This window comes from Takifugu flavidus, chromosome 19 (assembly GCF_003711565.1).
Source record: "Takifugu flavidus isolate HTHZ2018 chromosome 19, ASM371156v2, whole genome shotgun sequence".
In the NCBI taxonomy this organism is placed as follows: Eukaryota; Metazoa; Chordata; class Actinopteri; order Tetraodontiformes; family Tetraodontidae; genus Takifugu; species Takifugu flavidus.
The window spans coordinates 404,991-477,079 of NC_079538.1; the positions used below are offsets into that span (position 1 = coordinate 404,991).

The window sequence follows — 72,089 nt, forward strand, 5'->3', positions numbered from 1 at the left end:
GAGAACACGTCAGGCATAATAGATCACAGACTCCCCCCCCAATCTGCTTCGACTGGCACCCTCCTGTATTCAGTGTGGACAGAATACACACAACATTGCCATTATCTTTATGCTCCAGCGATGGAGGCGCCTTTGTCGTGCCCCTGTCACCTGAGGATGCAGGCGTTCAGTCAGATGATCAAATTTCACAGGTCAGCTCTGCCATCATAGGGGCACGACTCAGCTTTATTTTTAGAGAACAATAAAATGCTAACCAATGCATTCAACAGGTGCTTTATTCAACCAAACCCTCAAGTGAACAGGAAATTTTAATATTTAATAAGCTTGGAAATAATTTAACAATTTAAATAATTGAACAATAATTTAACATTTGAATTTCATTTGAATGTTAAGTAGGTAATTTAAGATAAGATAAACACACGCTACTTCACACCGGAGACAACTGGAGTGTGTAAGTGGGATGATGAAAAATTTCTTTCTAAACTTCTCTAACTGTTTTATTCCTCTGGTGTCCTATAAGGACCTTCAGAGTCAAAATCTTTCATTTGGTGCTTAATTCCCAATACAAACTTGACGCATCTCAGCAAATCATCTTGCAGCATGGTGGTTTTGGTTTCACTGGAAATGTCTGAAAGAGTGATTCTCTGGAACGCAGCTCTTCTTGTGAAGATCCAGAACACTCCAACTCTTTCTGACCCTTTTATTCAGAGGTCTCAACACTCTCCAGAGTGCTTTTGCTTCTGAACGTCAATAGCTGACGTGCATTTCTGTCAAAACATCAGCATTATTCTGTCACTGTCAGCAATTCTAGCTGACAGCAAATACGAAACAGGAATCCGTGTTTATTAATCTCTAAAGCAGGGGTGGGCATCGAGGGCCGTATCCAAGCCAGACTTTCCGTCCTACAGGTAAACACTTTCACCTGGGGTTCCATTTACCTTGGTGAAAGCGTTTCCTGCCTGGTAGGATGCAAATCCCGGCTTGAATTCAACCCTCGAGGAATAGATTTGACCTCCTCTGATGGGCAAGTCCAATCAATGAAGGCTGAAATCCAGCAAGGTTTTGCATCCTACCAGGGAGAAACCACTTTCACCAAAGTAAATGGAACCCCAGGTGAAAGTATTTACCTGTAGGACAGAAAGTCTGGCTTGAATCCAGCCCTCGAGGACTGGATTTGCCCACCCCTGATCTAAAGAATAGTCACAGTAGTGCATGTCCAAATGAACTGTTCAACAACAAGACAGATAGAATGCATTACTTTTCAATGTTACCCTTTTTCATTTGGCAGTATTGGGTGGACATTCTGAGTCAATGTGGGAAAAATCCCACTGAAAAAAACCTGAAATGTGGAGGAAGCTAAATGGAGGTCTTGAAAAATAGTGTGTGATGAATTGTATTAAGGAAAACCCAAATGGTCCAAACTGAGAAAATTCAAACTGAAAAATAGAGGAATACAAAAGAAAGCAAAATGAAGAACACATTGGTTATAAAACATCAAAAGAAAAGATTTTTGTAAAAAAAAGTGTAAGCAAAAATTAGCTTACACTTTTGCATCTATATTTTTAGAAGGTTCATGTGGTCGCTCACCATTTTAATATAGTCAATATTATCTTGGTGTGTGCCTTCTGAGAGTTAACTTTAACTAGACACAGGTGACATAACTGACAGGAACAATAAATGCCCAATTTAAAATTATATATTGGGAAAATTATTTGAATGAGAACCCAGTAAGGAATTGCTTTCTTTGCAGGTGGTCGTCATGAGCCATGTGGTACATTCAACAGTTATTAATAAACTTTAAACAACTGACAATTAACATTTAACTTTGTCTTTTTTACTGTCCCCCACAGTCTGCAACATAGTTTATCTGTGATGCATTAAGAAAGAAAGAACGAAAGAAAGAAACGTACTTTTAAAAAAATCTATATTGTCACTATGTCTTGTTTAGGTTGGTTTTATGTGTTAATGTTAAGTAAAGGCGGCGTATTGTCCCCTCCCCTTTCGCGGGCCCCGCCCACGTGCAGGGAGGGGCCTGGACCAGTGTGAGTGCGGTGTCGTCATCGCTCGCAGCGCCCATTCATCTCCTCACTTGGGCGTTGGACTCTGCATCTTATTAACAACCAGGGAAATTTCTCCATTTTGCAGCCTGTCTGCGGCCACCGAGCGGGGATTTTATTACCTCTCGTTCTCTGCCAGTCTCTTGCAGCTCTTTTCCGAAATCCTGCTCTTCACTGGACTTTGTTTGACCGGTTCACAAGTGAACTTTGGCGTCGCTTGTTCGTGCGCAGAGCGGGAGACAGAAGCAGAGAGCTTTGGGTTTCAACAAAGACGCTTGTGGGGTCTTTGTTCACGTTTTTGGATCGGTTGACTTTCTTTGTCAGAAGGAAAAGCGATGGGAACGCCACTGTCCAAGACAGCTGGGAAGGCTGAAACTACAGCTGAGAAGCCCGGAGAGGCTGCGGCTTCACCTACCAAGAGCAACGGACAGGTACATTGGATTTTTAACACCAGTCTTTGCGCATCCATTGTGGTTTTGGGAGGGGGGCGACGAGGGCGCAATTGGTGCGTAACTACGGAGTGACCGAATGGAGACCTGCTGTGCAAGTTTAAAAGAGATGGAAATATGTGAGTTCTGATTCACAGGGTGAATTTACTTTGTGAGCAGCAGGTTATTGCACTTCACTCAAAGTCTGATCTTAACCTCATTTGAAGGATATTTGGGTAAAAATCTCAATTTTTCATACAGGAGAATCCATTTTGGTTGGGGTTTCTTTCATAAAAATATCAATTCAGAACATTTAATGGATTATTACAAATGGATTATTAATGGTCAGTTTAAAAAATGACGGACAAGATAGGATTTACAGGTGAATATATACTTTAAAAAACTGAAGTAGCTGAAAGATGATTAATTGCACGACGCCAACAAAGAGGTTCCTTTTGTTGCCGATGCTGGAGTGGAAAGTGGAGATGGCAGCCTGCTATCACATAAAAAGGGAGGCAGGGTTGCTGGGTGGGGGGACAGCGATGCGCGCTTCGCAGAGACGCGACGCACTTGGCTCGTTCGCTTCAACCTTTTGTTAGTCTAGGAAATAAAAACACTTGTTTGTGATATACATTTGGTAAATTATCAGCAATTGCGTCTCAAATGTGCTCTCCATGAGCTGCTTTGCTGACGAGCAGCTGCTGTTTTAATGAGCAAATGCTTCGCTTTAGCGATTCACTGCTACAGCGAGCAAACAGCGCCCCCGTTGGTCACTTTTAGAAACAATTTATATGTACAGTATTAAAAACACCAAAACCAGAGAAGGTGCACCGGAAAACTCACTGGTGCGGGACTTTGAAATGTAAAAGAGAAGAGAGAGCATGTGTGTGATTGGTTTCCCCCTTAGAATTATGTGCATATCAATAACTGCAGACCACTATTCTTTTTAGGAAAACGGCCATGTTAAAGTGAATGGAGATGCCTCTCCTGCAGCAGCCGAGAATGGTAAAGAGGAGGTGCAGGCAAATGGAAGTGCCACAGCTGAGGAGAGCGCCAAGGAGGAGGGTGAGAAGACGGAGGCAGCCCCTGCTGAGACGGATGCTGCAGAGGGTGAGAAGGTAGAAGCAGCAGCTCCTCCAGCCGCTGAGGGAGAAACAGCAGCGAAGGCAGAGGACAGCGCCACACCCTCCACCAGCAATGAAACTCCAAAGAAGAAGAAGAAACGATTCTCTTTCAAGAAGTCTTTCAAGCTAAGTGGCTTCTCCTTCAAGAAGACCAAAAAGGAAACGGCAGAGGGGGCAGAAAGCGAGGAGCCAGCAGTAGAAGCAACGCAGGCAGGAGCTCCCACAGAGGAGGCCAAAGCCAATGAGGGGACAGAGGAAACAACAGGGGCTGCTAATGGGGAGGACAAGCCTGCAGAGGAGGCCACGCCTGATGCCGAGCAAACAGAGTCAGAAACCAAAGCTGAGCCAGAGAAACCTGCTGAGGAGGCCAAGGAGGCCACGCCCCCTGCAGAAGAGCCAAAAGCAGAAGAGAAGCCAACTACGGAGGAACCCAAAACAGAAGAGGCTGCCCTGGTGTCACAGGAGTCAGACGAGGCTCCAACCACCGAGGCTGCCGAGTAAGTTAATGGAAAAGTGGAAATGGTCCGAGAGAAGAAGAAAAAAGATAATCAAAGAACATTTCCCTGATTGTGCTATGGAGCAACGGCACATCCAGGCAGTGAAGAACTTTTCTACAAGCAGGGATATTTTAAAACTTTCCTTTAGATTTGATTTTTTTGTTTTCACTACCCCCTTCCACAAAACCCACCTCGGTCCAGCGGCTCAGGAGGGTGGCTTTCCATTTAATACATCACCGTTCGCCATATATTTTTTCATCAGTATTAACAGATTTTTTTTTTATACAAAATGTTAGGGGAGAGGTATGGACATGGCTGTGGAAGGAAGGAGGCAGAGTTTGGGCTAAAAATGACTGGCGCTGATTTCGGGGCCGCAAACTGTAATGATAAGAATAATCATAAAAAATCCAACATATACATCCAACATACGGATTGACACGAAATGGTTTTCAAAGGAGACATCCCAGACTTAGACTTTTAGGAAGGCATAAGAAAATCGCTTCTTGTTAGCTGTACTAGTCAGTCATACCGTAGAAGATGTATAGCCTTTTTTGTTTATTGTTGGTTTTACAACCTTGATTTAAAAAACAAAAATCAAATAAAAATGTAAGTATGTATAGGCGGGGGTGTTTTTAACTGTGATTATTGTACAAAAGGAAATCTTGATCTCAAGAAGCACACAAAGTTTGCAGCTCTTTTTCAACCTTCTCGTTGTTTTGTGAGATAACGTGAAGGGTCATCGCAGAAAGATCTTTCCTCCAACCACTCGAAAAACCAAGCTGTGATAAGTGACATGCTTACTTGTTAATATACTGTGGTATGTTTTTTTATTATTATTCCAGCAGCCGGTGTTCTCTTTCAGCGGTCTTTGATGAGAAAAATTTACAGAATCTATCAGATGCAATTGTTTGTGTAGCATCTTGTCTCTCTCTCTTTTACTTTTTTGTAAATACTGGAGAAGTTTTGACCAGTTTGACTTAGAGATGGAATGTAACTTTGCTTACAATAATTGCTATTAAACTCCTCTGCTTAAGGTGTTCGAATTTTCTGTGAGCACACTCAAAGCAAAAATAAATGTGAATAAAATCTGGACTGCATCTGTCTTTACTTGACCAAAACTGCACTGTAGGACTCAGCAGCATGAAGGTGGCATCAACTGGAACATCTAAAGACTGAACCCCTCCTAGAGTGTGACACAAAAAACTACTCCAAGGTAAGTATACATAACGAAGTGCCTGACAGGATTTACGTTGGAAACGATCCTTTGACCTGTATAAACATGTTTAGCCTTTGGGCTGTTTCAGTATTTGAAGAGTTGTTTTGTGGAGGAACTTCTGGTAACAAATGGTGGCCCATGAACTTTTTGAGTTATTGCAGTATATTCTGGATTTATATTGATATTTTAGGTTAGAAAAATTTACTTCACATTTTTGTTTTCTGTCAAGCATCATGTTCGTCCCCTTGAAATCTCGCTTCCTGGACGTTAAAAAATCGCTCAGCTTGTACGCCTGCGTGGAGCCAATTTTGTGCGCGACTGCCACCACGTGGATACTTGTAGTCATTACATCGCGGTTTACGTAACAGGCTCTTGCATTTGGTGGGGCGGGGGGGGGGGGGGGGCGCGGATTGCTATACAAATATCCATCCATCCTCTACCATTTACCCGGGGTCGGGTCGCGGGGCCTAAGAAGAGAAGCCCAGACTTCCCTCTCCCCAGCTCATCCGGAGGGATCCCCAGGCGTTCCCAGACCAGTCGAGAGACATAGTCTCTCCAACGTGTCCTAGGTCTTCCCGGGGGTGGACATGCCTTCAGGGACATGCCCTGAACACGTCCAGGCGTCATCCTAACCAGTTGCCCAAGCCATCTCATCTGGCTCCTCTCAACGCAGAAGAGCAGCGGCTCTACTCCGAGCTCCTCCCGGATGGCAGAGCTTCTCACCCTATCTCTAAGGGAGAGCCCAGCCACCCTACGGAGGAAGCTAATTTATGACCATAGGTGAGGGTAGGAACGAAGATTGACCTGTAAATCGGTAAATCTCTTCACTACGGACCGGTGCAGAGTCCGCATTACTGCAGACGCCGCACCGATCCGCCTGTCAATCTCCTGCTCCATTCTTCCCTCACTCGTGAACAAGACTCCAAGGTACTTAAACTCCTTCACTTGGGGCAGGATCTCCTCCTTGACCTGGAGAAGGCACTCCACCTTTTTCCAGTTGAGAACCATGGCCTCGGATTTAGATGGTGCTGATTTTCATCACAGCCGCTTCACATGCGGCGGCAAACCAATCCAGTGATAGTTGGAGGTCACGGGCCGATGACGCCAACAGGACCACATTATCTGCAAAAAGAAGAGACCCGATCCTGAGGTCACCAAACCGGACCCCCTCAACACCATGACTGCACCTAGTTCAGGCATTGCCGCCACGACAGGCACCAACCACCTTGTGGCCACAGCACCGGTCAGCCGCCTCAACAATGGAGGCACGGAACATGGTTCACTCGGACTCAATGTCCCCCGCCTCCCCCGGGACATGGTCAAAGCTCTCCCGGAGGTGTGAGTTGAAGCTCCTTCTGACAGGAGACTCTGCCAGGCGTTCCCAGCAGACCCTCACAACACGTTTGGGTCGGCCGGGTCTGTCCGGCATCCTTCCCCATCATCGAAGCTAACTCACCACCAGGTGGTTATCAGTTGACAGCTCCGCCCCTCTCTTCACCCCAGTGTCCAGAACATGCAGCCGCAAATCCGATGACACAACCACAAAGTTGATCATCGATCTGCGGCCTAAGGCATACTGGTGCTAAGTGCAAATGTGGACGCCTTTATGCCTGAACAAGGTGTTTGTTATGGGCAATCTGAGACGAGCACAGAAGTCCAACAACAAAACACCACTCGGGTTCAGATCAGGGGGGCCGTTCTTCCCAATCACACCTCTCCAGGTCACACTGTCATTGCCAACGTGAGCATTGAAGTCACCCAGGAGGACGAGGGAGCCCCCAGAAGGAGCACTCTCCAGCACTCCCTCTAAGGACTCCAAAAAAGGTGGATACGCTGAACTGCTGTTTGGGCCATAGGGACAAAAAACAGTCAGGATCCATCCCCCCACCCGAAGGTGAAGGGAGGCTACCCTCTCATCCGCTCCAATATACAGGCACTGAGCTGGGGAACGAGAATTGCCACCCCTGCCCGTCGCCTCTCACCATCGGTAACTCCAGAGTGGTAGAGAGTCCAACCCTTCTCGAGAAGACTGGTTCCAGAGCCCTTGCTGTGTGTCGAGGTGAGGCCAACTATGTCTAGTCGGAACTTCTCAACCTCGCGCACCAGCTCAGGCTCCTTTCCCACCAGAGAGGTGACATTCCATGTCCCTAGAGCCAGTTTATGCAGCCGGGGATCAGACCGCCAAGGTCCCTGCCTTCGGCCGCTACCCAACACACACAATGCACCCGACCCCCTTGGCCCCTCCAGCAGGTGGTGAGCCCATGGGAAGGGGGGCCCATGTTGCCTCTTCGGGCTGTGCCCGGTCAGACTCCATGGGCAGAGGTCCGGCCACCAGGCGCTCGCCAACGTGCCCAACCCCCAGCCCTGGCTCCAGGAGTGGGCCCCGGTGACCCGCATCCGGGCAAGGGAAACTTAGGACCAATGTTTTTACTCGTCATAAGGGGGTCTTGGGCTACGCTTTGTCTGGTCCCTCACCTAGGACCTGTTTGCCATGGGTGGCCCTACCAGGGGCATAAAGCCCCAGACAACAGAGTTCTTAGGATTGTTGGGACATGCAAACCCCTCCACCACGATAAGGTGGTAGCCCAGGAGGGGCTATACAAATTTGCTTTACAAATAGTACCGGTAATGTCTCTCCGTCTTAAGGTACTCTGGTGAGAACCTCCGTCAGGGGTGTTGGAGCCCAGTAATTGAGGGCTACAATCCATCTGACCTTCCTGTGCTTCCAGACAGAACCAGAAAACCCCATTCGATTGCAGCACTAAAAGGACAAGGTTCCAACCCAACTACCCCGATAAGACTGTATAAAGGTTTTTATTGACAAATGCAAAATATTACAATTCAAACATGACATTTCCATACGTTCATCTACATATTTCACCCACAGTGGTCTAAAAGTAGAAGTCCAGGTACCTTCAGAAGATCAAGCACATTGGAATAAAAAAAGACAGGTTAAGTCAAGAAAGTACAAAAGTTCACTGATTCACTAAACAAAGACAAAAAACTAGGTTTATTTTAAATGTAGAAAACATAATAAATATGTTGCCCGAGATGTTTGGAACACTCCTCCATCACTCATGTGAGTGCATGCGCTTTGCTCAGGCACTGGTCATCGGCTCAGTCACACTGTCAGCACAAACATAATTACTTTGATACATAATGGAAATAACAATTGCATCATGAGAATTTTCCCTAAATAACATCAAGGTTTTTTTTTACAGCGACACAACTGACAGAAAGAAAGAAAGAAAGAAAGAAAGAAAGAAAGAAAGAAAGAAAGAAAGAAAGAAAGAAAGAAAGAAAGAAAGAAAGAAAGAAAGCCTTTCTGAGTGGTTCAGGGTCATGGGTGACGACAGGCTGCAGCATCGCCCTTCTATGCTGAGTGGTTCAGCTGCACTTTTTGGGATTCAAAATGTCTTTGTTCACAAACTAACTAACAAACAAACAAACTACCCACCCAGAGAAGCTGTCGACTGACCACTGATTTTCTAGGGCTTATTTATTTCGCTATTGTCAATGTTAATAAGATACCACTAGGGGGCAGCACTTGCACTCTCTGAGCTGCACACTAACAGTAACAGTCTGGCAAATGAGAGTCAAGTTTAATTTTAGTTTAGTTTCAGTTTAAAGCTTTGTGTTTTATTCAGCCAATGAACTTTGACATCACCTTTTGGAGTCAGTCTTCTCAGCACTGCTGTCCATTGTTTTCTCCTCCTCTTTAATTTCTATAGGAGGATAAAAGATTCTTGTAAGACAGAACTGACAGCACAATATATCTGTAGTGATTATTAAAGCTCACCACTTTTCTTGTCCTCTCCATCCTTTTTGTCTTCATCAACTCTGGGCCTTTTCCCCTTCTTATGATTGGCAACATTTTTCCTCCCCCCCTCACCTTCATCCTCCGAGTCAGAAAACTCTTCCTCACAGGCTATCCTCTTATCTGTGGCACGGACTGAAATTAAACAAGACACAATTTGAGATTAATTACAACAGCAACTTTGAAATCATCTACGCATGTATTTTGGTATAAATGTCTAAAAAAGTGACATCAATGCACATTTGTAATCTTTGGAATACTGCTGCCAAAATCAACACCAAGGAGCAGTTTCAAGTTAAAAAGCTGGAGTTGGCAGCAACTATATCTATAACAAAATGCAGGAATGCAAACAAAAGTAACAAATCGAGCTTGTGCTAGACAGGACAGTGCTTGAACGGCACACAGCAACATTTCCAGCTCTGACACAAAACCTCCAAAAATCACAACTTTTTAGGAATACTGGGAAAATACCCGTCCGACTCAACCCTGTGGCCATGTAACGACAGGCTGTGGTAAATATATTCAGAGCAATTTTTAGGTTATCATATGAAAAGGTTTTTTATTGCACTCTCACTGAAGTGCCGTCAACAGGGAGGACCTAACAGGTGCTCTTTGCATGTGTTCACACACACCAAAGACAACATTGGCAGAAATTTGGGTTTTGACTTTGCTCATGGAAACATGTAGACTGCAGTGGTCTGGGATGGAAAAAAAATACATTTATAAATTCTGTCGTACTGGACAAGCGCTTGTCAGGATCTTCTGTGTCTTCGTCCACACTGTCGTCAGGGACGGCATCTTCAGGGGTGGCCTGCATCTGCACTCCAGGAGCGTGAGGCAGCATCCTCAGGTTCTCAAAGAGGCGCTGCCTAAAGTGTCACAAAGACATCATATCCAGCATTGATATGAGAAGAAAAGAACCACCATAATTATGTGATACAGTGACTTATTTATAGGATTTATAGGAACATCAAATATATCTGAAGAATGAGCCCCTCTGCAGTAAAAACCACTCAAACATTGTTACAGTCATGGTAGAGGAGTGCTTACTTGATCTTGTCCATGTACTCCTGAGTGTTCTGATTGGTCATGTTTGATGGGCTGATGTGCAGCTTGAAGTCAGGCCCAAAGTATTCAAAATAATCATTGTATGGAAGCTCTGAAAAACATTACTGACATGAGTGACAGGAAGTAGACCACAGTCTCAGGGTGTTTCTGTCCTACAGACCATCTGGAATGTCGGTGTCCAGGGCGACGGCTGTCTCATAGGTCCAGCAGCGAGCCACATTGCGGATGGTGTATCCTCCTCCACCCAGCATGAGCAGTGGGAGGTTGAAGGACTTCATGTACTCCACACACTTTGCATGGCCTGGTGGAAATCAAAGATCCTTAGCAACATCTGCTCTTTTCAACAAGAAAGGAGTGTGCACGTGTGCATGTGTGTTTACCACGAATGGTGAGGTTAAAGCAGCCAAGACGATCTCCTGACAGCGAGTCAGCGCCACACTGAAGAACCACAGCACTGGGCTGGTACATTTCCATCACCTTTGCCATCACCTGCAGGCCCACAGATAAATGGGACTGATCAAATCTGATGTCATCCACGAAGCTTCATTTTCACTAAACCACAGTGACAAGGGGGGAGATAGATGGTAGATTCTCAGGCTTTTACTTACGGGTTTAAAGATCTGCTCATAAGACTCGTCGTCTATGCCATCACGCAGGGGGAAGTTAACGGCATAATATTTGCCTTTTCCTGCCCCAATATCCTGAATTAAAATGAAAAAAAGATTGAGTGACTGTTGTCATTGTCACAAGAGAGGGAGTATTTAACACTAAAACTAAAATAGTTGAAACTGAAAAACTATTTTCACTTTTCTGGACATTTACCCTGAGGTCTCCAGTTCCAGGGAAATACTCCCCATATTTATGGAAGGACACGGTCATGACCCTGTCAGTGGTGTAGAAGGCCTCCTCCACACCGTCTCCATGATGGATGTCTATGTCGATGTACAGCACTCTCTGGTGGTACCTGGGACAGAGCAGAGCTGCGATCAGAGCACAGCAAACTTTGTTGCAGCTATTCAGGGGCACAGATTCAACACCCTTTTCCAGCAGTCTGTGGGTATTTTGTTCATTGGGGATGTGTGTGTGTGTGTGTGTGTGTGTGTGTGTGTGTGTGTGTGTCAGAGCAAATGAAAGTTTATGCAGCAATTCGAATAATTTTAACATTGCTTTATTTTAACACACAAAACTACAAGAGCAGCATTTCAGCTGTTTTGGATTTAACTGAAACTGAAGCATTAAATTTAAGGATTCAGAAAGACCTCCATCAACATAGTGAACAGCAGAGGAACGCTCTTTCAAAATGTTAATATGAAAACAAAGATGCATCATCAACTACAAAATAGCTCTATGTCCATTTAATGAGCCATACCGAGCATTTACAAGGCATACATAAGAGGATTCACCCCCTTATATAGATGAGATTATGGTCAGTAGCCTTTCATGACCAAGTATGTATAGGGGAGTTTATATTTAAAGGTCACCTTCAGAGAATCACCAAGGTACCCTTGAGCAACGTCCCGCACCCTCAAATGCTCACACGGGCCCAAGCTCACATGCAGCTGGGATAAGCTCCAGCACCCTCCTCATGAGCCCGAAAAGGGATCAAGAAAGAGAAAAAAGAAAGGGTAAAAGTATTTCCATGAATATTCACTGCTTTATTTTTTTTATCTAATTCCTCAGAAAGCCAGCAGATGGCAGCAGTGTGGCAGAGATAGCCTCACAGATCACCTGAGTGCTGCTGATGGGCATCAGGTGGTCATAGGATAAAAACACCTGTGTCTGGGAGGGCCAGCCTCCAGTTCACTATCATTCCTACAACTGCAACGTGAAGACTAAAGAACCCTGCAAACAACTCAGTTAAAAGATCACTAAAAAGTTAAAGTCAGAGGATGCTACATACAGATGCACCTGTTTGAATGTGTGTAGTGAGGGAGGCCAGGAGACACCTACGACCGCTGTAAAGAGGTTAAAAGCTCCAGTGGCTCAGATAAGCAGCTTTGCACACAGCTGTTGCCCAGGTTCTTCACCCCTCCGTACTGTGTGTGCATGTTGCATCTACTATACACTGACCTGACCGCAATTTCCAATAGAATATAACTTGAACTAAGGTTGAAAAAATCCGTTTACTTTCACAAAAAGAAGCCTGCATCTGTTTGTCTAGGAGGCTCTGCTCAAATGCAGTGGTGGACCAGTAACATAACAAAAAAAAACATTAAAGGAAGAACACTGAATGCTCCAATCAGTTGGAGCAGCAGTCTGCTTCAGCTTCAGGGAGCCGTCAGAATTGTTCTGACCAAGATGTCACAAAAACGACGGTGGATCAAACTTACTTGAGCAGCTCCAAGATGGCCAGGACAATATCGTTGACGTAGCAGAAGCCAGAAGCCTCCGACTTCTTTGCATGGTGAAGTCCTCCAGCCCAGTTGACGGCGATGTCGGTCTGCTGTCTGTTTAACTTCACTGAGCCAGCTGTCAGCAACACACAGCACTTACAAAGGGGCTGATTCAAACGTGGAAACCTAACGTACATGTTCTGCCGTTTTCCCTCACAACCTCACTTACTGTTGTAGGAATGAACTTGTCACTGAACAACTTGCTCCATTTGTTCTATATTTAATTCAGAACAATAAATAAAGAAGTCCTAATAGTGGCCCATTAATGATGACTAGTCCTGGCAGACCTATGATAAACAAGAGGCTGTAAAATCTATTTCAGATTGGTACTCAAGCAGAGCTGATTATTTATGACCTGAAAGTATTGTCTCTGTAGCTGACAGTGTTTATCACACAATCACGCTGAAAGTAATGGCAGCCAACTCAATAATCAATACGGTCTCTTTTCATTAAAGCTGCCTCTTGGCTGGAACAGTATTCTAGTGTCTAATGAGGAGGTTCTTTATCTCTCGTGGAGTTTACGCACCTCATTGTGATTTTTCTTAATCATGATCTTAAGATGCGAGTTTAAAATCTTAGCTTTCAACATTATGGATAAGTTACTGCACTGCACTTCCTTCACAAACTCCAACAAATCTCTTCAAATAATTACACACATACTCAGAGGCAAACCTTTGGATAAATCGTGACATCAACCAATTTACCAGCAGATCCTCCAGCAGAAAGTTGGCAGAATTCAAACAGGCCGTCAAACACAGGACAGTCCTCTCCGACGTTGACTGCAAAATGATATTAGGAGTAATGTATGAGATAGCTGGGCTCTGTAAAAGGTGCCATCTGTAGACATTGTGTTAACTCTACAAACTACACAGCTCAAAATAGTTCTTGACTCCTGACTGATTCCTATTCGAACAGAGATTTGACCAAGGATAAAAGACAATGTTGTAAAAGGCCATAAACAATGATCACAAGAATGAACAAATGCAACCCCAAAATTTTAAATATCAAATCATGATCACAACAGTTGCTTGTGGAGAGCAAACAGAAAGGCTAAGCATGAGTATTGAAAAGACAAAACTGATCAAAATGTTTGAACTAATCCATAACCGTTGCCGGTCTAATTGATTGATTTATTCTATCCAGAGTGTGAAGATATTACAGGGAGAAACCCAAAGACAGTTTATAATGTTGAATATGAGACAGCTGGAAGAAAACATGGGCTACTGTCCGCCAGGCTGAGATGGACCTTACAGCGCTGCATCTGCTTGCTGAACTCAGACATGTTGTCCGGTCTTATGGATCGCAGGAACTTGATGTAGTCGTCGCTGTGATATTTGGTCATTTCCTCTGCTGTGGCTTTGTGTGGTCTCTGCAGAACAAACCCAGTTAGGAGAATAACCTAAGAAATATCCCTTTAAAGAAGTCTTTTTCAGAGTAGGCTCAAAACATCACAATGTACAATCAGATGATGAATTTAGCCATTGCAAACATACATAGATTTCCATTTTCCTGTAGAGTCCATAGTTGAGAAGCAGGTTGTGGGTCATCCGGATGCGATGTGGTTTCATGGGATGTCCTTGTCCGTAATAATAATTTCCTATGTCACCTGCAAAGCAAACACATCCATTGCTTTAACAGTGGAAATGAGTAGTGTTGCAAAACCTCTATGTAACATGAATTTCATGTGACAAATTCTAATTGAAAACTGTGGTTGGGTGAAAAGTTGGTCTAAAACGAAGACATCCTTTTCCAACAACCACTGAAGTTTAAAAAGAAAACATTATTTAAAGATGCCCTGATTAGCTGATGACCTGTGCTGGCCACTGTTCAATAACAGTCTTAAACTAGTATTGAATGGTTCGATCAAAATTATCCAGTTCCAGAAAAAGAGCATTAATGAAACACTTTGTTTTGGGAAATCTTGCCACAACACTTCAGTTTCCAACGCTCGTACTGGACCACCAAAGACTAGACAACAACTTTGAGGGCATTTTAATATTTCACGTTGTCCAGAGGAACGAAGTTAATACACAGCCTGGTTCTTTATTCTCAAACAATGATCATATCAACAGAGATTTCACTGTTGACCGCTCACATCTAACTAATTAAAACGTCTTTAAAAATCAATGAGCATCCTTCTTTTTTATCAGAACAAACTCATAATCCGATTCAGAGCAGTCGAATCGGACGAGCGTGTTTAAATAAAAGTTTAAGAATAAAGACTTGCACCGAAGAATCAAACCAAACAATATAATTAACGTTAGCATGTGGCTAGCTCGCTAGCTAGAACATCCGCCGGCATCCCTGGCTAACTGGATTAGCCGCGCAGCTGTGTTAGCCGGACTGCAGCCCGTAATTCTTCCATTCGGGATGTCCCGTACCGTCATAGTAATAGCAGACCTTCTTCTTGGTCCCACTCGCAGTCGTGTAAGCCATTCTCGGAGTAGCTCTCGGATACAACTCGATTTAAAAGAGCGTAATGTAAACAGAATGAGTCTGAAAAATAACACAAGACGGAACCAAGCCGGGGAGCGGAGCGCACTAGGTGATAGGAGGCGCAAGTGTACAGGGGCGGAGCGGTGCGACACGTCCCACACAGTACAAAGATTAGAGCGCTCTTCTCTTCAACTCGCCACTAGCTGGAAGCTACGGCACTAAATCAGAAACGGATCATTTTCAAACAAATCATCGGACAATGATGTTTGCTAATCATGTTAGTGTACCTGTGATTGCTGTAAACTGAATCTGGGCAGACGCGCACAGTTGGAATTAACCGATACAGAACCATGTAATGGAATTCATAATTAATGGAATACATAATTACAAATAATTACGAGGAAGTGATCCAGGATAGGAACTCCATCTGGGATGTTCTTGTTGTGTCTTTGGAAAAATGCCCTTAAGATCTGTTGTTCTTGTCTTAATTCGTTTTAAACACTTGGTTAAATCCTATGATAACAATGAACGCAAACGTAGTCAAATAGGGTTTACACTTTTAATGTCACTGATTTCATATCACACAAATGGTACATCGTGAATATTTCACATAGACAGATTTGGCAACTCATCTTAGGATCATCGCAGGGCATTTGTTTTGCACGGTGGCTTTTGTGCAATTGATTTGAGGAATCTGACACAGGAGACAACATACACATGGGTCAGTTGGATGGGCCTGTTCTGGTCCCCAGGTAGAGCCCAGGTTTAAGAGGAAAGAGGTGATATATTATGCATTCAAACCAAACTGACACCCCAACGCTTCCAACACATAGGCAGTTTGGATCCATCCCTCATCAAATATTATTCTGTTACCAACAAAGGGCTTTTTTTCAGGTTCATCCTGTCAACTTTGCTGACTGTGTGTGGCAACATAAAGCACAATAAAATAAATAATCTCTTCAGGTAATTGCAGATCAGGATTGTTTTGCTGAGCAACAGCTGAAATTATGTTCAATTCTGCCACCCAAACCATCAAAATGGCTATTTATTCTTTTCTTTTTTTTCTTCTTTTTTTTTACAAATGTAAAACACCCAGTGAACTTTCCATTTGGTCACATTTTTATTTTATTTCGAAGTCAATCAAAGTGCTTTTCTGATCTTTTGAGATCGTGTATCTTGGTAAAAAATAAATAGTTAAATAAATAAATTCAGAGAAGTTTTCTGAAGGACTTCATGGCCAATTAAAAGCTCGACCAGTGATCTGGAAAAACTTCTGATTGAACGGATGAAAGAACTTTTGCAGCTTTGTTACCACCGATGGATCCACCTCCGGATGGGTTCGCCCCTTGCTTCCTGCCAGGCACTTGTTAAAAACAATATTGAATCGCAGACAGTAAAAGCCCCTGGTGGCATTGAAGTATAAGTTATACTGGCTGATTCTGGATGGGAGGTTGAGGAAGCGCTCCACCAGCTGCAGCTCTGGCAGTGGGTCTGCGATGAGGCGGTCTCCGTCTACGATGTGGAACTGATCCACGGGGAAGTACTTCAACCAGCGCTCCAGGTGCTTGGTGTAGATACTGGTCCGCACTGCTTTGTACTTTGTGTTCACCTCACAGGTGCCGGAGTCAACAGCCAGCTTCTCAAACTTGTGGTAGGTCTTGTTTTTGCGCTCTTTGCCCTCGAGCACCTGTGTGTAGTCAGATACCGCTCTGATAGTGGGCTCACGCACAATGACCAGCAGTTTGATAGAGGAGTTCATCTTGAAGATGCGTTCAGGCACCTCTTCTGTGATGAAGTAAGCTGGACTTTTCTCAATAGTAATCTGATGTGGGAAGGAGAAGGGCATTTTCTCCCTGTACCACTCAATGCCCCGCGCATAGTTTTGATCATTGTCAAAGAAGTGGATCTCCTGTGAGGCTTTGACCACCGCCGGGTGCAGGTTGAGCATCTCCAGTAGGGCCCGCGTGCCCCCTTTGCGCACTCCAATGATGATGGCTTGAGGTAACTGCTGGAGCAGGTTGTGCAGGCGGATTTGCTCTTTGGTGGCGTTGCCTTTCCGGAGTTCATGGAGCAGCCCGCGCTTAAACTGCAGGGTACGCAGAGGGATCTGTTCATGCTCAGGTGGTGGCAGACGTCTCTCAATCGGGCAAATGGGTTGTAGTCTGAACGAGGAAAAAACGGGGAAAAAACACAACTGATTGTAATGGAAACCATCTAAATCAATTATGGGAAGACTGTACCAGATGGGAACTACCTACAATATGTTTGATGCGATTGTTTGTGGGGTTTGCTTTTGTTTAAAAAAGAAAGAAGAAGAAGAAACTGGATAATTATTAAATTACACTTTATGACAGTGATATCTCACCTATCCAGAGTCCCAACCCTGGCCACAAGATAGAGGACACTTCCGATTGCAAGGCTGCCCAGGACGAAGAGCTTCTGTGTCAGTAATGGCTGCTGTTTGAATAGCATGGCCCTCCATCAATCTTCAGGACTGCTTCCTCAGCCTGGACACAGCAGAGCACATGAAGCCACCATCAGCAGGGAAAGACATGCGGCTTTGTCATTTCATCACACTTAATCATGAGCTGTGGCTCATTCCTCAGCCCTCACACACACAGGGAACCTGCTGGAGCTCCATCCTCTACCACACACACACACACACACACACACCACACACACACACACACACACCACACACACACACCACACACACACACACACACTCAAAGCTGCTGCTTCCAAGCCATCCAGCCCTTTCCCATGAGAATGACCCTGAAATCGTGATCTCAGGGTCATTCTCTTGTGATCTTGGTTTATCATAATCAAGCAGGGATACATTATGAATTGATCCTGCGTGCTGAGTTATAAAATATGGTTAGAGCGACTGAAATCTTAAATACATTCTTGATTATCTGTTATTTCAGTGTTGTTTTATTCACTGTATTTTGTTTCAAAGAGTGAACAAAGAGTGAATTGAAGCTTATTGGAGGAACCAACTGGAGGCTGTAATAAGCACAAAAAGCTTGACTGTTTCTCTGTCAACAGCAATTATCAGCATTACAACTAATTAGCAGGTTGTTAACATGGGCAAGGCCTTAACTAACAATTCTCACTACTTAACATGATAACACAAGTCGATAGATGAGCTGATGTTTAACAGAACATCAAACTGAGCAGATTGGTTCATCTGGACAGAGTTTTATGTTGACTTTCCATGTTTTATGACAGAACAATTTCATTTATTTATAATCAAGGGCAATAATGTGAATAAGAACCCTTCACTAGAAATAAATTCCACAGTTTGACAAGACAGACACCAGAGAAGAGAGCAAGGCCGCAGCACAGATGAATTATTCACCACTGTCTGCTTTATTATTATTATTATTATTATTATTGTTATTATTATTATTATTATTATTATTATTATTATTATTATTATTATTATATTATTATTATTATTATTATTATTAATATTGATCTGTGCGTGGACACAGGGAAATGATTCTGCTGTCCAGCCTCAAACTCTGCCCTATGCTGACCTCGCCACCTTGAATTCAGATGTGCATTTTATGATATTACACTTCCATTATTTATCACCCTTTACTCTGCTGCACCCTCACCTCTACACACACACACACACACACACACACACACACACAATTCACATCCAGTGTGCTGCACCAGCAAATTCCAACACATCCTGGTTGGTTGTGAGTTTCACACTGTGCCACAATCAAGTGCTGCAGTACTTGAGATCCCGAGGGTAACCACCAAAAGCCTGGACTAACTTTCCATGGTTAGCGCCCTTCATATGGGAAAGCTAGACCAAGCCACAACCTCCTGATTCATGTCCTCTCATGCAGCCCAGGATTGGAAACTGCAAGAAGCCCTAAGGCCGAGCCCTAACCCTAACCCACCTGGAATTATAGCGAGCATCCTGCGGTCAGACCGGGTTCACTGTGCGGACATGCCTTCACCTTGGAACTGACATAAAGGTGTGACCAGTGAAGATGGGCTGTAGAGGCTTTGTAGCAAGTTCCACCACAAGGCTATTGAAGAAGGTGGGACTCAATGAAGGACCATCATAGATATTATTGTTAGCAGTAGCAGTAATTAGATCTTTACTGGTAACTGAATGAGCTGGAAGCAAAACAATCCAGCTGTTTATGTCTTTATTAAGGCAATCCTGACATTACATTTCAGTTCAGTTATTTCAGTTATATTCGATCAGTTGCATTTACTGAAAAATATGGTCACCACCCTCTGAATGAAAACCCTTTATTTTCATGTTTTCTCTGTATTCTGAGGTACTGAAATCCTTGATTGTCCCACTAGAGGACAGTGTGGAGTCGTTCCATTAGTTTGAATCCAGACTGCAGCTCATTAGCCCAAGCGTCATATGTACTCCCATTACATTGTTATTGAAAATACACAAAAAATATAACTATTATGTTTTACATCTGCACATGAATGTTCTATCAACCAATTATCATATACACTGTGTGAATCTTGACTTTCTGTTAGATATACACTGTCTGGCCAAAAATGTCACCCCTGGATTATATAAAGCAATAAGTAAGAGCTTACTTTTGGAAAATGAATATATGGGTGATTATCTTTCACAAGTTATTTAATGCCAACTGATGCAGTGAGTAGCTTCTCACTTCTTAAACAACCATAAAAGAAACCCATAAAACCATAAAAGTCTTTGTGAGAAGGCTCAAATCTGCATCAAGCAGGGAAAATGTCAAAGAAGATTGTGAAAACTACAAAAATTGGCTTAAGAACTGTCCAACACATTATTAAAAACTGGAACGATCCTGAATAATCGTGAGCAGTAATCACATACATATTTGGGGAAATGAAATCATAGAAAAACAACAATAGAACGCAGAGCTATGTCACACACACACACACACACACACACACACCACACACACACACACACACATGCACACACACACACACACACACACACACTCAAGGATTTGGGAACTCAAGGATTTGGGATTGAACAGCTGTGTAGCCTTGAGAAAACCACTAATCAGTGAGGCTAATTGGGGGGGGGGGGGGGGGGGGACTTTAGTTTGCTGGAGAGCATAAAGATTGGACTCTGGAGCAATAGAAGAAGGTCACGTGGTCTGATGAGTCCAGATTTACCAGTGCTTTTATCTGGGACTGCTGCAATTGCTCAGGTCCGGGTTCAGCAACATTACTGTCTGTGCCCAAAGTTGAATATATCAAAGGAGCAAGTTATGCTATCAATGGATGGTTTCATCCCTTATGGCACAGATGTATTCTAAGATGGCAATGATAAGAGTCTATGAGCACAAAGCAGGTTTCAGGAATCATGATAGCTTATATTCACACATGGAAATATCCACTACGGAGTCCAGACCTTAAACCCTATTGAGAAGCTTTGGGATGAACTGGAGAAGCTTTTGCTCAGTGGTCCGACTCTCCCATCATCAGTACAACATCGTGGTGAACACTAGATGGCAAGAAATCTTATGAAATTGCACAAGCTTATTAAAACAGTGAGTGCACCCAGTAATGAATGCTAAAGGAAGAGTTTGTGACCTTTTTATAGCGTTGGCTTTGTTTTTGGGCCAGTCAGTGAATAATTTAGTTTGTTTTTGTAAAATGCGAAAAACATTTAGAAAACTGTGATAATTTATAATCTTACTTAAAAGACAATGCATTAAAATCAGGGTACATGAATGTAATTATTCAAGATTTTTTAAAAAGGGAATAAGATTAAACTTGAACACACAACTAATCATGACTTTTAGCAAGTGTCATCTTTTACGCCACCACTTCCAGTCAGACACCAGGACTTTGCCTCCACCCCAGGAACAGCTCTGCAACAGATAACAATATTAGGTGGATCTGTTTTAGCTTTGATTTAAGTGCACTGCTGGGCTTTGTTCGCGGATGCCATGTGTTTCTATTCAGAAAGGTAACAGCAGAGACAGAGGTGGTGGAGGGTGGTGCTGCTCTCTGCACCTCCGGGATGATCTTGTATCACATCATCTGCAAACACCTGCTGGCTGAGACGCCTCATAAGCAGCTGTGAGAATCCAACAACTGCTGAACACACACACACACACACACACACACATGCTTGAGGATCTAATCTTCTCTCAAGCGCATTCTTGTGTTTTTTTCATTTTTTTCTCAGAATGAAGCTCTCTGTTAACATCCTTCAGTAAGTCACAGATGTTCCTGAGGCCCATGGGCAACAAATACCCCCACCCCCACCCCCGACCTCACCCAGTAACACAGCAGAGACTAAGAATGAATCCTAATTTTTGCTCATTAGAGTGTGGCATTCATGAGTGAGTGAGTCCATTTTTGCTTTAATTTATGCTTCAATTTGCTTATACATCTCTGGAAAAATATCAAAATCTATTTTCTTTAGTTATTCATCATTCTGGCCACAGTTCTTGCAGTGAAAATTCTGATTAAAAATATAGAAAAAACTTGAGTTCATTAAGACTTAGCAATCACACACTGGACTCAAACATAGCTAGTACACTAGAGATACATGGGGGGGAAATGAAGGTTGATAAATGCGGTCACAATTGCAGGAAATCATTGGGGATTTTTTGTCTTAGAGATTAACCTGAATTGTCTGATTTGGCAGATGCACATTTTATTTTAGTCCATGTTCTCTTTTGAATAACTCTGGTTAACTATTTGTGTTCCCAACAATCCAACCACAGATAAAGACATCTAGATTTTATTAATTAAACACACACACACACACACACACACTTCCAGTCAAACCCCTGTATCCTCCATGCAGACGTTCTTTAAAAACAATGTTGGATAAAAAAGAGATGGGAGCCTCCCCCATGCTCTCCTGTCAGTGACACGGCTTTGGCGAGCAAGTTAGCAGGGGGTTGATAGCATGTAGGGAGAAAAATCCAAAGACTCCGTTGAAGAAAAAGAATAAACCAGTGCTGCCCTGGAGCACAAGCCAACACGTACATGGAGGTGATTAGCCATGCAGCACATACGCTCAAACCTTTTAACTATTTTCAGCTGTCAAGCACCTTGTGATTCCCTGTGACAGATCTCCGCTCTGCTTTGCATATGGAAATGCTTCTGTGGCTGTTTAAGATTTCATTCCCCTCCCTCAGCAGAGGCTTATCCTTGCATGCAATCATTTCTCCATCAGGCTCCATTACCAAGCGGCATCGGAAGACACACCTCACTCCTGTTGATTAACCATTTCAGACATGGATCACACCTGAATCAATGCCTTTCAGATCTATAATAAATCAAGAAGCCAGCGATGCTGAACAAATTAGTATAATTAAAAAGGAGTGGCATGTACAAATGTATCACATAGGAGGATCAATGACCTAGTAATATACTGTATAGAATAGTATGTGATATTCAAGAATGCCTGTTGAAAATAGCAGACAAAACAATGAATGGAGATACTTGAAAAATATGTTAATGAAAGAAAGATGGAACTAGTTAAAGACAGCATTGGTGTCTTAAGTCTCCATGTGATTCACATGAAGAGGTTCCCTCACTACAGTCATGTTGTTCAAAGTTTCAGTTAGCAAGGGTGACAAAAACATCAAAATCTAGCATTCAAGTTCGCTTGTTCTTGTGCTTCCTCTATTCATGTTTCTATATATGTGTTCAATCAAATTAAAGCTGGTGGTCTTTAGGTCAAAGGCTAAAATAACAAGAATCAACAATTTTTTTGAGTCCAAGCATGAACAGAACAGAAAATCCTGTTAAAGTGCGATGAAGAATAGCCAATCTTCAATATTCAGCCCTCTGGTTTCTGCTGCATTGGTGGCTGTCTGGTATGAGCACAATTTTGTATTCCCCACAGCAGATTCTTCACAATGTATCAGTGAAATCACTGTCAGGGTCAGGGTGATACATCAAATATCATCCGTGGAAGCAATCCTTAGTCACTATCACCAGTTCTGTAAGCTCACTCCAGAACAGCACGAGAGTCTGCAGGGTGCCAATATAGCTGCTTATTGTAAGTGGGAGCCTGAGTGCCTGCATTTCACAATGGCAACACATCATTTGGCTCCAGCATTATTTCCACTATGCTCTGAGTAACAGAATAAAATAAGCCACCAAAGTACTCATTCCTGTCATGTCACAAATCAACAGAACATCTTTACTGTGGCTAAAAGGGAGCACGTTATGCTCTCTGTCTCGTTTATGTCTAAAAAATTATATAGAATGAGAAAGGTGAGTTAGAAACCAAGAGGGTGACCCCCAAACAGGCAAATGTGAGAGGAAACTCCCTTTTAAAGGGAAGAAAACTAAAGGAGGGATGAGGGCAGGCAGGGTAAAGGAGGAGGAGGAGGAGTAATAGAGCAGGGGAGGACACACAGAGGACAGGAACATATGACACACTTTATTTGTTATTAAGTTGAACAATTATTTTCCTTTTGAGCTAAAATTGTGTGAAATTCCACATTCAGTAGCAGCTTTGACTCAGATTTTTAACACAACCGTAGCCAAATAGCCAATCGCTATCTTCTTAAGCTAATGTTTTTATTCGTGTCTGGAGATCATTGCATGGAACATATTGACATTTTGATAATACATTTTCCCCCACCCTGTCAATGGTCTAGACACAAATAAGATGAAACGGCTTGTGATAGTGCCTTTATCTACTACTCAGAACAGAAGAGACAAAAAAGGGTTTCCTTATGCTCAAAGAAAATACTTTAATTCATTCATTTTTCATTCCCACCTGTAGAAAAACCTTCATGTCTCCACCAGTGTTCATTTCTGCTTTCAGGCACTGTCAAAAATATTTTTTATGGGCTAAGATGAAATAAGAAACAAATAACTGCCAATCTTGATTGAAGATTATTAATTTTCATGGTTAAGGAGAAACATCAAATAGATTCAACATTTCATGTTCTGGACAAATAGTAACTTTTTAATGCTGAGAAGAGAAGACAAGCAAATACCAGACAGGCAGATGAAAGAAGCCATTTCACAAGGAGAGACATCCAGACTCGTGGCGGTAACTAAGCTCAGCCAGGTTATTAATGGGCTCTGTCTCTATCGGACACATAAGCCATTTCTGGAATACCACTGAGCTGTGAGGGTGGATGCAATAAAACAAAGAGCCTGCAGCAGCACTTATTATAATCAATTATTCATAAGACTCCATTAACAAGGAGAAATCTACAATTTCACATGACAGGAATAAAGGTGTGTGTATGGGGACATCAAATCAGAAAAGCCTGCTATAGAGACGACAGTAAGTACATGAAATATAAATAATTGATTGCACATGTTGATGTGGCATGATAAAGAGGTGCTTCACACTGGCTCTTTTTAATCACCCAAAACTGGAAGAAGTAGACAAATTTACAAAAGAAGCTAAGAAGTTACTTTACAAGCACTGCGTTCCTTATAGCTTTGAGCCACAGCGGATCTGATGATAAACGTATTTTGCATTTTCAGTTTTAATTTCTGACATACTAACTCACATATTAGTGATGCGACTGACCATTTAAACCTATGTGCTATTTTTTTTTTGGGTAAGATTTAACTTTAAGGTTATTGTTGTAGCTGTAACTACATTGTTGCTGGATTTTAAGCTCCACTCGCTGAATTTGCCTCTCCAGGTGAAGCTCTCTGAACCAGATGAACAATCCAACTGACCTGGCTCCTGTCAGAGGCGTGCCAGATCTAACCTGAGCTCCTTCGTATCATCATAGCTGAGCCAAACCCACAAGAGAGAGTTTGAAAGGTAGACTGGACGATAACTGGATGTTTGACTCCCCCACGCTTACTTTTCCATCAGTGCCTAAGATGTCTGAGCAATTACTCTGATGTAAAGGCCGTTGCTTCCACAAATACATCACCGTCTGAAAAAGGGTTCTTGTTTTTACCCAAATTGTTACACAAAATGAAGCTTCAGTGGGGCTTTGCTGGGGCTTCAATCCCGGTTCGAGCTTGTTAACTTTCTTTGTATGGATTATGCTCTCTGGGCACAAAATGCATTTGAATTTCTGTGGGTTGGCACTGTGGTGCCATTGCAGGTTTTCCTCTTTTCAGCAGTGCTTGAGCTTGGTGACACATTTGTATGTACTGTATACACACATGGCTGGCCCAGTCTGTTCGTAGACCTTTCCGAGGAGCTTGAGGAGTGTAGCTTCCCCCTTTTGTTGGAGCACAACATCCTTTGGTTAACTTGGACAGGCCAGCCTCTACCACAGTACCACCTACACATCATCAGTGTCATCTCTAGCGGTTGTGTGTCAACATTCAGACAGCAGTGAACTGAAGGAGTGTCCTAACTGTATTTTAGTGCACGTCAGTTGTCACACGTTACTGAATCCCTAAACATGAAGGTTAAATTCACAAGTAAAAACAACGTTCTAATGTCTTGCTGATGCCTCCTGTAGTATACAGAGCGGTGGATACTTTCCCCCTGAACTTCCTCCTTCATATCATCGTCCTGTAAGCACCCTAAGTGGAGCTAATACAATTACATCAAGCCACTGAAGTCAAGAGCAGAGCTTTGTGTATTTGATGAGTTCTGTTGTGCAGCAGTTTGTCACGCCCACGCAGGAAGATAGGTCCACTTTCACTGGCAAGAGCCCACAGTGGTGTGGCGATGAATGCACCACTCCCATCTTTTAATATCACCTTCAATTACAGCCCAATAACAGCAGCTCTTCCATGTTGCCTGACTGCCACACGCAACAATAAAAAACTACAGAGCTTCAGGCAACAGCACTGATATTGCATCACATTTCACAATTTATACAGAGGAAGGCACCTCCACAGCTTACTTCTATAGACCACTATAAATAAATAGTTTAATTAAATCCATAAATATAAAAGCAACACAACATTTAATGCCCCGAGACTCAACTTCTATGTTATATTGCCGAGAAAAAAAAAAAAATTATATGTATTTCTACACAATGTACAGTAAATAACAACTGAAAATTGCTAAAGAAAGCTTTATTTATTTTTAGAATTCATTCAAATTTACTTTTATTGCGACAAATTGGATTTTGGTTGGTTTTTTTGCTACTACGACATTTAGAACTTAAATAATACAATAAAATCTTAGTGAAGCTCATACTCAGTCAAGGGACAGGTTTCCCCTTAAACATTCTTAGTATTGCTTTAAGCATTGAGTAACTGAAATAAATCAAATACACCCAAATAAAAGGTATACACTGAGGAATACATGGACCTAATTAAGCTACACGCAGAGAACAACAGAGTGACTCAATCTTTCACCAGCTGGCATTTCAATGCGGTGAAATACTTTTAATGATGCTGGTTCTCCATTGTTCATGTAGCAGTTATTGATTCCAGGCTGTCTCTCGCTTCATTAGACCATTGCAGAGAAAGGGAACTGCATTAACCCATTGCTAAGCTGGGAGCTGCACTGGGCTCAAGCACCTGGAGGAATTCTCTGCAGTCTTTGCAGGGCAGATGGAGTGTGCTTTGTGAGTCCAGGTTCCAGGTTCCAGGTTTTAGTTTCAAAACAATCAATTCTTATATTTGTGCTCATAATAAAACTCTTAGCGCTCAAATGGTGAAATAGAGATCTTTTCAGTGATTCACTGCAACTAATATTTAGTACATTTGCACTTGCAAATGTTGAAGTCCTGTCACTTTTCAGAGCTGCTGCAGTATGACTGAATTAATTGTCTGAGCTTTGTGCTTTTGAGCTTTATGACGGATGACAGTTGAAGCAGCAGAGGCTCATTTCTGTGGCAGATCTGAACATTTAAATTTCAGCCCCTTAATGCAGAAGCCTAAATCTGTGCTGACAGGAAATAATTTAAACAGAGAAAAAGCTGCTTTCAAGGCTGGGGCTCATATTTTAGGGGATTAACGTGTAGTTGCGCCCGTGTGTGTGTGTGTCTGTGTGTGTATGAATGTATATTTTATATTATTACGTACTTAAATCTTCTTACTTAAACCATAATTGAAGAAGCGGTTAAGACTTTCCCCAGAATTTACATTTTTACAGTTACATTAGAATTAACACATTAAGCCTTAGGTGTGTGACTTTGTTCAGGATCAGTCACTGTCTTTCTCCATGCTCACAGGCTCCTTATACATTACCACTCTGAACCAACACAGGTAAAAATACACATATTTAATTCAGTTGTCTAAGCGACTGCCAATAAATAAAGTCGCACAATGATTTCAATGGTTTGTGAAGTAAAATGTGGCTTAAAGGAGCAAATGACCAATAAACTTCCTGAGAAAACCTGAGTCTGCTGTTTACCATATACTTAACTATTGTATGAGTGAAGTCAGACCATAATAAAAGTTGTCTTTCATATGGTTTTCAAACCTGTTGTGAAGGATATTTCACTTTAAGTTTTCATTCTTCAGCTTTAAACTCTTTTGTAAATGTTGAATTCTCAACCCTCTTTGTAAATCATCAGTATTGTATGTGTGGTCCACACATTTTGCAACCTCACAAAATATGAACTAGACTGAGTCTGTTTTTTAAATTTCATCAGGTTTTTTATGTCATCAACTTTTTACAAAACGATGATGAAAACGTGGAGTAGATTAACTGGCCCATGAGTTAAAGGGACTATGGCAGGAAACTCATGGTGAATATTTAACCACGCAAATTCAGCATTACACATTAAGATTAGGGCTACTTCTCCCTCATAGCATTATCATTATTGCTCACATATCTTCATTGTTTTCGTTGGTGCATTTTTTTAAATCTCGGCCATATTTCAGAATGAAATTGTCACATCATTTCAGTGTAAAGCTTTAAAACAGCAACTGGCTGACATAAGAAGAGATACGAGGCAGGATTCATCTCAAGATGCTGCTCAGTGAGGGCGGAGAACACAAAGAGTACATATATAATGAGCATTTAACGGGAGGATAGTAGATCACTGACCGATTTCTCTCAACCCCAAAAGATTTCTGTTAATTCAGCTAAAAGTATATTGATTAGTCCAGAATACTGTTAATGTTTTTATTGTTAGCTAACGCACACATCAGGCTACAATGTTACCAGGCAGTGACAAACACACTCATATCTCCTAAAGGATGTAGAATCTCTATCTGCTGAGAAGGGCATCAGTTTTCAATGTTGTAAATGCTACTGAAGGTCAGTTGAATTGTGCACGGAGAAAACGGGAGAGGATCCTTTAGACACACAGGATATGTATGTTGGAGCCTCTTGTTTTTCCAAAACAATGGTTTGACACTCTTTACGAAAAATGCATTTTCATTACTACATATTTAATTTACTTCATTTGCTTTTGTCTAATTTAGTCCATAATTAGAAAATGTGAAATAGTTGTGTTCACTCTGACTTCTTTAAAATGTCAAATATTGGAATATTTACATCTCTGAAAGATCTCACATGACTTTTCACAATCAATAAATGTGCGTTCCATGTGCAATATCCAAAATATACTTCTGCTGCAGGTGCAACAGCACACTCAGGCAGAACATTGTTCTTGTTGCACACCTGTCACTCTGCACCCTTCTCTGCCACAGTGTGGGAAAAAAAAAATCATATTTTTATATATTTTTGAAAACAATCAATACATACCCTCTATACCTCATGACTGCCAGAGGTGAGTTGTAATTCCAACTTCTTCATCTATAGATACAGAATCTGGAACACAGAAAAACATTTCAGAAATTAAATCCATCCATCCGATGACAACAGAATATAAATATAATATAACAGGATAATTGGCCTGATGTGTGGGCAATAAGGCATAAGATGGTGGAGGTAGAAGTGATCAAGTAGTGCAAATCAGCAGGGGGTATTGTGCTAAAACCGTTTCAAGGTCTTACAGAATCTAGCATTCATTGGAAGGAATGAGCCTCAGTGTCGTCATGTTTTACACCAATGGCGCATCAGCCTGTTACTAAAGGAGCTCCTATGGCTCACAGTCTCATGTAGGGGGTGAGAGGGGTTGTCCATGAGTGATATCATTTTGGCTACATCAACCTTATCTCCCATCTCCTCTGTGGAGTCCAAAGTACAATCCAAGACAAAGCCTGATTGGTCTGTTGAGTCTCATCTGGACCCTCTCTGAGCTCCCCTAGCAGACCACTGTGCATCGACGAACGTCACTCTCCTCAGCAGGTAGACAGGACTTGGACCCTCCTTGTACAGGACATCTATGTTGTGCGTGCAGTCCCATTTTTTGTCAAGGTGAACATCCAGGTATTAGTATTGCTCCAGCTGCTATACGTTCAAAAACTGGATGTTCACTGGTACAGTCTGTGGAGCGTCCATCTGGAATCAACCATCACTTCCTTTGTCTTGCTGGCATTGTTGTGCAGGTGGTTCAGTTTGATGTTTGAGATGATCTCCGGGTACTCCACGTTGTCCCCTTCAGAGACACATCTCTTGTTGAAAACACTGGACTAGTCAAAAAACGTGACTAGCCCGGTGCTACCTGTGCTCTCCAGGTCTTCCACACCAGTGCCAGGTCCATATGCAAGCTGCAGCTCCCAGGTGTTAATCAGGTGTGACGGAGGGTAATCTTCTCCACGGTCTTCCATCCATCCATCCATCCATCCATCCATCCATCCATCCATCCATCCATCCATCCATCCATCCATCCATCCATCCATCCATCCATCCATCCATCCATCAGTAAAAGAGAATAAAGGAAATTGAGGACAGTGTCATTTTGACAGTAGGTAATCTTAACAAGATGGAAAGAAAGTCAATATTGTGGATGTCAGATGGTTGTGAGTTCCAGAGTTTAGGGGCATGGCAGTTGAAGGCTCTGCCACTCATGGTGTTAAGACAGGCAGAGGGCCCAATGAGGTGGATGGAGGAGGAAAATCTGAGGGAGCAGGCAGAAGGTGTGGTCTACAGGAGGTCAGGTAGATATGGTGGGACAGTGAGGAGGAAAAGAACAGTGACAGTGTGCTATTGAGGATGACACCCGGACTCTTGATCAGAGGGGAGAGGGAGACTGAGGAGCTGCCGACTTTGGATAGTGATAATTTTGGGCCATTGAGACAGAGCTCAATTTTAATCACATAAAGCAGTGATGCACTGAGAGAAATCCAGTATTTTGACTCAAAAGAATGAAAGGAGTGCATGTCATCTTTTCCTCTTGCACTTTGTGTATGTGTTCAGAACACAGATGTCCTTAATTCATGCAAAAGCTCAGGGTTTCCTGTATTAATTAATAAATAAAGAGTGCTGTACATGCCACAGATTGCTCTGCTGATAAGTGTTACATCTCCTGGCTAATTTATTAACATTTGTACTTAGAGGAAACCCAGCAATAGAAAGAGTGAACACAACTCCTCAGGCAGAAACACAATGAGATTCAGATAAAATAATGATTTCACATGCTTGGATGCAGTTTTATTTAAAGGGTGTGTCCCTTTTTTCTAGTCTCTGCAGTGTTATTTCAAACTGTTATTTTCATTTAAAAATAAAAACTAGATGACGAAAGCTAACTCTTAATGAGAGCACCGCTATGTACAAGAAAAAGACAAAAGAATTTATTAAATCTATCACTAAATTTCAATTAGACTGTAAATGATGAGTTGGACATGTCTTAGCTAGCCAATTTTCAGCCTAAATGCATGTCAGCCAAAGCCCAAGGTTGAATTTCAGTCGGGACTTGGTTTAGAGAGGCCTTATATCGGCTCGTAGGACGGATGCAAGTGGAACCACAGATACTTCATTTGCAGTATAAAAACCATCTAATAATATTAATCACAGCACCCAAAGACTAGTCAGTTAGTAGAGTGTGTTGAGGTACATAATAAAGATTAGCAATAACTGAATGTCACAAAGAAAAAGAATGTCTAATTCAAAAAGCCACTGACATAATATATGACATTTTGCTATAATTTTATGAAAAGACCTTTTGCCAACCCAGTTTTGCTACACTAACCGCCCTATGGCCAGCTGGGCCATGGGCGTTGTTGAACTGCAGAGATAAGCAATCCACTGAAACACATCTCCCTGAGCTCCACACATGCCAACAAATGGTGTATCAAATGAATCAGCCTTAATGTGATCATGAAAAATGTGCCACACACTAGTAACTAGTAAAAAATAACAGGATAAGTTGAAGATGATAACTGGATAAGATGAAGAGTCATTACAAGTTTGATGGGGCTGGCCAGTTCAGGGTGCAGACTGGTGGTAAAAAGGACAGCCTATTGTGGACTAGAACATGAAAGTTTGCACTCGAGGCGTAGATGCTGGCTGTCCTAATTGTCCTGGTTACTGCTGTTTGTTTCACAGTTTCACCAGGTGTCAGCCTGTAAAACTGTAGATCCAGAAATGCGGACATTCACAGGATAGCACCATCAACATCCACATTAAGTAACCCATCAGCTGGCAGAGATCAACAAACAGAGACGATTCCTAAGAATAGCCATTATTCTAAGTATGTTGTTCAGAGGTTCCAGAGGATTAGCAGATCCCACAATACAAATATCTTATTTATTCACATTTGTGCTAATTAATTGTAGTTAAATTCAGCATCCTTAATAATTAATAGAGTTTTCTGCATATCCGAACCATTCAATCTCTGCTAGTTGCTCTGGCCTCTATTTTACCCATGCAGAAAGCAAAAATGTTTTTGCTTTCTACAGTATTTTTACAATAAAAAGATTACTCATTCGTGCATTGTAAACTGTATTTACATCAGTCTATTAAGGGCACAATAGCAGCTGCTGCAGCTTCAATTGGAAATGCAATTTTTCATTCCCCGTGACCGTCATATTAGCCCTCGCAGTCCATCAGGCTTAGCCTGACATGCATATTTGCACTCAGAGGGGATGGTGGCATGTGATAATGCAGAGTTTATTCTACGTTATTCATCTGTCTGTGCTGATAACTTCCTCAGACTGTGTAGCCAGTCACTCTGTGATATTGTGTCCCCAGCAGGATCACCAGCCTAACCATCTACAGTAAGTACCAGCTGCTAGCTGATGTCGGGGAGGCAGTGGTGTGGACCAAAAGCTGAGATACAGAGATCATTACTCAGACTGTCAGGCCAAAGACTGTCATGCTTTCATAAACCATCCATCCATCCTCTACCGCTTATCCGGGGTCGGGTCGCGGGGGCAGCAGCCTAAGAAGAGAAGCCCAGACTTCCCTCTCCCCAGCTACTTCTTCCAGCTCATCCGGAGGTATCCCCAGGCGTTCCCAGACCAGTCGAGAGACATAGTCTCTCCAACGTGTCCTGGGTCTTCCCGGGGGTCTCCTACTGAAGGGACATGCCCTGAACACCTCACCAGGGAGGCGTCCAGGGGACGCCTAAACCTAACTGGTAAGTATTGTCACTCACACTAATGTGATCACAGCTTTTTTTCACATGGAGTTCAACATGTGGAAAACCTGCATTGGTATTAAAGCTAGAATGTGTAACAGAGGGAAGGATCACATGATAACACAACAGTCTGTCTATGGCAGGGGTCACCAACCTTCTGAGTTTATTCATTTCTCTATTTAATACCGTGTTATTCGCCTGAATTGTAAAGGCAGTAACAAAGCAAGGAGAGTGCATAACTTTATGGGAGGGAAAAGTCCAAATGATTAACAAAAGGATTAACAAAAGGAGCAAAGGGAAAAGAACTCAGGCACAGAGAGAAAAAGAGGAAGGTTTAAAAAAAGAAGAGGGTGAATAATAACTATAACAGTGTCCTTTTGACCCTCCCTTTCACCAGGTTGAAAGATAATTGGTGCAGAACCAGGATGCCACAATAGCTCAGAAGGATTACATATAAGCTAAAACTGGTGAAACCAATCACACAAAGTAGAGCAAAAAGCATGTGCAATGTTTGTGTCAGTTCACCTCTAGGCTACTAACTTACTCACTTTTGGCTATTTTTGTGCTGTGTGATGTCACAGGAAAACAACAAATGCTCCCCTACGCACAGCCTGAAAGGTTGCCATTTGCCACCTATTATATCAGAGGGGATGTAATTTAAACAGTAAATTGTTGACAGTTCAGTTCATGGACACTAACACAGGGACAATAATGCAGCTGTAGAATTAATACGGTGTGCGTGATCGTAACGACTTACAGGGGAGTTGAAATAAACCCTTAACATAAAACAAAACAATGAACTGATTAATAAAACTAAAGCCTGATAACATGCTGTGGAACCAGCTCCCTGTCCAGTTATGGGAGGCTGACTCCATCTCTACTTTGAAGATCAGACTTAAAACCTACCTCTTTGAAAAAGCTTATTATCATTAATTCTGTAGTTCCAGTTATTATCCTATACATAAATATCAAACTTAGGGGGTCGTCTAATCATTAGGTTAACATCTTAGTTATGCTGCTAGAGGCCGAGGCTGACGGGGTCCAGAAACATGATCACCTGATCACCAGGCTGCTGAAAACCCTGCTGGGTCATGGCTGCTTCTCCTCTCCTCTCCTCTCCTCTCCTCCTCTCCTCTCCTCTCCTCTCCTCTCCTCTCCTCTCCTCTCCTCTCCTCCCCTCTCCTCTCCTCTCCTCCTCTCCTCTCCTCTCCTCTCCTCTCTCCTCTCCTCTCCTCTCCTCTCCTCTCCTCTCCTCTCTCTCTCTCTCTCTACCCAGCTGGCCATCAGCAGGAGGGTCCCCCTACATGAGCCTGGTCCTGCTCAAGGTTTCTTACTATTAAAGGGGGGTTTTTCCTTGGCACTGTTGCTTGTTGGAGGTCAAACCCTGGGATTCTGTAAAACGCCTACAGAGAGTTTTGATTGTAACAGATGCTATATAAATAAATATATAAAGATTGATTGATTGATGTACCATGTGACCCCCTGTGTGGGTTTGTTGCTCAATAAACCGAATAAACTGAATTTTGAACTTTGTCCTTGTCATGTCTTAATTGGATTAAATATGTTCATCCCACATTCATCAACAGAATGCAGGTTTGTAGGGGGAAGTGCTGGCACGCTGGTTTCCAGGTGTCCATGGACACAATCTGAGCATATATACACACAATCTAATGACATATGTAAAGATGACTGAGAGCCTGCAGGAAATGATTGGGGGGGGGGGGGGGGGGCATGAAGTGCGAGCTGGTAAAGTCTGACTCATAAGATGTGGTGGGGGGTCTTTTCCCATTTACAATAATAGCACTGCTGATAAGATGGTGACTTGAGATAGTTGAAATCATCTTGAAGTCAGATAAATGGGCACAGATGTAATAACACCTCTCTGAGAATGTCAGCAGACCCGATGAGGCTGTTCAAGTGTGACTTCCCTTTTCCTGGCTCTTCAAACACAGGCCTGTCACATCCTGATGGAAAAACAGAGCAACACATTAGAACCTGCTGCCTTAACTTAAACTCTTATGTGACTTAGCTTTAGAGGTGCCAGTCTTCATCCCAGCTGTTTCTTACTTAGCTGAAAATTGCTCTGGTGAAAGCTGAAGTTCACCAATTGAGGCCAAAGCCAGGACCAGTATCAGGCCATATGCAAAAGGCAGGCCCAGAATCTAAGGTAACCCAACCTTTTCCCACCAGAAATTTTGTCCTTAAACTGTATAAGCACAACCAATGACACAGGGCCTCCTTGGCAGAGACCAGCTGTCACTACAGGGGTCTAATTTATGGCCGGCACAGTGCAGAGACTGAAGTGCCATCTACCCATCTCTCTCTCTGCATCATCTACAATACATCGACGGACATGATCATAAGCTTTGCTCAAGGCTACTACTCACTCAATACCCGACTATGCGCCATTACAGGGAGGTTGAGGAATGTGATTCTCTCTAATTGGAATGCACCATCTGGTCCCATTTTTTTAAAATGAGGAACCCTCACTCCAGTCTGCCGCTTCGGTCATAGTCCCGCGTGTCCATGTAATGATGCAGAGGCTTGTCAGCGACACCAATCCTCAAACACCCCAAGTCAAGAGGTCCTCCACCCTTTCTCCGCCAAGAACAGGAGATGGAGTACTCCTTTTCTTACTCTAGATTGTTTTCAGGAATATCTTTGGGGCCAACCTAAAGTATTGTGCCGTGGCCTCAATGAACTCCTCCTACATCAGACGAAGTCACACAAGCGAATATTTGCACTGGAATACTCCTTAGAATTGCATCTTAAAACTGCTAATGCTGCAATAGGGACACATAAGCGCTCCTCCAAGGTCAATAAAATGATGTATTGGGGCATCCTGCCACCCAACCACGTAAATCAAAGAAATATCTTTTCAAAAATGATTAAGTCAGTCACAGTAGCCATGGCAAACTACCTCTCTTTATAGGTGGAGCCTGAGAGATTTCCACACAGTGGCAGCTGCATGGTGACAAGGTAAAGTTGCTGGATTAAGAACATCTTCATTGATTTGTAAATAGAGAGATTTTTTTTAAAAAAAAATCAATATTCAAGCCAGTATAGTGAAGCACAACAGCAAATAACAACATTTTTGACAGCAACATGACTGGACTTCCACACATTTTAAAATATTTGTTTAACAGTTTTCCTCCTGTCTCCTGTAATTTAGCCAATTAACATACCTGAAAACGAACCATGACTGTGTCATTGCCATCCAACCGCAACAAGCTGGTTTGGTTTATGTTTCAAGATGTCCCAATGATGAGAATATACAAAAATATGACAACAGCTTACTGAAGAAAACCTGAATTAGGAACAAGATTTTATATTAGACGTGACAACAGTTGACCTGAATGCAAACTGAGGGGCATACAGCCAAGACATACAGCCACTGTGTGTGTGTGTGTGTGTGTGTGTGTGTGTGTGTGGTGTGTGTGTGTGTGTGTGTGTGTGTGTGTGTGTGTGTGTGTGTGTGTGTGTGTGAGAGAGAGAGAGAGAGAACGAGTGAGAGAGAGACATACAGTACATAGTCATTATTAACCTTCCTTTGATGTCTCAATGTAGAAAAAATAATCTATCTCTTACTTTTACATTTCTGTCAAGTTTAAAACAGATTACAAATGTAAGTAATCTTTACCATGCAATGCTCTGGCAGTATTTTTTCATCACATTTACCTGACCTCTGCACATTCCTGGCATAGCAAAACTAAATGAAACCCTGCTGTTAATGTCAGTACACAATTATCCCTGTTGCTCATCCAGGAGTAATTTATCTGAGCATCAGATTAAAAAAATATATATATTTCCTCAGGCAATAGAAACCAATAAAGCAGTAAAACTCTCAACATTTCTTAGTTTTTAATTGACTTTTGTCTCCATTTCGCTTCTTTTACTTGAAACCTAATTAGAGGTTTGTCTCTGCAAGAAATGAAGGGAACAGGATATGACTGCAGCCACATTTGATAGCATTACTCATCAATTAATCCTGGACAGTAGCGATCTATAGTGCATAAAACATACTAGAAAAGCAAGATGAAGTGTTAAGTGCTCCACACAGCAGAGTCATAACTCACTGAACACAAAACAACAGATGCTACAGGTTCAGATCACATTCACATTATTTTCTGAAAATGGACGCTATTTCAGCGGCATATGGGCGAAGGCAGGTCCACCCTTGAATGAGTCTCCAGCTCATTGCAGGGCATTTTGTGAGCGTTTTTGGTTTGATACATTGCTCAAAGGTACCTTGGCAGTGCTTTGTAGGTTTCATGGCAACTCCTCACCTTCCCTTTGCTTAAAAATATCTGTGTTCAAACCTTTTACACATGAGTGTTGAGGATTCTGTGTCAATTTCCACTTAAATGCTTATTTGATTTTTGACATTTAAGCATAAGTAAATTAAAACTTGACCATGGGTGTTGATCTTTGGGCCGGGGCATAGTTCAGAGTATTAATGAGCTCCTGATTTCTATTATTGTAATCATTAATTTTATTTTGTGATAGAATTATGAAAGAAGGAATAATGTTTTTAAATATATAAATGAACATAGATCAATATACTGATAACTAGTTGGCAATTAAATGTGCAGCAATGGCAGTAATATTTGGGTTCTGAAGGATTCCAGTTTCTTTTATTATCAGTGTGTATGCGGTGTAAAGCAACTGAATGACCAAAAGAACCACATAATATGATACTAACTAAATTATTAGGGCTGAAAAACAAGTTCCAAAATCATCATTGTGTTAGTCGTTATTGTTACCTTTGTTTTCGCTCAGGATAAATATCTAATGAAAAGGTCTTGGTGAGAACAGTTGTAGAAGAGATAAAAATAACTTAAACAAACGAATCCCAGCTTCTGTAGTGGGAGGACAAAGAAATTGCATCAAGCACATGTGGGGAATTGAACCCATATGGCAAATGGATGTGGGTTATGCTATTTTTTGGAAGACTAGGCAGCATGCCCTTCAGATGCTACAGCAACACAGACCTCCACAAATCATTACTGCTTGATAATATAACATAGTTGATCAGGCCCACGAGGAGGAGGAGGAGGAGGAAGGAATGCCAGGGAAAATGAAGGAGACGAGCACTCTGTGAATGATGATTACGGTCACCTTGGTCATATATCACCATCCTGACAGAAGTTGACATGAATGTGGAGGCTTGACAAGCGTCTGCCTCCACAGCTGCTCACCAAGTCCAATCAACCCGTGGTCTTGTTCCACGCGTGTGTCATTATGAATTAGCAGGTTGAGCATGTGACGCAGGAATGTGATGACACAGCGCGCCACAGAGTCTCAACTGAATGCCAGCAGCCTCCTTAAGTTAATGGGTCCTGGTAATCAAGGTCATATTGGTCCAGTAGGAAGGTCTCTGTCTGAATATGGTATGTCTTCAATTAGTGCTGGGAAGGTGAACATGATTGAAATTCAGACATGCAAAATGGCCTGTTAACCTCAAAGTTCCTCTTTTTTCAGTATTTTAACAGGTTTTTATCTGTGCTGTTAATCCTTGAAGGTCAACTTTTTCACACTCCCCCTCAGGATCCACCGCTGTCCCGTCTGTGGGACACTAAGACAAATAGGACAAATGTGCTGTCCTGGCTGCTATACTGAGTGAAAGCCATCATAACCTTTGATAGCAGTTTTTTCTATCATGCTTTTCCTTGATGAGATCTGGAGTCCACTGTGACCTAAAGCTGCCATCACTAGTCAGCAAGTTTAACCAATTTCCCCCCCCCCCCCCCCACACACACACACACACACACACACACACACACACAACTTTGAATCTTTAACAAGCAGTTAAGTCAGCAAACCATCTTGTTTTATTTTTAATTAAAAAACCATTGACATTAAGGAGGGTGTTGGAGACCGAAAGAGTTTTCTCTGATGGAAAAAACACAATGTTTGGTGAGAATAAATCTGCCTGATTTCTCTACGCGTGATGATTTGCAAGACTTTTGGACCACAACCGCAACACCTCTTGACATAATTCAACAGTGCCCTCCGGTGTGCATTCCAGCATAATGGGATCAAATGCAATTTATGGTTCACTTTGTGTAAACAAAAGGCAAAAAAAAGTGATACTGTAATAATCCAGCTTCTGTGACACTTGAATTGGAAAGTAGCAGAATGGAGGTAGAAAGAACATTAAAGCTGCCATTATTGAAGACTTTCATGGAGAGAGAGAGAGAGAGAGAGGGAGTGAGTAGCGGATCCAAGCAAATGAACTACCAGACATGTGATGACCCCCAACATACCACAGATATTTACAGGACTGGCTGTGACACATCTCCATCTCCATCTGGTCATCGTCACATACTTCCAGCAAGCTTTACAAACCAACAGACCTATAAATGAAAAGACCAATCATGCAGAATATTTTAGACCTTTAACACTAGCAGTGCCATCTGGCAAGGTAGGGCATCTTTAACATAATTCTAACTGAAGCTGCGAAGGTACAAGGTCAGTCGGAAATCCAACTACAATTCAAGATCTGCACCATCCTGTGTTCCAACACCTCATCTCAAAGCACCGTAATCTAACTTTAAACTGATGAGACGACACTTTCAGGGAGAGAAGTCGTTGACTTTAAGTTGCTGTTTACCTCTGTGACATGTCCCCGGCTGAGGCAGCAGCGGAACGCCTTCCAGTGAGACGGATCGGCTGAAGAGGAGCAGAGAGGAGCGGAGAGGAGCAGGTCGCGGAGCCTACACGCATCTGCACGCAGGAGGTGCATGTGATCGGCTCCGTGCGCGTTATGACAGAGAGGTGTGCAGGAAAAGGAGGAGGAACTGTCAGGCGTCCTCCGGCCGCATCATCTCTGGAGAGGAGAGAAGGACACAGAGCGACGGAGCTCGTGGAAATGCGCGGATGCGACGGACCTCGATGTAGTTGTGTGGAGGAAGGAGTGGGGAGCACCGGGGCGTGTTCCTGAAAGGGCAGGAGGAGGAGGAGGAGGAGGAGGAAGGGTGAATCTCAGTGCTACAGTCCGGAAATAAAGTCCCCAAAGGCAAACCAGGACCAGGAGAGTATTAATACGACATTTAGCTGGATGAAAATTATTGAAACGTGGAAGGAGAGCAAACAAACAAACAAAAAATGAAACAAAACCCAGATAGGCTATAAAACAGATTTCTTTTTCTCTTTTCTGAAGCGTTAACTATAAGGTTGGCTGTATGGGTTGCTGCTTTTCTAAAATATAATTCAAGCTTTAGGCGTAAAAGAAACCAAAGCTCAGTTTCGTGTCAAAATTCACCATCCGGAAGATAAACTCATTCTCAGTCTGGTAATCAGAGTAGACCAGGTCTCTGGTCCTCGGGAACGAAATCGTCACTTTTACTCTCGTATTACACAACATTACACACAGATTTGGGATTCTGATACTTCAGACGTGTTCAGACTGTTTATTCTAGTTTAACATGCAAATTTCATATGTAACTTAATTTTTATGGCATTTTCTATGAAAATGCGTAATGTGCAGTCTTGTAAAGCAGACTAGTCAGTGGTTGAGGTCATTTAAGCCTGACAGTCTTTAATTTATTGCAGTAAAGATTGAAAGATTCTTTATATATATATAATAAATAATTCACCTGATCTGACTTTTATGTGGAAATGCTGAGCTTACAGCAGCGCCAGCGCTCTCAGAAACAGGCAGTTAAAGACTTTATTAGATGCACAGTGCCTGTTTATGCCAATCTTTAATGCATCTCAGTAAGCCAAAACATATCAGACACAATTACAGAAAGTTGAACAGGAATGCGTTAAATGCCATAAACCAAGAACATTGTCATAAATTTTTTGGAAGACATCATGTGGGTCCTCAGAAATTTAATGTGCTACAATTACCTTAGTGGCCATTAGTGATATTAGAGTGAAGCTTTACTGATGGCAGGGATCATGATTACAGTCATAATTTAGCTGGATAACTCCTGTCACTTTAACAGAGCCATTGACACTGTGAATACAGGCCATTACCAAATACTGCTGTATAATATATCACCACATTAAGGATGATACATGTTCCACATTTCACTTTTCCCCTGATACCCAACTCATTTGCCTCCAACTACAAGCATCCTTTTCAAGGTTGAGATCATCATAAGTGAGTGGGGATATGTTTGGTCGACATTTTTGTTTGCCATTGACGAGTGTGTATGTTAAGCTCTCCAAAATAAGATGAAGGAAGCCACTTCAAATGGAGGATGCTACCTGTATCAGATTGTGTGCTGTAATCACCCACAGAGCGACCATTAACCCATTTGAGAGGCTCTGCAGCCCAGCTCTCCAGAAAGAATCACCTAGAATTTGGAAGGAAACTTCTCATTATTGTTGGGTTAATAACGCATCTTCATTCAAGAGGCCTCCATTCTGCTGGAATCTGAATGGGGCTCATTTGAGATGAGTGGGCCCATTTCAGACGAGGGCCTCTTCATCCCCGATGTGGTTGTCCACTCAACAAAACAATTTGCAGAGAAAATCGAACAAATGTGGCGTTCTGACACGGAAACCTCTGAAGGTCTCGACCATAGGTAAATGCTGATTACAGCACTTTTGCACCTTTTTCTACGATTACATCTTGAGATGCTGTTCTGTGATACATATTTATGTAACGTATCAAATGTAGGCTCCTAATCAGAACAAACAGTGAGTGTGGAGATATCACCACCAACAGCAGTGTATATGAACTCATTGTTTTACATGTGTCAATGCTTGGCTGGATCTCTTGCTGACCCGGAAAAGGGTGCGGCTGTAAATATTCCAGTGTGAGCTGTCAATGGATGGCATCTCTCAGATGACTCCTGTCACATCATTGAGCTCTCGTACATGACATCCATGTTCGATGTCCACCTTTGCCCTTTCCTCCACCTGCTTGGTATCACCTTTCAGAGAAAGTGGGAAATCCTGGACCTTTGTTCCTCCCTTTAATTACAACACAGCACGTCAAACCTTTCTTTATTGAAATGCAGTTCCTTTGTAGGACTGAAATGTGAGTTTTGGAAATGCTGGTTTCCTTAGAGCTGCCTTGAAATGCCTGCTCAACACTGCAACTTGTGCTGTGAGGTGGAAATATAAGGTGTGTTGACTCCTTGGCATATACTTAAAGTTTTAGTGAGAGATTTATCAGAAGGTATTTGTTTCATGTGTGTGTGTGTGTGTGTGTGTGTGTGTGTGTGTGTCCGTCCTGCAATGAACTGGGGACCTGCATGATGTGTGTTTCTGCCTTGTTCCAAGTGACTGCTGGGATAGACTCCTGTCAGAACATGAATTATAGCAAAGACAATCAAGCATCATCTGATGCTCAGTGAGATAAAACAGATTGTTTTTGTTGACTTTTTTTGAAAATAAAAATTCCAAGTGGTCACATCATGTAAAGTGCTCAAATGTCCAACAAAGCTGAACACATTTACATAAACACCATGTCCATGAGCTTATGACCTTATGAGCAGATGGAGAATTTACTTCTTAATGATTTCATTGTTGTGTCCAGAAGCTTAGCAGCAGCTGACCTGTGGTGTGTGAGCAATGGTTTGTCCTGCAGCGTGAGTGTGTCCAGACGTGGAGGTCAGCTTTGTTTTGCTTTGTTCCCCTGCCCTGTTTTTTGTGCTCGTTTCCTCATCTGTGCAGGCTGGGTGTGGCAGGCAGATTTCTCCATCCCCTCCTCTGGAGTTCCTCACCTGCTGCTCATCAGCTCATCAGCAGCAGCTGTGTTTATCTCTGGCTCATCATCCACCATGTTCTTGCTCCACCAGTTCCTTTCTTAAATGCCCAGTGGTAATTGTTTCCTGGCTCCTTTGCTTGTTTTTATTGAGAGAAGCTAGTGTTTTTCTGTTTCACTGATCCCCTTTGTTGTTTCCAGCCTCACCTGCCATGCTCAGCCTCATTTCCTGGGTCCAGCCTGCTCTCATTTGGACTATACCTGCAAGTTTTGCTTAGTGCTACTTTTGTTCTGGATAAACTTTCTTTTGGGCTTTTGGGGGGTGGGAATGCATCACTAGAGAAGAAGCATATGGAAAGCACTCCATTTCCTCCATCTAGACTTCTATATTCACAAGTGAATGAGGTAAATGCAGACATAAATGATATTACCTTTTGAGGACATGTGCCTACAGTGGTTTACAAGAGAAAATGGTTCAGGATAAATCTGGAGTTCAGTTCACCTTTGGAATCTTAGTCTTTCAGCTTGTAATGCTTGAGCACTTTAGGCTACAGGATAACATTAATGCATACAAACACACACACCTACATGAGTCACAGCTTTGCAGTATGATTGATTCTGTCTTTCAGAACTTGCCAGAGTTCTTCATCCACACTAAATTAGCTCTGGTCAACCCATACAGATCTTCTTCAGTAATGTTGTACAGTGTGTTTTCAGCAGAACAATAAATCCCTCAAGTCTCCTGTCTCTAAGGAGACAGGAGACTTGCTGCTCATGCTGTTGCCGTGGACTCTCAAACGTTCTGTTCCTCCTGCCCCTGCTCTTTTCATGCTTTGTGAACCTGGGTTGATACAGATGGATCTAAGAGATGTGTTTGCTCTGAGGATGATGAAATCTGTTGGTATCCTCTCCAAACCATTCCTCTCACGTTGCTTGGGAACTAGCTGCTAACTGTCCAGAGGATTCCTCCAAACAGAGACACTAAGAATGTTCTTTATGAAACAAATATTAAAGAATGATTTCCCACTAGGTATTGTTATTTTCCAGAGCAAGCTATGTTTGAATTATTCATCTGAACCTGACAATATGATGCTTTAGTATACTGAGCATGCCGCACTAACACAAAATAAACACCTGGACAAAAGGCTTCAGGTGAGGAGTTCATGAAATCAATGTCCATTTAAGAATCTGTTCTAGATGGAACTGATCTGCATTAGAAAGCCAATTATATGTTTTGTTCTCTGTAGTATTAATGTAATGCTCAATGGTGATTATTTGTAAGTGCACAGAGCACAATTGTTAATCTCCCTGTGTTGCTCATTACAAGTTAAGGTCTCAGCAGAGGCTTCATTTTAGGTATCTACATCACATTTTCTGGTTTTAAAATTCCCCCAAATCAAATTATATATAAACTCTAATATATATATATATATATATATATATATATATATATTTCAAGCAACTCATGTGTATTCAGGCAGGATGTCAGTTTGATTTATGAAAGTCAAACATACGTTAGATATGCGGGGAGTTCAGGTTGAGACAATCCCATCTTCCGTCTGTTCTTCCTTGTAACAAGGGAAATTTTAACTGAAAGGCTTTGATAACATACACAAATGAACAGAATTTTCCAAAATGAGATAGTCCAAAACTTTCTTTTCATCCTTCCTGTTATTAGCAGGTAATCAGTGACCAACTGCCATTTCTAGCTCTTTCTCCAGGAACATCTCTGAAAAAGGGATTAGTCTCCATTTCCTCCATTGTCATTTTGGTGCTCGGTACAAATAATAAAGATAATGTTCAGTGAGTAATGATTTCCCATTTTCTCCTTAGTTGTACAATGATATTAGTTAGATCAGTAAAGCAGTGAAAATTAATTTTCTTTTCACTTAGAGGGGACATTACTGTGATTAATTTCAGCATGGAGTGGAGGAAACTGGAGGATTGCTGCAATTTGAGGAGTGAAATCAATTTAGATTGATGTAAGAGGAGCTGGGGAAATATGGGGCATAAACAAGTATGAAATGACCCTCTACCGCTTTGCTCTAATAGGAGAAATCACCACATGCCAAGACCCTTTTGTGCCAGAAATGCGACCCTCTTGGCCCTCAGTGGGATCAAAAGGACTCAGAAATGAAATTCTCTCCATCTTTCAGCCATTACGTTAACATCTCTCACACACACACACACACACACACACACACACACACACACACACACACAATGACTACAAGAAATCCAATTAACAGCTCAAGATAAAAAGAAATTCACTTCAGCCTTACTAAAAGAAAATTCTGTGGAGTTTTGGTCAGATCAAACACAAGAGCACCACTCAAGCATAGATAACCCCTACATGGAGTTGGATAAACTCCAGTTTTGGTGCTCCTGACTCTTTTTTTGTTTGTTTGTTTGTTTTCTTTTATTTGGACTGTTGTGCTTTTATTACCAGCCATATCTCTGGCTGTTGCTAAAATGTCATTTGAATACAACCTGCTTGTTTTAAACATGACCTTGTTCTGCCTTCACTTCTCTCTCTCCAGAAGACAGAGTTCAGACCTGAGGCCATTACGCAGCTTTTTTGCAATTTAGGAAGTTATTTATTTAAAACAGGGAAACCCCCCCAAAAACATTTCTAGCGTGAAAGAAGCAAAGATGTCTTCAGCCAGGTTTTAGCAAAATTTGCTCAATTCTCCCTTTTTGTACCTGGGCAGAAAAAACAAAATAAAAATAAGGAATAATATTAAAATCCTTGAAATATGACCGGCCATCCCAGTTCCATCCTCACATACACTCATGGAACTCTGCCATGTGTATCAGCTAGCTTAGCTAGCCAGGGCTTTTATAAGCATGAAGATATGCAGGGTTTTCTGTGGGAAGAGCATTCTACTGACTCATGGCCACACAAAAAAAAGAAGTTGAGTTCTACATTGTGGAATGCAGCACTCGCCCCTCGCATCTCATCAAGTTACTCATGTTGACAAAGAAGAGCCTAACAAACTTTTTCGGGGGGGGGGGTGTCGGCTGGAATCTGGACACCAAGGGTATTTTGACACCAGACATTACTGACATTCACTCAGAGAGGCAGGAAGGCCGTGGAGGAGGTGATGTCCTTGGAATACAGCTGGTGCAGAGAGTCACTGAAGTCATCTCCCATGACAGAGATGGATGGCCAAATATCTGCCTTTTCTTTTCTGAGGATCTCTATTGTGGCTCAGATAAAGACAGATGAGCAGTAATGCGAGCTGATTTGGAATGTGTTCCATGTCATCCTTCAACTGGACATCACCTGACGTCCCTGAGCTGAGGGGTGAAAACAAAGCCAAGGGTCAACAGCCTTTGCTTTGGGAGTTTCCCTCTAAATGTTTTCAAGTAATGAGTCAAGGAGGTCGTCATTTAAATAGCAACTTTCTTCCCCATTTAAAATTGAAATGACAAGATTCTTAATTTTTCCTTTCCTTTAGCCAATTAAATGGATGCAGAATTGAACTGAATTCTTGGCCACTGAAATTTATGCTTTAAACTTTGCCTTTTGGCTTATGCTCTGCTTCACCTTCTATCTGCACCGTGTAGCACCGTCCAATGATGTCTGAAGCAGTTGGCTGATTATATGAGATGCCAACATCAATAATATGAAACGCTTCAGAATTCCTTCTACTGCTTATGTCTGTGAAATCATCAATAACCAGTTGAACTGCCTGCAGTGTTTCACTGTCCCATCTGTCTCTTCTCCACACTGTTCTGGTACAATGTGACCATTATGTCATATCTCCACAGAATATTGTTCCGGAACCACAGATGTTCTTTAGATACTTTTTTGGCTAACTCAAATCTGGCTTTTCTGTTTTTGAGGCTTACCGATAATTGTGAAGAGTGTTCTTGCATTGCTCATTGGACATGAAGTGCTCCTTGATTCTTGTGGCATCCACCACACTTGTTTAGCATGGCCTTGACCTTTACCATCTCCCTGCTGGCTTGGTTTGGATTTTTTTTTTTTTTGCCTAAGGATGACCTATCTTCCTTGACTGAAAAAGATACTCTGATTTCATACTGAGGGTTGACTTCACCAACTTCCAAATTAAAATACCAATTTCAGGCCATTTCTCCTCTTTTAAATGGTATTAAATAACATATGTGCAATGAGAAAGCTCAGCAGCCAATTGTCCAGTTAAATCATGTGTTTGATTGATGCTTATGTCCAAATATTTCTGGTCCTGACTGTATATTTATCATATTCAGCTGACTCCATTATGGCCAGTGTGGGGCAGATCATCCTTTTTACTGTTTCAAGGTGAACTTCTTATCCAGAGGAGCATGCTTGAACTAGAGTGTGAAAACAATGCAACTCAGATCCATTTCAACTTGCTGACTTGTTCAATTTTCACTGGAATGTCACAAGAGGCCTTAATAAATCAATTAGATTAAAAGAAACATATCTGTCATGTTCTTTTAATAGCATATTGGACAGTCTTACTGTTCAACAGGGTGTCATAACATGGATTGATGGACCTGAAACTCATTCAGAGGGATTGATGTGGTTTCATTTGATTTCATTACTCTGGATCAGCGTTCAAAGAGCCAAATGATGTGCAGGCAGAAGTCCCAAGTCATCGTTCAAGTGAGCTGAATTCAGAGCACCTTGTCTTGCTAGCATGACGGATCATTAGGGTGATCGATTCTGAGAGCAGAGGAAGACTCACGCTACAGAGCCCAGCATGAGATTGACGCACAGCAAAGATCAAAGTACACCAAAGTCCACAAAGGACACAGATGTTTCTGCAACATTCAAAATTATGCTAATAACATTCTTTTCCTACTATTTTGCTTCACTCCTCGGGTCCACTACTCCTTTTTCTACATCCTTTCTTGTCATATTAAGGGTCAACATTCAAATCTTGCTCATGTTACTCCACTTCACATACTCCACTCAGATTTGCACATGGGGGATTTGATAACCAAGACTGGCAACACACCTTCAGGCGATGCCAAACTCATATGATTACATCCCCAAAATGGGGACTCAAATAGCGCTTATACATGTTAAATTTCTTAAGAAAAGAAAAGAAAAAGAAAATAACAGAACAGAACAGATTCTTGTGCATTAGGAACTTTTGATTGTTGTAAATTCCAGTAATTGTTGTAATTATCGGACTTGTGCTGAAAACAAAGCTCACATTCAGATTTATATTTTATTTCTCAAAAAATATCATCATTTAGAAATCTAATGTTCCTCAGTAGCATTCATAATAATAATAATAATAATAATAATAATAGTAATAATAATAGTTTTTGTGTGTTTTTTGATTCTCCATTTATTTATCACATGTTTTGAGAACAAATTCTTACCAGCGGTGGTCACAAGTAAAGTCAAAGAGTTGCATTAAATGCCAAAGAAAGACAAGTGGATAAAATCAGAACGTTTCGATGCTGTTTGGTTCAGATCGAGTTTGTTTCATGACAAACACGCTAACTCAACTGAATGTGGGGGTGGGTAAACTATTGATTCATCAACGCATGGCAATATATTTTTTCCCGATTCAATATCGTTTGAGAGAATCCTGATGGCGTGAGCAGCACTTCTGTGTGCTTTGTGTTGTATGGAAGGAGGCCACACTATCACCACTGCAACATGGCAGGCACCAAAGCTAGTAGCAACAGCATTACGTCCAGCTTTCAACTTTAAAAGCAGGCATTTGGCACCATTTTGGATTCAGTGTAAAGCTGGAAACATCAAATAGATAAGCGTAAGGTCTCTTGTAAGTTGTGCCAGACAGTAATAAAATATTGTAAGACCACGAACTTGCTCAACTACTTAAGCTGACAACATGTGGCTAAACCTGTGTATTCCCAACGGATGCATCCAGACACGTCCTGTTGCTGACAAACTCGGCTTGCGCCCAGAAGCTAACAGAGTCTTTGGCCATCTTCATATGTAAAGAAATAGGACTCTACATTGTCATGGAAAATGGAAGGTTTACAAAGATGCTACACACTCTTGAACCACAATATGCCATGACTTTATTAGGTAAAGTCAGGGTTGGAGTCACTGAAGTCAGAGGAGAGTGTTTCTCTTACATTGTGACCTAAAAATTGAATCCAAACCTGATCATACTCAGCCCTGCTAGAAACAGCGCCACCCGAGGGTGAGTATCACCGCTACAAGAAAAAAGAAAACACCAGCATAACAACTCAGATCTGGCCAAAGCTGTAACTGCCATCTGAGTTTTCACAGCAGCAGATCTAGGAGCATATCCAGTTGTTGAATGCGCTGGTTTTAAACACATGATACATGTGATTTAGCCCAGGTATGAGGTACTCGTCTGCACGCTGTGGTCCAAGAATTGCCAAAGGTGTGTGCGGTAGCACTCACGACTGCTATCCATCCAGAGCTAACAAGACCTACATACTGTGACTGCACATTGCATCACCCCTGAGTGGAACTTGGTGAGCAATGTTCTTAAACGCAGCCCCTATATGAACAACACACCAGCGCAAACCTAGCAGAGGGACTTAAAGAGACGCTGTTCGAGGGGTTAGGGGTTAATTGGACTGGACAATTCTAGAGACCACGAACAACAACTAGTCACAACAGACAATGCAAGGAATAAGGTCACTGCAGTGAGTAAAACTGGAATGAGCTCCCCAATCCAGCATTTTTCAAACACGGTTTAGCTTCTACCTTTACAGCAAGCAACAGGCTTCAACCAAAGAACCAGACTTGGTAAATTGGGATGATTCCAACCATTGAACCAACATTTTTGCATATACAAATCTGCAAAAAATATGAAGGTTGAGTAAAACTGAATAGGGCTACATGCTAGAACTACTGAGAATATTTTATTCATATTTTACACAGCATGTTTAATGTATGCTGAGGGTATTTTATTTATCTGAAAGTATATTTGAAAAATATGTGTTATTTTATTTAGTTATTTACCAGGCAGCACTTTTCAATAGAATACTAGTATTTTTTATTTCATTTTCATATTTTGTACAATATTAGATTAAATTGTTGGTTTACACATAATAAACATGCAAATAAAAATTTTTGTTTCACATTGTGTTACCAGATTGTACCAAAAATTAACCAAATTGTGACCTCAAAACCAAGGTTGGTATAGAAGCTTCTTCTGTGTATCGTTACACCCCTAATGGAGATGGATGGAATGTTGCTCAGAGATCCAAATGTGTGCTGTAGGAATGACACCTCCCATCCATTTCTGTAAGAAGCCTAGCCATAGCCGCCGTGGACCCTGTTGCTCTGAACCTGTCATGGTTCCACAGACATATTTTTTGCGTCACTGTTAAAGCCGTTCAAAATTATCCCATAGGTCAGTCCTAAAATCCCTCCATAAGCTGATCAAACGGGCGTTTTTTAAATTTTACTGTAGAGTGCCCTTGCTTCATGTCAGTCCTGGTACATTGATGTTGCTACTGGTGCACATGCTGAACATTTTGTGTCAGCAGATGTGACTTTTTAACGTTTCCATTCACTGGTTGTCATTGGTCTGTAAACTCACTGCAATACCTTGCCAGCAGATTTGGAGGAAAAATTCTAAAGTGTTTGTACAAAATTTAAAAACTCCTGACTACATTGAGTTTGTCTGCAGTGCACAGCCCCCACTCAGCCTGTGGGGTGAAGCTTTTCACTGCCTGGTTCCAGGCCACTGTTGTTGTAGCATCGGCCTCTGTAGATATTTATATCCATGCCCATTTCCTGCAAAATCCCAAGTTTTAAAAAGCCCTTGTGGATCCTGCCATTAGGTGAGACATATTTCATGATGAATGTCAACTGATCCGTGTGGGTCATGTGAGGAATTGACGTCCTTATCGGAAAGTACTCTGACCATACTGTGTATTTGCTGGATTATTACTGCAAGCACCTGATGCATCAGATCATTAAACACATTGAAACATGTTGAAGACAAGGAGGGTGCGTTCCTTCACCATCGTTGCCAAATTCTTCAATAAGTCAAACTTGTCCAAGCCTTTCAGCACTCCGATTAAATTCCCGTTTTCAGGTTGTCCAAATATTTCACTGTGTTCTCTGAACGGTAGTTGTTACTCTGCCAAAACCTTAACCATGTAACATAGGCTGCTGTAGCCTTTTGGCCTTTTTGAGGAACATGGCTGCATTCTTCCAGTTACTGTGAACGGGAACTGGAAACTGGCACCAAATAATTTACATCCAAAACAAAAAACAGATCCCTTCGAAAGGGAATACAGCAGCCATTGTCCTGCCACATCTGCATCTTTGATCTGGCAGGTTTCAGGCCCCATTTAATCCAGTATTTCCTCAGGTTGCCATTTTTCTCCCAGGCTGCAGGATCCAAGTTCCAAGTAATACTGGCAAGATTGCCGTTGTCTTGTGCACTCACTGCAGCAACAGGTGATGCACTCACACTGGGATTAGCAGAGGCTAAAACAGCCTGGTCAACTCCTGGGACACTGGAAGTACAAGAAGATGTGTCTGCTGGCCCTGTAATTAATGGATCCAGGTTTGGGTTTTTTGTCAGGGGTTTGGCTACTGCAAAATTTTGATGAACAGGTCGCTGATGGACGTAGGATTACTTAACATCCTTAAATAGATGAGGTGACCAATGAATTTTTTGATTAAAGTGTATTTAAATTTCTCAAAAATAAAGGGACCAATCCAAGGGCCCCTGCACACACAGGGCGCCCCGGCTGCAGCCCCAGGAAGCCTGTGCATTAATCTGTGCCTTTGTGTCTCATACACATACTGGATTGCTTTGAAAGGTGACTTTGACTTTTGACTTTGATTACGGTATTTTTTTTAAAAAAAAGTTGTTGCAGTGTATTCAACAGCCAAACTTGATCCAGATCTGAAGCTAAAATTGTGTCTTAGATATTTTTTAAAGTAGATCATTTATTTCCTCCATTACAAAATGTACATGTTGATTGGAGACTGCCCTAATTACGGGGGTTTGATTGACCCCTGCTGCCCTGACCTGTAACCTGTCCAGGGGGAATTCCTGCCTCTCTACTAGAAAACCACTGGGACAGGCTCTGAATATCCTGATTTGTCACCTCATTGCCTCACCACTCGCCTTTTCTATAAAATCTGCTGTCATTTTTGGCTGTCACCCAGTCAGATGTCAGTCACCTGTGCTAATGCTTGTCAAAACAATGTCAATGAACTCAATCAAGACACCTTTTAGGTTAATAGAGCACTTCAAAACTAGCACTAACTTATTGGCATTTTTACACATGGTGCACGTACACTCACACTGCACTTGTCTATTTTTCCTTCAAGTTTAATCTAGTTCGACTGATTCCATATTTCATGAATTAATTTGCACACTGACTCGACTGAGTTATCGCCCAACTTTGCTTTCTAATGGTGGTAAAAGGTCAGCCCATTCTTGAGCTCTGGGACACCAAGATGAAATTTTGCGAATCCTTTTAAATAAACCCCATGAAGCTACAGATGAGCAAGTGAGTTTTTCATTTTAAACACTTTCTGTAGGTTCTGTACTTGGACCAATCCTCTTCACCTTGTACATGCTTCCCTTAGGGAACATTATTTGGCAGCATGGGATACATTTTCATTGTTATGCTGATGACACTCAGCTTTATTTATCCATGAAACCAGAGGAGACAGAGAAGTTAGTGAAGCTCCAGACCTGTCTTAAAAACATAAAGTCCTGGATGTCTTCAAATTTCCTCCTCCTTAACTCAGGAAAAACTGAGGTCATGGTGTTTGGTCCTGAACCTCTCAGGGATAGATTAGATCATATGATCACTCTAGATCAGGGGTGGGCAAACATTTTGATTCGTGGGCCACAATGGGTTCTAACATTTGACAAAGGGGCCGGACCAGGAGCAGATGGATGGATGGAGTGCTTTGGTAACCTCACCTCATTGGAGAAAAAATACACATCTTGGGATATGGAGAAAACATGTGCTTTAATTTCAAATGAAAATGAAGAGAAGCATTACAACAAAATATCTGACTTTGGAATGACTCTTAAAACACTTAAAATCAAATGAATAAAATGTGCCTTTTTAAAAAAAATTAATAACCATTTCTATTTTAAAGCACTGAAAGTTCTGTTATCCTTCAGGATATCACCATCACTCTCCTCCTGACTGTCTTTTTTCTAGTGGGAAAACACCAGAATTGCAGTGAAAATATAACATTAACAAGGTTTATTCATTTAATTTTTCAAGTTTGGCGGGCCGGATTAAAACGTTTAACGGGCCGCGTGTGGCCCCCGGGCCGTAGTTTGCCTGCTCTAGATGGTATCTCATTAACATCTAGTCTCTCTGTGAGGAATCCAGGAGTAACTTTTGATCAATATCTCTCCTTCAACTCACACATTAAATTCGTCTCTAGAAGTGCCCTTTTTCACCTGAGGAACATCACAAAGATCAGGAAGCTACTGACACGCCCTGATGCTGAAAAGTTAATTCATGCTTTTGTTACTTCCAGGCTGGACTATTGTAATTCTTTATTATCAGGGTGTCCAAACAACTCTTTAAGAAGCCTCCAGTTGATCCAAAATGCTGCAGCCAGAGTTCTGACAGGTACTGACAAAAGAGATCACATAACTCCTGTAATGGCGTCGCTTCATTGGCTGCCCGTTAAATTTAGAATAATTTTTAAAACCCTTCTTTTGACCTACAAGGTCCTCAGAGGCCTAGCTCCATCCTACCTGGAGGAGCTAGTGACATCTTACCAGCCCAATAGACGGCTCCGCTCTCAGAATGCTGGTCTACTTGTAGTTCCCAGAGTCTCTAGGAGTAGAATGGGGGGCCGAGCATTTAGCTACCAGGCCCCCCTGCTATGGAACCAGCTCCCTGTCCAGGTACGGGAGGCTGACTCCATCTCTACTTTTAAGATTAGGCTTAAAACCTACCTCTTTGAAAAAGCTTATAGTTACTAATTCTGTAGTTCCAGTTATTATCATAGACAGACAAATGATCATACTTAGGGGGACGTCTAATTGTTAGGTCACATCTTAGCTATGCTGTTATAGGCCAAGGCTGCCAGGGTCCGGAAACATGATCACCTGACAGGCCTCTGTCACCCCACTGGGTCATGGTTTCCTCTCCTCTCCTCTCTCTCCTCTCCTCTCCTCTCCTCTCCTCCTCTCCTCTCCTCTCCTCTCCTCTCCTCTCCTCTCCTCTCTCCTCTCCTCTCCTCTCCTCTCCCTCTCCTCTCCTCTCCTCTCCTCTCCTCTCCTCTCCTCTCCTCTCCTCTCCTCTCCTCTCTCCTCTCCTCTCCTCTCCTCTCTCTTTACCCAGTCAGGCCCTGGGATTCTGCAAAGCGCCTTGAAACAATTTTGATTGTATAAGACGCTATATAAATAAAAATTGATTGATTGATTGATTGATTGATTGATTGAGTTGTTTGTCTTTTACTGAGTCCAAGTTTTTTTGGTGCAGAATGCAATTTTTACTACAGGCAAAGTGTGACATAAAAAAAAAGAAATAGGAATGAAGATTATATCGGAAGAACTCAATTCACAAAGCAACTAATGAAATGGAAAACAAACGAGGATCCTAATTGCTTAGAGTTGTGGCTGTATATGAGGATGTCCTCTCTACAAGGACTCGCCAAGGACGTAAACACACGTTGGGCCTTGTTATCTCTGAGCCAGAAAATGGCTGTGATCCCTTCAGTGGCTGCAGGAGTGCTGGAATATCCACTTACAGCTGAGCCAACCTCTTCCTTTTGCATGGAGCTGAAACATCACTTAACATTTCACCTCAACACTTCAACTTCACAGTGTTATAAAAGTGACACATATTACCTACTAAAGGAAATGGGAGCATGAAATGGCCCATAAATCTTAACAAGCACTGCTCTGTCCGGAAACATGGTGATGAGTTCTCCAACTTCAGTGTAAATATTATGACTGGGTGCAGATGGCTGCTGAGGTACTGACAATCTACTAAAGAGCAGATCGTCGAATATTTCACAAATCTGATGATGCTATTTGTTGTGATTAGAGAATCAAAAGCATGAAAGTAGTTCATCCATCGACAGGGTCAAGTTCAAAGATACTGAAAGACATCCAGAGGTTGCAACGGGTGTTGCACACAGGACATGCTTGCAGATCAAGGAGCATTTACATACCAGACCACTTAAAACCCACAACACATGACACCGGTGCGCTTTCAAGCCCATCCGACAGTCCCACACTGGCTTTTTGTTGTGTCGGGCATCAAAGCTATATACCACAGACTTTAGTGAAGTGTAAAAAACATGGAGAATATATCAGCACCAATTTAATGGTGCAGCTGCAAACAGACTTCTGGCAGCAGTTTTGTAAAGTAGATGTAAATCAGTGGAGGAAAAGTCTGAAACAGACCTACAAATACAGAAATGGTGGCAGAGAGAGAGACAGACAGAGAGAACGTGTGAGTTGGGTGTTTTTTATAGAATAAATAGAAACAAAAGATAAAGAAAGAACCATCTGGTTACAAAATGAGAATCACCAATAACTACGGAGCAGCAGAAGCTAATTGAGTCCAAGGCTAATTAACGGGCCATGAAGAGGATCAGCCCAGAAGGATCTCTGTAATTAGACAAGAAGATCGGTGCTGCAACTGTTTATATAGAGACTTTTGCAATGTTTTCTTGTCTGCTTCTCCTTGAGCTCATCTTCCATACTGCCTGATTCCATCCACAGGCTTTTTTTTTTTTTTTTTACCACTGACAGTTCACATTTAGAGCTGTCTGCATTCACAGTTATCAAAATCCTAATCTGAGCTGTAATCTAGCTGTAGCAAGTTAAAAATGTGAACTCAAAGTAGGGCAGCTCTTTTAGGTGTTGCTGTTAAACAACGGGAGACGTCTAACAGCAGGATATAAACCCCTGGGGTCAGAGACCTGTGGCCACTCAGATGGCTCCTCTGTCTGTTCTGATGCTGCACAAACTCCCATGGCTGTGAAAAGAGATGGAGCCACACGGCCACAGTCCTGGAGGAAGAACCTCATTTCCATAGACTTCAGGCTTTTTGAGACACCTGAGCTGAATCCAATCACAGCAGCCGTCTGTGTTCTCTGGGCAAACAGCAGCCACCCAAGAGACCTGCTGCTGCTAGCCTTTCTGTCCACATCAGTGTAATGCAGATCCATCACAGCAACCAGCCTCCTCCTACAGCTCACTGCTAGTTCACTGTTCACTAGTTCTGTGTGGTAAACCTGTTTTATTTCTTTTATTTAATTTATTTATCCCTTACATGTTTTGCTGCTGCCCAGGTAGTCCTGTGTGGCCTAGTGTCAGGAAAAAAAAGCCATGGTTAGCATGGTTCAGAGACGTTTGTCCCTGCATATATAGCAACTTAACGTTGTACCGACGTGATTAAACACAATGCACTATCTACTGTCTTTACTAATGTAAAGACCCTCCCTTACCCCCATGTTGACATTTTTTGGGTTAATTTAGAGGTTTCAAAGTTTATACTTATCATGTATATCATATACATGATATGCAAATGTAAATATTTTAAAGCTGCAGGTAATACATTTTGGCTAAATTTTGTCCTAATCTGGTTGAAAGGTGGTGAAGCCAAGCCCTGACACCTAATTAATGAGGGTTCTTTGGTCCCTCAAACAGAGAATTTGTTTTTGGATTGTGCAAGTGTGGTTGTGTGTGATTTATGCAACTTCCCATCTGTAAAACAGGGGTTTTATTTCCAGTGATGGATGGCTCTGTCGCTTGAATGCATGCATTAGTATTTGTCCAGTTGCTAAAAACACACAGCATCATTTCCATAAATGCAATCACAGGGCAAAACACTGTTGCTTGTCAGATACTCTTGTTGCTGAAGTCAGCACTCTCACCCTACTGCGATCAAATGCTGAAAAGTGTCCTGGAGCATTTATGAAAAAACTCTGATGGCTTTCACTTTTTGCACGATGACATCACAGATGCTCACGGGTACGACAGTTTGCTAACGAATACCTGAATTATTTTAATTTAATTGGTAAGATCATCATGTGATGGCAGTGAGATACCTGCTAACCACCTTGGCTCTACTTTGCAATTACTGAGAATATCTAACTGGTGTATGAATATTTGTGAACATCATTTGGGATATTTCTTTATGATCTAAAAAAAAAAAGAGAGATCTTACAAAAGGTGCAATTCCACTCTAAATACTGGGGTCAGGAACTTTACAGGAACCATTTCTCTCACTTGGTCCATCCAAACCTTGTGTGACAGTGGAGAAACATGCCCAAAGTTGTGATGGGACCTCTTTGCTGTTCTCCGTTGTCACCCCTGGATGGGTAGCAGTGTGTGATAATTAGAGGAACCTACTGGGAACTTCTTCCTGATACAGTGGAGACCATAATGCTATTTTAGTGAAAGGTCCATCCACTCAGCCAGCTGTGTCTTTATTTTCTGCTGATAAGTACGACTGCAAATTGTAGCATTCATCTTCAGATTTGCATTTGACCTGTAACGCAAAGGAGTTCAGTGGAGTGCTGACATTATCAAATGGATTGACATTTCATATATTTGCAGTGTTCAGCAGGTCCAAACATGGTAGAAGTGGACCACGAGCTCCCTCCTCACTAACCAGTGAGCCAAACATGCACATTTCATCAGCAGCTCCTCAGACCTTTACAATGCAATCTAAAGAGCATGTACTTTCTCCTGAACAGGTCATTGGTCTGATGAAAGTGCAGAAGCAGCAGATTGAAGCTGAGCAGTTGAATGATTCATTTAGGGTGGTTTGATAATGCAGCACATCTTCTTTCAGCAGCTGCAGATTTTCTTTCCATGTCCCCGATCATCTGTTTCCTGTTTGAAACCACGCACCCTGCAGAAAGGACAGTTATTTCAGACAAACAAAAACACACAGACAAGACCTGCCGGCTCAGATCAGACACATATCAAATACCAAAAGAAATTCTGAAATCCAGGTGAGAAGATCACAAACTTAGCAAACTAAACTTACCCTAGTGTTTTATCTTATCCCTGAGGCTCCAGCATGGCCACTGAACAGGGATTAAGATTAGCATTTAGTATCGTGCTCTCCCTCAGCACTCACTGTAGATCTTAATTATCATATGTTGAGATTAGAGGCAAGTAAATACATTGTTTATTAGAGACAACAAATGACAATTCCAGAACAATTTAAAAATGTTTTTTAGGTTTCTTGAGAGCCTTATCCCCTTCAGGGTCACAGGGAGCCTATCACAGTTGCTTATGGGTGAAGGCAGGGTACACCCTTGGATAAGGCACCAGCTTTTTGCAAGGGATCGGTACCTTGCTCAAAGGCACCTCAGCATTGCTCTGGTGTGTTCTAGTAGCAGGGGGAGGTGCCAGAACGCCCTGCGTGTTTTGTCTTCACCAGGTCTTAAACCAAGAACCCTTCACCTCTGTCACCCTGCTGGGTCTTGGCTGCCTCTCCTCTCCTCTCCTCTCCTCTCCTCTCCTCTCCTCTCCTCTCCTCTCCTCTCCTCTCCTCTCCTCTACTCTACTCTACTCTACTCTACTCTACTCTACTCTACTCTACTCTCCTCTCCTCTCCTCTCCTCTCCACGTAGATCATCGATGATGTTATTTCTTATATAGCTTCTCTGCTTCCCCTGTATCCATCTACAGGTCTAGCCTCCTTTAAACAGTAGCTGTATGCTGGCCTGCCGACCTCCAAAACTGCTGACCTACTCTACTCTTATACCAGCTTGTACTATTAATGAAAATAAACAGTGGCATCTCATGCCTTTCCACCCAGGTTAGAGAAGGAGATGGATGCTCTGGCAGTTGCTGCTAACCAGCGAACAATAGAAGAAAGATTATAAAATCTCACCATGTTTTTTCCACCACAGCTGAAGCCAGATGTGTGCACTAGGAGGAATAATGCACAGGAGATGGTCGAAAGGTTCCTGGAGCACCAGCAAGTGCTCTCCTCAGTTGAGGAGACTCAACATTGCCACTCTCACTGAAGCTGACGTCTCAAATGCAGAAGATCTCATCACTGCCTTCAAGCCCATGAAAGAAGCCACTGTTGTCCTCTCCTAGGATTGTTACTACACATGGTAAGCTCACCCAGAACACAAGGTGCAGTGCTAAGGATTCGCCTCTGCCCTTCATCTGCGTTTCAAGACCTTGCCTTTCCTTTCTGTTGGGTCGCTTAGTGATTTGACAAATAAAAGATCAATTTGCTTGCTAACTTCATTAATAGATACTGACACGCAAACACTCAATCAATCAATCTTTATTTATATAGCGTCTTTTACAATCAAAATTGTTTCAAGGTGCTTTACAGAATCCCAGGGCCTAACCCCAGACAAGCAACAGTGGCAAGGAAAAACTCCCCTTTAACAGGAAGAAACCTTGAGCAGGACCAGGCTCATGTAGGGCGACCCTCCTGCTGATGGCCGGCTGGGTAGAGAGGGGAAGCGGGGGGGGACGGTAGAGGATAGAATAGAGAGGAGAGGAGAGGAGAGGAGAGGAGAGGAGAGGAGAGGAGAGGAGAGGAGAGGAGAGGAGGGGAGAGGAAACCATGACACAGTGGGGTGACAGAGGCCTGTCAGGTGATCATGTTTCTGGACCCTGGCAGCCTTGGCCTATAACAGCATAGCTAAGATATTAACCTAATGATTAGAAGGCCCCTTAAGTATGATAATTTGTCTGTCTATGATAAAAACTGGAACTACAGAATTAGTAACAATAAGCTTTTTCAAAGAGGAAGGTTTTAAGTCTAATCTTAAAAGTGGTGATGGAGTCAGCCTCCCGTACCTGGACAGGGACACTGTGTAAAAGTAGGAAGTAGCCAGAAAGTGCGGAGAATAAAAGACATCCTGAATTAGGGAAAAAAGGCTCAAAATCATGATAATCATGTTAATCATTAATATAGTAATAATTGTAATGAATTGTAAGATGGCATGCCTCAGTGTCTGTGTGGACGGACAGACGGACAGACAGACAGACAGACAGACAGACAGACAGACAGACAGACAGACAGACACAGACAGACAGACAGACAACAGACAGACAGACAGACAGACAAGGAGAGAGAGAGAACGAGAGCGAGGGAGTTGGAACTCATGGGCAGTATCTTAGCTGTTATTAGGACCGGTATTTCTCCAATTCATGACACCGGTGTTCCCCTTATGGGATTAAAAGGGATGAATCTTCTCCTTCTTTTTCTTCTTCCGCTACTAAATCCTGCTATTAAATACTGAGTTCTACCTCCTCCCAAAAATTACTGAAGAAGATCTTCCTTCACTACTTATTGAGTAAATTAGGTTTGTGTATACACTTGTACACATAGCAGAAAACATATATTATCATAAATTATTCAGTTATCAGGCTGGAGCCCACCATCTGTTTCAGCAACGACTCCATGTTTACTGGATTGAATATATGACATCAGATAAACACACTTTTACATTTAGACTGCACGAACAAACATGAATAATTCAGTCCACGACACCTCCTATTCATTTCCCCCCGCTTGTGCTGTAAATTTGGAGCCATGTGTTATGAAAGTGGCAATACCATTTTTTGTAGTAATCAGAGTCAAGCAGACATATCTTTGGAAAGTAATCTGTGAGCTGACTCAGCAACCATTTGATCATGAAGGTGGTAGATGGGCTTGCCAAATCTGGGTGTGAAAGAAGAACAGCATCTGGACTGTGATTAAAGGCTAGTGCTGCTTGACAAGTGTGATAGCCTTGCAACTCCATTGACCATGGCCACAGAGAGATATAAGGCCTCTCTGCTGCAGCCATCTCTGGTGAAATCAAGGAAGAAGTTTTTGGAGTCACTTCAGCCACTGCAGAGCATTGCAAACACATCAGTCATCAGACTGGAGACACACGTGAAGAGAATGAGAAGACACAAATAGAAACATCGTCTTGTGCTGAATATCAAAGCAGCAAAAGAAGAATGCTACTGTGCTGATCTATCTGATTAATTCCTGATCAAATAAATGACAACTTCCTGTTCAAGCCAATTATTTCCAAATGCCAATAGACAAACAAGTAAGTGTAATTTGGCAGTTTTAGGTGGTCTAAATGCTCATTTGCTCTGATGTGTTTATGTTGAGAACTAATGTCACACTTTCTGTTGTGTATTTCTGAGCTTACACCTCGTTTTCTTTAAAACTGCTGCTAAGTTAAACAGTTGTTGTTAATATTGCTCCATATATTTAACCCCTCGGTTTTGCAGACCTGAACACACATCTAACAGTTGGACCTCACTGTCAGTGGCCTGGACATATTTACTGTACCAAAAGAGATCCATAAATAGTTTTCATTGATGAAACATATTTTTCAGATGTCACAAACCTTGCAGTTTATATATTTATGTCAACCAGAATAACGTAAATAAAACTCATAATAAACAAATTTATCCCTGAAAGAGAAAGAGGAGGATGGATGGATGGATGGATGGATGGATGGATGGATGGATGGATGGATGGATGGATGGATGGAACTACAGTTTTGCATGTTATAGTTTATGTTTTCTCTTCTGTCTGCACCTCATTTGTCTGCTTTGCTTTCTGCATTTCTTTAGCCATTTATACCTTGTGTCCATTACCATGTGTTTGATATTGGTCTTTCTGACACCTATAACAGTACACTGGAGAACAAAGTACATAAATTTAAATACGTGAAAACAGTGTTACAGCTATAAACTAAAGGGAGAAAAGGTGGTATGAAAGTCTGTTGCTGGAATATTTGTGGTTGTAATCTTGTAGAACATGATGGAATAATGTTTTATTTGTAAGAAGAGGAATAGACAGGTCTGCAGATGCTGACTGGTAGAATGCAGGAAGGGCTGCGTCAAGGTAACGTGAATGTCATAGGAAAAGATCTTAGATTTTTTCATGAAGCACATCTGATTTCAGCAGTGATAACTACATTACTCTCTTCCTGTGGCTTTTGCCACTGTATCTGACAGGCATTTGTACTGCAGGTAGGAATGATGCATCCCTCACTGCAGTTAATAAGATTACAGCTCACACTGGCTCATTCATCCCTTTGATTCATCACCTGCTGTAGCACCGTCCTGTCACATCCCATCAAGGCTGCACTCTGAAAGGCAGATTGGAGGTATCAGAAAGGAATAGCACTGATTGGGTTTTGATTAACAAATACTTTGTATCGGCTTTAAATGAGTGCTGGCATCAGTGTCAGCCAAGCAGGCCAGACAGAGGCCTTGGAGTGACCTACAGCCGAGGAAGGTGAGGTATCCATAACAACTGACAGGTCAATAACAGCCTGAAGTTCTATTATCCTCATCAGCATGAGGCATCACAGCAGGTCTGCCCCCAAATCCTAAATAAACTGTTCCAAGTGCTTCTCAGAATGACAAAACTGTCAGCAAGACAGTGCAGGTATCAGGAAATTAAAGGACCATTTGAAGGAGGTGATATGCTGTTCGTTGGCAAAAGCTAAATTACCCCACAAACATTTTTTAGGTCTTCCAAAAGGAGGCACATTTAGTCCAAAATTACCACCCACAGAAAAACTGTTTAAATTAAGACATGCCATCTGGTTTCTTGTTATTAAGAAGTGTTAGGAGTTCTTTCTAAATCCACTATATCAGATTTTGTAAGCCTACAACTGTGGCTTCAAGATCTTGGGGTGAGAATATACGATGTAATAGGAAGAGATAATTGAGAGACTACTACTACGGTAATATTATATCGTCTCAGCTTAGAAATAAGTGTGGCTCAGGGATAGTTGGGGATAGTTTGGATTCATTTTACACAATCCGGACTCATTCCTTCAATATGTTGGATCTTGACTATCCAGTATGTTTTGGAAAAATCGTCCTCGGCCACAGAATAATCCACAAGTCCCTTTGAGAGCTCTACATGGATGTCTATATGAATAATTTAAGGTATTTGTTTATGTTACCCCTGTACACCATGGCTTTATATTTTTATTTATTCAGATACATTTAAATATGATTCCCTGTTTATTACATGGTACAGTATGACAGTTTTGAGTACAGTATAAAGGGCATCTTTGTTTTTAAATCAAGTGCTCTCATGTTGAGATGTGACATGGAGAATAGCAGCAGTATGAAAATCTGGGTGGAGGGATGTAGTGTTTCAGCTGTTCAGAGTTCAGACAATCAAAAAACCTGATTCCTTGAGGAAAACAGCTTTGTAAAAGTTCAGGGTGCAGGCCTGTGGCTCTGCTCAGGCAGTGTGAGCATAAATTTTTAAATCGGGTGAATGAAAAGAAAATACTTAATCTTAATGCCACCTGCCTGAAGTAGTCACCTGTTTCCAAGCAGATTACCATTAAAAAGCTTTTTTATGATGTTTTATATGCAGCAAGTCCTCAGCACAAAGAGCCGCAAAAGGAACAAATTCAAATAAAAGCATGACGTAATTTTGTTTATAATGGATTTGGGCCATTTGGATAATAAAATATGATAATACAAAGCTTTGAAGAAAAATAACTCACTGTCAATGCTGGTTATGCTGCATTCAATAGAAGAACAATGAAGACAGAGTTTTTACCATTATACAGTCCATTCAGGCAAAGAGTCGGGTCAATACTCCTCCCCAAAAAGCATCGGCCAACTTTCAGCCCAGACGTATCAGCCCAGACATATATCATCTCTGGCTATGTTTTGTTGTAAATGGTGTAATAGCATTTAACAAGAGAGGTTATAAGTTCAAAAGCACCATTCATAATGGAAGTGACTGTCCAGCAGGAAATAAAAGGAAATTGTCTTTATATGGAGGTCAAGGAAAAAGCAGCTAAAATTTAATTTGCCTTTGAATTGTAAAGCCAATATTAGCCAAACAGCACCAAATTCTATCTACACTACACTTGGTTTCTATGAAGTAAATTACAACATGTTTTGATCAGGCAATTTTAAAGTTTGTAGCTGGCATTTAATGCTAGTTGTAGTTTGTATTTAAATAGAGTATATTTAGCTTAGCGGAGGTGTCTGATCTCAGGTGAAGGATGCTTAAACTTTTATAGGAAGATGTTTGATTATATTTACATTGATTAACAGCTGGTTGTAAAGGTCAGCGTGCTGATTAAATTTGCCTTGTTAAATATTTCTTGGCTTCACAATTGTTTGATGTCATGTGATGGCCCCAGTGTCCCCTCCAGGGCACTAGCGCTCTAAGTGACTTTGCCCCTCAGTGTCCTGCAGGTCCTGATGGGAGCGATGGGCTGCGCCTTGGAGTTGCCTATGAAATGTGTCACAGCCCCATTCCCCCAGGTCCCTCCTGTCCCTCTGCCCCAGTAATTTTCCACTCTCCCTGCCTCTGCTCCACTCTACCTGCCAGCCACTCCCACCCCATCAGCTCAACTCCACTCACCTGCAAGCACAGCTGCAGCTTATTCCCAATCAGCCCTGCTTATAAGCCTCCCCTGCACTCTCACTCTAGATTGTTCTTCAGTGTTTCCATGCAAGACTCTCCAGCACTTATCTGCCTGCCCTCCTGTTGTTGAACCTGTTTGCCCCTGACCTGCCTGCACCGCCTGTCTCCCGGTAAACTCACCAGCCTTCCGTCCCTGACCACGACTTCTGCCTCAGCGTTTCTGGTTCCTGTCTGCTCACCTGGTCCTGACCGCTCCAACTGGCCCCGACTTTGCTGCTGCTCATCCCCAGTCTGCGCTGCTACTTCATCAGCCTCATCTCCTGTAAGCCCCTCTCTGTCACTACTGCCCCCTGTAAACGGAACTGTACAGTTCCGAGGGTTCACGTCCTCCCCCTCAGCTCCGCATTCCGGCTCTGCTCAAACCCAATCCCCGAGCCCGACACCCATAGACTTTGCGTGGGCCCTGAGCCTGGAGAACGAACTGTTTCCTTGTCTGCCAGAGTTCCTGTTTGCCTGTGTACTAATAAAGGGTCACTACCAACGGTTCCAGCTTTCCAGAGTGCTGCTTTTGGGTCCAAATTGCACCCGTCACGAAATGTCTCTCTCTCGTTTTGTGTTGGTATTGGAAGAAAAAGGTTAATATTTCATATATAATGATCTGATAAAATAAACCACCCTAGAAATGTGCTTGCTCAGGATGGTTGTTGGGAAATGGGTTTATTCTTCAATGCTTAGACTGACAGCTCCCATTTCAGACCCAGATGAAGGCAAAGATCGTTTAAAGCTGGTCAAGCCAGAGTCCACACCATGATCCTGTATTTATTCAAACTGTTTCTGGACAATGTTGCCCCTCCTGTTTCCAGTGTACCTGGGTCCATTTGTGATCTCATTAGTGTGACTGGATTCTGTTAAGCTGTTGAACAGGACAGGTAAAGGCTCTGTTCTCACCGTGCAGTCATGTTTAAAAGCGGCCCTGCAAGCTGCCAGAGCTGAGACGTGTCAATGCAGATGAATGACGGCACACAGGAAAAGTAACAGAAGGATTTTAAAGCTTTGTAGAGGTTTTTGCTTGTCATAATTACCAACAAAAAAGATGGACAGATAGCTGCTACCAATCAATCAGCAGGAAGAGATTAATAGACTTCCAGTTCAAACACCTCAGCAACAGCAGGGTTGATGACACTGAGGGCTGTAATGCAAACCGAGGTGTTGGACACGACAATACACCATCAGACCACGAGGTCATAGACACAAATTCCATCTCCTGAACTAAGACAGACTGTCAGAACTTCTGCTGTTTCACACAGCAGAGACATGGTTGAAAACCATGAGCTTAATTTAGAGACTAAATGGTAATAACCAATCCTGCATCATCTTTACTTCAGCACCACCCACCAAATTAGCATATAGCGACAACAAAATAAAGAAATAAATGATAAAACTAGATGAGGAAATGTGGACAAACAGAAATAAATACATGACAAAAAGGTGGAATTTGTTGTCAATTTTTGCTAGCATATGAAAATTTCCTCTTATTAGAATAACACATTAATGATTGGTTTATCAGCTGCATAGCTACCCTGCAAATGTATGTTATTGCACATTTGCTGTATATGTTGTGGGAGATGCCTTGGTCCATGTTCCACAGAGGATACTCACACATGGAGAAACCACAAAGCACCACAGGATTAAATCTTTTCCTGAGCCACTGCAGCAGGCTGAGAAGCTCTGAGGGATGCACACGAGCCAAGACCTGACTGACCTGAATCTCTGACTAGCTGACAGGAAGACCACATTTTGTTGGGGCGAATGGACGCTCATCTGACGTGTTGACAAGCACCACTGGCACCGCCCAAGGAACTGTCCTGTCACCATTCCTGTTCACCCTCTTAACCTCTGCCTTCTGCCTTCTGGGGGTGGCGGCAGCAGCGGGCGCTGTGGCACCAACAAACTGAAGTCGAACAAGATGTGAAGAAAGCTAAGGACTGTGATGGACAATCCTTCTCCTCCCCTCTATGCAGAGCTGAGGAAGCTCAAGAGCTCGCCGGCCATAGATTCCACCAACCAAGAGCTGAAAGTGTCTGGGTGGCATAAAAGTTCTGCTTTCCTCTACAGGAAAGAAAACATGTGTGTTGAGTTTCTCACAAAGTTATGTCGGCTCAGATGTCCTTATATGTAACTGTCCTTGGCTCTTGAATTTAATGACTAAAAATAATTTGTTCTTTTTTCCCATGCTTTGATTCTTATCTATTTGAGTGTATTGTGGACCACTAATCAACATTTTATTTCTGGGATATTTATACTGAGTCTCTGTGCATAAACACATATTAAATGTGAAGACCAAGCAGGAGGAAGTGAAGTGCATATCAAGCAATGAGAGCTTTTCTCAGCTAACATCCCATTTCGGGTAAGACTCACTGGCCCGTCACCGTAATCCTGCTCATAACAGGCATAATGCCACATTCCATTTCCTGTTCAGAGATATTCTCTGCATCCCAGGAACTCAATGACAGATGACAGTGTCCAGTTTCCACTCGTGTGGAAAATAAAGCCTGCCCATTGAAGAGAAAAATCCACCTACTCTCCCCTGAGCTTTGCTGAGCCGGCCACCAAGAGTAGTGTCGCTGACAGCCGATGCTTCATTAGCATGGTGACAGGTTTCCTCTCTGGGTCCATCTTTCTGTCTGATCCCTAAATGTCTGTCAGTCTGCCTCCACCCGAGGGGGGTGCAGGTCAGGGCTAGGCATTAGGGGACGGAAGCGACAGGCAGGACTCAAAAGGCTTCAAAATGGGACAAACCACATTTCTGAAATTTTGCTGACGTTACGATGAAGTTACGACTAAGCAGAAGCAAAATAAAACCTTTTGGCTCCGGCCACAGATTAATCAGATAGAGGAAAATTAAGTAAATAAACAAATAGAAACAAAAATGAAATGACATTTTTAGTCATGTGGAGGCTGCTGGAGCCTCTCTCAGCTGCATATGGCTGAAGGAAGAGTACGCCACTCCATGAGTTACCAGGTGTCCTGTCCATCTTCCCACTGCTACACCGTCCATGTTTTGTCTGCACCTGGGGTGTCGATGGAGAACCCTCTGCTTCTCAGCTCAATTCCCCTTATTTACTGAGCTATTAAATAAGTTAAATCAGGGACAATATGAAGCAACAAAACATCTATGAGGACGCCTATAAATACACATTAACTTACACATTATGAAAATCTGCAAAATGGCTGTCAGGTACGAAATGAAATAAGCTGTGTCTGTGGAGGGGTGGGCTGAGAAGCAGAGGTTTTCTGTTTCAAGCCCCAGTGTGGACAACATGTAGAAAGTGTCCTGGTAGTAGGGGAAGGTGACAGCATACATAGATGAACTGGTGACCCAGCCAGGAGAGAACCCTACCTTCACCCATATGAATATACACATTATATTTTAGGTTCAATTTGAAGCTCTAAACATGTTTATGTCTTCAGCTGGACAGCAAAATTCTTAATGGGAGTAAGACATTTGATGTGCTTTAGTTTATTGTCAACTGTTATGCATCTAAATATAAGTATTGACAGATTCAGAGGAGTTTGACTATTACCATTTTCCCTTCCTGACTTACAATGGAAATAATTCTGCCTTGAATGGCCAACTTAACTTTTAAACAAAAATAATACAATGAAAATAGAGGATAAGGTTTTTAAAGCAAAGAAAATAATGAAACATGAGGGACTGTGGAGATCTTTTTAAGGCAGCTTAATGACTCAGTCCCATGATGATAATGAATAACTCATCAGCCCATCACGCTGATTGAGTATGCTACACTTTGCAAACTGTCAATTTAGCCTTGTAATATCTTTGAAAATGAAATTAGCACCTCTTGACAATTCTTCTGCCAAGAAATTTAGAGCATATAAAATATTGGTTGAGCACTTCCATCAGAACATAAATCAGTGCTTGTTATTGACTCTTCGGGACGCTGCCAAATGGACCATCAGTAGAAGCAGCAGCAGGCAGACAGTCTTTCTGGGGAAGTTATTGCACATCTCAACTAGCTGGCAAAGGAATGGAAGTTTCCACAAACTCAGCAGCAACACATCGAAAGGGTTTCAGCAGTCAATGACAACAGCGACAACCATTTTTGTCACCTAATTGTGTATCATATTCATCACTTTCATCCCTTTAATAACTTCAGATACTCTAAGTTTGCGGTTTGTGTTAGTTTGGAAACAGTTAATGAGCATGATTTACAAGAAACACGAGGAAACAAAAACCAGACGACAGAGGAAAAAGACTCACAGCATAGCAGGAAATAACATTACCCACCACCACCTGAGCAGCAGCATGGTCAACGTCTGATGATATGATACAGAAACTAGTGAAAGCACCTCTTAAATAAACAAGGGATAGGACAGGTGAGACAGGACAGGGGAAACAAGACAGGTGGGATAGACCAGGTGGGATAGGAAAAGTGAGACAGGACAGGTGAGCTGGAACAGGTGGGACAGGTGAGCCAGGGCAGGTGAGCCAGGACAGGTGAGACAAGAAAGGTGGAAAAGGAAAAGTGAGAGAAGACAGGTGGAATAGGACAGGTGAGCCAGGACAATTGAGTCAGCACAGGTGAGACAAGACAGGTGGGATAGGACAGGTGGGATAGGAAAAGTAACAGATTATGTCAGAATAAAAATCACAACATAAGTGACTGCTATTAAAACCTGAACCTTCCAATCTAGAATGATAAAACAAACAAATATGAGTGATTTTGTTTCCAAGCTGACTTGAAAAGTCTTCTATTTTTCTTCTAACATCCTGAGACAATCAGCAGGTGACCTGAATGAGGGGCTTCCTGCCCCATCACTGAAGAATGAATCCATAAATTTAGGAAGATAATTAGAGGCATTTGTATTCAGAAATACCCCCATTAAATGTGAAATACTTGATCGTCAGTGTGAAGAATCACAAGGAAAAACAATTCACCTTAGTATCATATGTGTGGGCACTGCACACAATGCTGCAGTCTCCCTTTTATTTCTAGGAATGTAGCATCACTGATAGATCTCCTTTATTGTCAGTCATTAGAGAGGTATAAAATGGGCTGAGAGACTTATTTATTCCTGCGGCATTGTCAGTGCCTTTCCCTTAACTGATCTCTTACTGAAAAAGCTTTTCTTACAAGGCCCATTCAGGCAGAACAAAGCAGCTCTCTGATCATTCAGAAATGTCTGCCTCTGTTCCTGGGACTCAATGGGCCTCGCTGCAAAACCTGTTTAAAGAAGTAGTTTGGGAGAATTTGCCAAAGGTCACACAGATATGTTGAGTGATAGAAATCTGGTGCCAAGTCAAAAACACAAAAGCAATATTAGGGAGAGGATTCTTTCCATGCAACCATTGGCCAGAATAGGGACAGATGCCCAAAGTTCAGCCCACTGTGAGCTTCCTCAAAGTATTATAATAGTCTGATCAACAGATAATGTCACTGCTCATTGAACGTTTAATTTTTCAGAGGGACGGGGTTGAATAATTCACCTTTTGTGTAAATACAGCACAAAGAGGTGGGAAAGTAATACAGAAACAGTCTCCCTTTTTTAGTCTCCCACTTTAACAACTGAAATCTTGGCCCAGGGAACATTCAAGCAGAACAGGAAGCCAGAAGACTGGACACATCAGGCCGTCTTGCCTGTGGAGTGTGGAATAAACAGAGAAGTGATTTGAATTCTGGGCAATGCTGGGTCTCATTTCAGAGGTGGGTGTTGGCTAATGAATGCTGCAGCGCTAATGGAATTCCACTTTAATGATGTTCACTGTTTTGTTGAATGAATTACATTGGTGTAATCTCCTTCTCTTTAAATTCTTCCCCTTCCTAAGTACATCATAATCATCTGTAATGGAATGTTAACCGGATAGCATCAGAGTAGACTCGGAATCTGTCTGCAGGCCTGACAAATCTACATGCTGGAGACACTAACTGCATTTCCCAACACTTGTGAGTGGAAGTGCTGCACACACCTTCATTTTACCGCCATGACCTGCATTATTTATTGATAAATGAGTAAATTTTGTTTTAAGATTGCACATCCTGCCGCTTGGAAGGAGAATCTTTGCCTGGATGCTTTCATTAAAAGAACGGAAAAGGAGATTGATTTTTGAAGAACTGTATGAAATACAAACAACTACCAATGTTATGTTATTGTTTTATGAAAAGAAAGATAAATAATAGATAAAGGAACAGTTAGGGTGCTGAATAATAGAGTAATGGAGGTATTTGGAGGATTTTCTCGGTCAGACAGATGTAGCATGTTGAACACTGGGATGTCTTGTGGCAGGAACGAGGGCCTGTATTGTCCCTTCTACAGCGGGGCTGGAACAGTCTTATGGAAATAGAGTTTTGCCGTCCTTCTCATGTGTGGTGGGGAGGGTGATCAGTATTAACCATGATGGATAACAGTTTTTCAGCATCCTTCTCTCATCACAGCCTCCACAGTGTCCTGTTTTCATGCAATAACAGAGCCAGCCTTCCTTATCAGTTTATTTGTTCTGCTCATTCCGCTGGCTCAGATGCTGCTCCCTCAGCGGTCCAGGGTGTATAAACAGACGGGCGGTAAGGTCAGGTCCAAAGAACTTTAACAGAGAAACCAAACATTTCCTTCAAATATTGCAAAGAAAAGCCTCAGTCATAAAAACAGAATGTAAATGTGGTAAATTAGCAAAAGAAAACATTACTTCACACAAGAGTTTTAGCTTTTTTTGGCCTTTATGCAGCCACATGAATATTTTCATCCATTGTCTGTCGCCACTCAGCAACCTCATTAGTTCAGCATAACCCTCCTAGTTTACAAGATGCGGCCTCAGGCAGCATGCACGGGCTCAGCAGTCTGTCTACCTGCCTGCACACATCAAACCTTGCATTCTTCAGGGAAGATGCAGAGGGTTCAATCAATATTACATGGCACCGTTGGCCTACCTGGCACACGCCGAGCTGTGAGCGTCTTGAATAATTAATGCACATAACAAAATCTTGTACTTTAAACACTGAAAACAAGAATCATCCTTGGTAAAATTAACCTTTTAGCATTTTACTATAGAAATTGTTGATATTTTCTATGGAATATAAAAACTGAATTAAGTGCATATAAATTTTGATACAAATTTTATTTGGGCTATTTATATGTATTTATTCATTTATATTTAAATTTATTGATGTATTCTTTTCTAAGTACACGTCTTCATATATACATTTTCCAGTGTATATTTTCTTTTATTTCTGTATTTTCCCATTTGTTCATTCAAAATTGTTTGAAACAACACTCGTATTTACACCTAAGGCTAATTTAGCCGCCATCTCAGGTTGAACACGGAGAGAACCCACTTCAGACCAGCCTGGGAGAACATACAACCTGCACACAGGCCTCTGGGGAATTAGAAACCATGACTTTCGTGCTGTAACAGTGCTCCACACCATTAGCATTTCTCTAAACTGTTTACTAAAAAGCTCTGTGATTTACTATGACACTTTTCATTCCTGTCGCAGAAGAAACCAGTTAAGGTAATTATTTTAAGAGGAGCAGTGTTTGAGAAAACACACATTTGTAATCCATGGAAATCTGTCTCTGGTCTTTGACCCATAAATAAGTAATTATATGAGGTGAGGTCACTTTTAAAGACCATCCTTTTTTATTTAAAGCCACAAGGGCTCACTAAATAAGTGACTTATTGTAACACAAATTGTTAAATGAGCCAGCCATAGGCTGATTGAGGTTCTGTTAGACGTAATATCTGCGGAGAGGTGGTCATTAATATTTTTCTGAATGTTCAACAACCTGTACTTGTCTTGGTTGAATCTCACATAAATGATGGATCTGGTTCATGGTTGGTATCTGCATAACTGGTCTTGATTCACTAGTTGTGATAATCATGAAACTAAAGGAGCTCACGTTGGCTCGTCTTAAAGTGGATTTTTAAATGTTGCATGCTAGGAGGAGGAAGTCCTGCTGTAAAGCAGGAGAAAAAGCACAAGGAGGCTACTCATCTGAAAAGAATCTGCAATAATAGTCCAAAGTCAAATAATTCTACCCATCTAGTGCAGCCATTTGTCTGTGTCACCATTTGGCTGAAGTTCCCAAACTCTTTTCTTTAGCCCTCAACTTCCCTGTCCTCCATCATTGAAAGCCAAATCAATCAAGCTTCCCCATGCAGGAAAGTGCTGAAATAAAGAGACAATGAAGTGGAATGACCAGGAGAAGGATTGATGGCCTGATGGGGATTCAGGAGCGCTTGGGGGGGGGGGAATTTCCAGCTCACTTCAGTCCTCACTGTTGAATAGCAATGACGCACGAAAAATGCAGGAGCCACTTCTAATAATGAATGCATTCTTGAGTCACACTTGAGTGCTGCTTTTCTCTCCAGGGGCATTGTTTGCATGTATATATGCATCCTCATCCCTTCATCAACATACTGTAGGAGGAGGCCTAAGAGAGCAGATTCCAGCCACCTTCAATGCCCCCCAGACGGTTTCAAAATCGGTCACACCCAACACCACGATGATCAGGTTGGATAAAGAGAGACAGCCATCTTTTGGTTTTGTAAAAGGGTCAAAGCTCATTAGTACAGAGATGAAGAGCTCAGTGGGATACATTCATGCTCATGCTACATTAAAGCTCCAGTCATGAGTTGGTTCAGTGATGATCCAATTCTTTCATTCCACCAATCAACTACTCTAATTTGGTTTTCTTGACACTAACAGCAAAGACACTCTAACAGACTGTCTGCATGTAGGTATGTCCTTCATGCCACAAGGCTGACATGTCACATGAACTAAACTTTGTTTCTA

General features: G+C 42.0%; 3 protein-coding genes and 1 long non-coding RNA gene across 7 annotated transcripts; 2 read left to right on the top strand and 2 right to left on the bottom strand.

The window, feature by feature from the left end:
* The first annotated feature begins 2,078 nt into the window (after positions 1-2,078).
* LOC130515901 (myristoylated alanine-rich C-kinase substrate-like) lies at positions 2,079-5,196 on the top strand. Its single transcript, XM_057016493.1, has 2 exons — positions 2,079-2,488; positions 3,436-5,196. The coding sequence occupies exons 1-2, from the start codon at positions 2,393-2,395 to the stop codon at positions 4,108-4,110; spliced, it is 771 nt and encodes a 256-aa protein (XP_056872473.1). The 5' UTR covers positions 2,079-2,392; the 3' UTR covers positions 4,111-5,196.
* Positions 5,197-8,117: 2,921 nt separating this feature from the next.
* On the bottom strand, positions 8,118-15,177 carry LOC130515896 (histone deacetylase 2). Its single transcript, XM_057016481.1, has 14 exons — positions 14,982-15,177; positions 14,094-14,206; positions 13,852-13,969; positions 13,305-13,379; positions 12,538-12,676; positions 11,030-11,171; positions 10,816-10,908; positions 10,588-10,696; positions 10,368-10,508; positions 10,190-10,298; positions 9,878-10,008; positions 9,122-9,274; positions 8,990-9,047; positions 8,118-8,448 (listed from the first exon to the last, which is right to left on the bottom strand). The coding sequence occupies exons 1-14, from the start codon at positions 15,034-15,036 to the stop codon at positions 8,421-8,423; spliced, it is 1,464 nt and encodes a 487-aa protein (XP_056872461.1). The 5' UTR covers positions 15,037-15,177; the 3' UTR covers positions 8,118-8,420.
* Positions 15,178-15,581: 404 nt separating this feature from the next.
* LOC130515899 (heparan sulfate glucosamine 3-O-sulfotransferase 5) lies at positions 15,582-39,259 on the bottom strand. Of its 4 annotated transcripts, none has more exons than XM_057016489.1 (5): positions 38,941-39,258; positions 34,206-34,291; positions 28,610-28,675; positions 17,402-17,543; positions 15,582-17,198 (listed from the first exon to the last, which is right to left on the bottom strand). In XM_057016489.1, exons 4-5 carry the CDS (start codon positions 17,506-17,508, stop codon positions 16,268-16,270), a joined length of 1,038 nt encoding a protein of 345 aa, XP_056872469.1. In that variant the 5' UTR covers positions 17,509-17,543; positions 28,610-28,675; positions 34,206-34,291; positions 38,941-39,258; the 3' UTR covers positions 15,582-16,267. The 4 variants fall into 4 exon arrangements, with proteins under 4 accessions (XP_056872469.1, XP_056872468.1, XP_056872467.1 ...); XM_057016488.1 differs by lacking the exon at positions 34,206-34,291 and adding an exon at positions 38,594-38,683; XM_057016487.1 differs by lacking the exon at positions 34,206-34,291.
* Positions 39,260-41,679: 2,420 nt separating this feature from the next.
* Positions 41,680-43,017, top strand: LOC130515906 (uncharacterized). Its single transcript, XR_008947297.1, has 2 exons — positions 41,680-42,107; positions 42,193-43,017. It is a non-coding gene; the product is annotated as an uncharacterized LOC130515906 (long non-coding RNA).
* The last annotated feature ends 29,072 nt before the right edge of the window (positions 43,018-72,089 follow it).

Coding starts and splice junctions, on each gene's coding strand:
- LOC130515899 (XM_057016490.1), bottom strand. CDS start 17,508: ATGCTATTCAAACAGCAGCCATTACTGACACAGAAGCTCTTCGTCCTG. Junction 17,199..17,401: donor AGGGTTGGGACTCTGGATAG/GTGAGATATCAC, acceptor TTCCTCGTTCAG/ACTACAACCCATTTGCCCGA.
- LOC130515896 (XM_057016481.1), bottom strand. CDS start 15,036: ATGGCTTACACGACTGCGAGTGGGACCAAGAAGAAGGTCTGCTATTAC. Junction 13,970..14,093: donor ACAGGAAAATGGAAATCTAT/GTATGTTTGCAA, acceptor TTTGTTCTGCAG/AGACCACACAAAGCCACAGC. Junction 10,697..10,815: donor ATGAGCAGATCTTTAAACCC/GTAAGTAAAAGC, acceptor GTGGGCCTGCAG/GTGATGGCAAAGGTGATGGA.
- LOC130515901 (XM_057016493.1), top strand. CDS start 2,393: ATGGGAACGCCACTGTCCAAGACAGCTGGGAAGGCTGAAACTACAGCT. Junction 2,489..3,435: donor CTACCAAGAGCAACGGACAG/GTACATTGGATT, acceptor TATTCTTTTTAG/GAAAACGGCCATGTTAAAGT.